Here is a 51951-nt window from a genome sequence, read left to right as displayed (position 1 = left end):
AGATAACAGAACTAGTGTGAACGGGTATGGACACAAACAGCCGGAGCGGGTCAGGCAGCATCTATGCAGAAAAGGAATAGGTGACATTTCGTGTCTAAATCCTTCTTCAGACACAGGTGGAGAAACTCAGCGGGTGAGGCAGCATCTATGGAGTGAAGGAAGGGTCTCGACCCGAAACGTTGCCTATTTCCTTCGCTCCATAGATGCTGCCTCACCCGCTGAGTTTCTCCAGCATTTTTGTCTACCTTCGACTTTCCAGCATCTGCAGTTCCGTCTTAAACACTTCTTCGGACACAATTCAGATTCAGTTCATGGGATGGGTAGAACTGGATTGAACGGGGGGAACGGCGTGGACTTAATGGGATACAGCGAATAGACGCTGTATCTTGCAATCAATTTTTAAAAAGGGAAGTCAACACCTCCCTCCCTCTCCCCCAAAGATCCTAGAGCGGATCTTTGCTCTCTCCTCCCCGCTAAAGCTCTATATAAAGTATTCCGAGCGGCCCCTCCCTTAGTCTGAAACTTGCGAGGAGTTAGTGGATACATTTCCACTGCCGTCTCACGGGGAACTGCTGTTATTTTTGGGGAGACGGTGTAGGCTGGCAAAGGGTGAAGGTGAATCTGTGACAACAGCGAGAATGATGAGGGAGGTCCGGCGCTGCTCCTTTTGGAGAGGAGTACTGGGGGAATTTGTGGGAATGACCATCTTCGTTTTTCTCAGCACGGGCTCGGCCACCAAGTGGACTCCGAACGGGTTCCCCGCCGACGTGGTACAGATCGCCCTGACATTCGGCCTGTCCATCGCCACTTTAGCCCAGTGTCTGGGGCACGTCAGCGGCGCTCATCTCAACCCCGCCGTCACCTTGGCTCTGCTCACCGGCTGCCGCCTCAGTGTGTGGCGGGCACTGGCTTATGTAGGCGCTCAGATGCTGGGAGCCGTCACTGCCAGCGCTATTCTGCTGGGGGTCACCCCTAATTCCAGGAACAGCACCCTGGGACTCAACGCGGTAAGGACCGACCCCCCACCCTCTCCCCTCCCACCTTCTTAAACCAGTGAATCGACTTTTAACGTCTTAGACAAAATCATACACAAAGTGCCCCAGCACCTCGGCGGTTCAAATTCAAGTTGGTATTTCTTCTCACATGCACCAATTAAGGCACAGTGATATTTGCGAGGCAGCATCTCAGGAAAACATGGTAAATTCTAAGGTTCTAGGAGCAGGATTAGGCCATTCGGCCCACACAGTCTACTCCACCATTCAATCGTGGCTGATCTATCTTTCCCTCTCAACCCCCGTCTCCCCATAACCCCCGACACCCCTTACAAGTCAAGAATATGTTAGTCTTTGCCTTGAAAATACCCAAATGACAGCCTCCACAGCCGTCTGTGGCAATGCATCCCACAGATTCACCACCCCCTGACTAAATACATTTCTCCTCATCTCCTTTCTGATGGAACGTCCTTTTATTCTGAGGCTGTGGCCTCTGGTCCTAGACTCTCCCACTAGTGGAAACATCCTCTCCGCATTCACTCTATCCAGGGCTTCATTATTCTGTAAGTTTAAACGAAGCGCCGTTCTCCTCCCCCTATCCTCATCCTTTTAAACTCTAGCGTGTACAGGGATAAAGTTTGGGGTCGGGAACCCTCCTTCAGACTAGTTGCACCAGCAGTGTTTGGCAACACGGGAGATAAAGTGCCCCCCCCCCCCACCCACCCACCGCCTACCGATCCCTCCACAGGAGGGAAACACAAGGTGTTGGAGGAACCCTCTCAGGAACGGCATAACCTGTTGACGCAATGGATAGAAGATGGATAGTTTCAGGTCGGGACCTTTCTTCAGAATGAAGCAGTCCCAAGAAGGCTCGCGAACTGCAGATGCTGGAATCGTGAGTAAAACACAAAGTGCTGGAGTAACTCGGCGGATCAGGCAGCATCTGTGGAGGACGTGGATGGGTGACGATAAGTCGGGACCCTTCTTCAGACCGCGCCTTGTCCTTTTTGCAGCTTTTGAGATGTCTGGTGGGACGATATGAGCAGGACTAGCGTTGTGTTGTGAGCAGGGATTTGACGTGCGCACCTCCTTCCCGAAGCCACACTGTCCCCTCCCCGTCTTGAACCGAGCGCAGCATATGACCAATAAAGTTTGCAGACGCCCCCGTGTTTGCAGGCGCTCACACCCTTGCACTCCCCCCCCCCCCCCCCCCTCCTCCCCTCCTTAGCCCAAATACTCTACAAGTAACTCCTCCCCATCCATTAAAGAGGGTCTCAGTCATGCTTGTGTGCGCGGCAGCACAGAAGGTCGGTCGCCAGTTCTGGCTCAGGAATGGTGTGTTTATGAATATGTACCTCTTGTACATGGTGTGGCCAAGTGTGGAATATATCCATCATACACCAAACCATGTATATATCTGTGTATGATATATATATATATATATATATATATATATATATATATATATATATGTGTGTGTGTGTGTGTGTGTGTGTGTGTGTGTGTGTGTGTGTACATCATACACAAAGATGTATACAAATATGTGTATACTGTATATATATACATCTGTATATATATATATATATATATATATATATATATATATAGAGAGAGAGAGAGAGAGAGAGAGAGAGAGAGAGAGAGAGAAAGAGAGAGAGAGTGTATACAGTATGTGTGTGTGAACGTGGAATATAACTATGTTAGTGTGTGTGTGTGTGTATTGAAGTATTTGTCTGTCTATAACCTTGCGTGTATGCGACTGTGTATCTCTACGTGTGTCTCCGTGTGTGACTATGACAGCGAGTGTGAGTATCAATATGTCTCTGTGTGTCTGTTTTGGTGATAGCATTTGTGTGTGTGTGTGTGCGGGTGTGTATCTGACATAGTTTGTGTCTGCCGGTATAATAGTGTCAGTATACCTGTGTGCATGTTACTGGTTATATGATTTGTGCGTTGATGTGTCTATCTCTGTGTGTACACTGCTGTATTTGTATTTGCACGTGTGTGTGTCTGTGTTTGTGTATTACGTTTTTCTCTGTGTGTGTGTGTGTGTGTGTGTGTGTGTGTGTGTGTGTGTGCGCTTGTCCGGAAGTGGATTGTGAGTGTATGTGCACGTGTATCTTGGAGTGAGTGTGCATGCATGTGTAGTGTGCGTGAGTGTGTGTGTATGCATCTGTGTGCATATGTAGTGAATGTGTGACTGTGTGTGTGTATGCGTATGTACATCTGTAGTGTGCGTGTGTGTGAATGTGTGTGCATATGTACTTGTGTAGTGTGAGTGTGTGTGAGTGTGTATAAATAGTTGCTGTAGCCTGACAGTGCTCGGGTTAATTGCCTTTGGTATAACTTGTCCCTATAGTGTAGGATAGTGCTAGTGTATGGAGCAGCGCTGGTCAGCGCGGACATGGTGGACCGAATGTCCTGTTTTCGAGCTGTATCTCTAAAGTCTAAAGAATGTGTGCAGACTTTGTGCACTGTTCTTGTTTTGTATATATTTGTATTCTGAATAAAGTTCATTTTTGGAAATTAAAATAAAAAAACACTTCAGTGGAAGCAGTCACACTAAATCAGCGTGAAACGTCGCTCTCTTTTCAAAACTCATGTGCGAGGACTGGTGGTGCAGCGGGCAGAGCCGCTACCTGGCAGTTCCAGTCACCCTGGTTCGATCCTGGCCTCGGGTGCTGTCTGCGTGGAGTTTGCACGTTCAGCCCGTGACCGCGTGGGTTTTCCGCACATCCCAAAGACGCGAGGCTTGGCAAGTTAGGTTGTCACTGAAAATTGCTCCCTAGTTCGCGTGAGTTGAATTACTGTTGAAACACAAAGTATTTGTGCTATAACACTAGGATAAGCGCTCGACCAAGCAGACTGCCAAAGTAGTATCTAAACTACATACGGTAGACACAAAATGCTGGAGTAACTCAGCGGGATAGGAAGCATCTTTGGATGAAGGAATGGGTGACGTTTCGGGTCGAGACCCTTCTTCAGACTGATTGTCAGGGGAGAGGGAGAGAGATATGGGAGGGTAAGGTGTGAGAACACAGATCAAAGGGGTCGATGCTCCAAGGTTAATGCAGAATGGTACATTGTTGGCTGAGGGGAAGGTGACAACAAGACATACAATCAGTAATATTGGGACTAATCGGAGAACTGGGATGGGGGAGGGATGGGGAGAAAGGGAAGGCAAGGGTTACTAAGTTAGAGAAATCAATAGTTCCTTCAGTCCCGCTGTGTTACTCCAGCATTCACGTCCGATTATACAATTATCAAGAAAGCTGCAACCTGGTTGTTGCAGTCTTCAGGCTCCTGTACCTTCTACCTGAATGTAGCAGGGAGATGAGTGTGTGGCCAGGATGGTGTGGGTCTTTCATGATACGGCCAGCCTTTTTGAGGCAGCGACTGCGATGGAAGGAAGGTCAGAGCAGATGATGGACTGGGCAGTGTTTACTACTTTTTGTAGTCTTTTCCACTCCAGGGCGCTCAAGTTAATGAGTCACATATACAGCATGCTCTCTACTGTGCACCTGTAGAAGTTAGAGCCATCAGGCTATTAAACCTGTCTCGGACAAAACTCTGATTATTAATAACCCATTATCTATTTATTTGCACTTTATCAGTTTATTTATTCATGTGTATATATATTTATATAATGGTATATGGACACACTGATCTGTTTTGTAGTCAATGCCTACTATGTTCTGTGTGCTGAAGCAAAGTAAGAATTTCATTGTCCTATCAGGGACCACATGACAATAAACTCACTTGACTTGACCTGACTTGACATCTGCAGTTCCTTCCTACACATCTAACCTACACATACACACCTATGCTATAGTTTAGAACAATAACTCTGTATTCAGTAATAATCTATTTACATGCTGATAAACACACAAGCTAAATGTTTGCCCTGTAAACCCGGTCTCAATAGCACACGAGAATCTAAAATGCCTTTACACTGTTAAACTATGGGACAGTATTGTGACAACTATTCTTGACCACAAAATCAGAGTTGTCAATGGATGTGTGAGAGAGAGAAAAGTGTTGGGGAAGTAGGATTACCTGCACGTGATCCACATCACACCATTCCCACATATCTAAGATCTTCTGAAATGTCACTATCTACTGGAGTTTATCTTGCACTTAACGTTATTCCCCTTTACAGTATCTCCCTCTTCTCCCCTCTCCCATTGGGTACCGAAGTGTGAAAACGCACACCTCCAGATTCAGGTAGACAAAAATGCCGGAGAAACTCAGTGGGTGAGGCAGCATCTATGGAGCGAAGGAAATAGGTGACTTTCCGGGTCGGGACCCTTCTTCCTCCAGATTCAAGGACAGTGTTCTTCCCAACTGGTATCAGGCAACTGAACCATCCTATCACCAACTAGAGTGCAGTCCTGACCTCCCATCTACCACAATGGAGACCGTCGGACTATCTTTAAATGGACTTCACTAGACTCCATCTTGCACTAAACGTACTTCCCTTTATCCTGTATCTTTACACTGTGGACGGCTCGATCTTTTTGCTGACTGGACACCATGCAACATAAAAAAATTTCACTATACCTCAGTAAACGTGCCAATAATAAACCAAACTAAACGCATCACCCTCAGTGTCCTGTGCATCTTTAAACTTTAAGTTAGAGTTAAAATTGGCATGTCGTAAAGGTAATGCTACAGTTGTTATGGGAGATTTCAACATGCAGGTAGACTGGGAAAATCAGGTTGGTACTGGACCCCAAGAAAGGGAGTTTGTGGAGTGCCTCTCTGATGGATTCTTAGAGCAGCTTGTACTGGAGCCTACCAGGGAGAAGGCAATTCTGGATTTAGTGTTGTGTAATGAACCGGAGTTGATAAGGGAATTTGAGTTTAAGGAGCCAGAAGGAGATAGTGACTACAATATGATAAGTTTTTATCAAATCTACAATTTGAGAAGGAGAAGGGTAAATCGGAGGTGTCAGCATTACGGATGAACTATGGAGCCATGAGGGAGCTGGCCAAAGTTGACTGGAAAGATACACTAGCAGGAATGACAGTGGAACAACAATGGCAGGTATTTCTGGGAATAATACAGAAGGTGCAGGGTCGGTTCATTCTTAGGAGGAAGACAGATTCCAAGGGGAGAAAGGGGCGACCGAGGCTGACAAGGGACGCCAGGAACAGTATAAAAATAAAAGAGAAGAAGTACAACGTAGCAAAGATGTGCGGGAAGCCAGAGGATTGGGGAATGTTTAAAGAACAACAGAAGATAACTAAAAAGGCAATACGGGGAGAAAAGATGAGGTACGAAGGTAAGCTAGCCAAGAATATAAAGGAGGATAGTCAAAGCTTCTCTAGGTATGTGAAGAGGAACAAATTAGTTAAGACCAAAGTTGGACCTTTGAAGACTGAAAAGGGTGAATTTATTATGGGGAACAAGGAAATGGCAGATGTGTTGAACAGGTACTTTAAATCTGTCTTTACTAAGGAGGACACAAACAATCTTCCTGATGTACTAGTGGCCAGAGGATCTAAGGTGACGGAGGAACTGAAGGAAATCACATTAGGCAGGAAATGGTGTTGGATAGACTGATTGGACTGAAGGCTGATAAATCCCCAGGGCCTGATGGTCTGAACCCAAGGGTACTTAAGGAAGTGGCTCTAGAAACCATGGATGCATTGGTGATCAATGTATTCTAGATTCAGGATCAGTGCCTGTGGATTGGAGGGTAGCTAATTTTATCCCACTTTTAAGAAAGGCGGGAGAGAGAAAATAGGGAATTATAGACCAGTTAGCCTGACATCAGTGGTGGGGAAGATGCTGGCGTCAATTATAAAAGATAAGATAGCCACACATTTGGATAGCAGTAACAGGATCGGTCCCAGTCAGCATGGATTTACGAAGGGGAAATCATGCTTGACTAATCTTCTGGAATTTTTTGAGGATGTAACTGGGAAAATGGATAAGGAAGAGCCAGTGGATGTGGTGTATCTGGACTTTCAGAAAGCATTTGATAAGGTCCCACATCGGAGATTAGTGGGCAAATTTAGGGCACATGGTATTGCGGGTAGAGTGCTGACATGGATAGAAAATTGGTTGGAAGGCAGGAAACAAAGAGCAGGGATTAACGGGTCCCTTTCAGAATGGCAGGCAGGGACTAGTGGGGTACTGCAAGGCTCGGTGCTGGGACCGCAGCTATTTACAATATATATTAATGATTTAGATGAAGGGATAGCAAGTAACATTAGCAAATTTGCAGATGACACAATGCTAGGTAGCACTGTGAACTGTGAGGAGGATGTTATGAGAAATTTGCAAGAGAGAGCTAGATAGCAGTCAGGGGATATGGGGAGAAGGCAGAAATGGGGTACTGATTGTGGATGATCAGCCATGATCACATTGAATGGCGGTGCTGGCTTAAAGGGCCGTTTGGGCTACTCCTGCACCTATTGTTTGTTGCCTATTGTCTATTGTGTATTGGGTCATAGAGAGATACAGTGTGGAAACAGGCCCTTCGGCCCAACTTGCCCACAATGGCCAACATGTCCCAGCTACACTAGTCCCACCTGCCTGCATTTGATCCATATCCCTCCAAACCTGTCCTATCCATGTACTTGTCTAACTGTTTCTTAAACTTTGGGCTAGTCCCTGCCTCAACTACCTCCTCTGGCAGCTTGTTCCATATCCCCACTACCGTTTGTGTGAAAAGGTTACCCCTCAGATTCTTACTAAACCTTTTCCCCTTCACCTTGAACCTATGTCCTCTGGTCCTCGCTTCACCTACTTTGGGCAAGAGACTCGTGCATCTTCTAGATCTATTCCTCTCATGATCTATACACCTCTGTAAGATCACCCTGCATCTTCCTGCATCCAAGGAATAGAGTCCCAGCCTATTCAATCTCCCACTATAGCTCACACCCTCTAGTCCTGGCAACTTTGTCCCTTTCACCATAAATCTCTGCCCTCTAGCATTTGATATTTTCACCCTGGGGAAAAAAAAAGTTCTAACTGTCCACCCTAGTTATGCCTCTCATAATTTTATATATCAGGTCCCCCATCAACCTCTGGTGTTGCAGAAAAAGAAATCCAACAATCCTCAAGTCTTGTAGGAAGGAACTGCAGATGCTGGTTTCAACCGAAGATAGACGCAAAATGCTGGAGTAACTCAGCGGGACAGGCAGCATCTCTGGATAGAAGGAATGGGTGACGTTTCGGGTCGAGACCCTTCTTCAGACTCAAGTCTTGTCAGATTTTGCCTTTCTAAACCTTACATATGTTTTTATTTAACTTTTGACTAAACGTGCAATGTCTCTTGTTATCCAAGGTCAGTAGTAAAAGACAAAAGTAATTCACTCCAGGGTGTGATGTTCAAAGTTCACTAATGGTTAAAGATGATGAGTATATAAATAGGTCATTCTAAGTGTTCACAGCAAGTCATAAACATTTTGCGTTGTCAGCTGTTCCCAAGGGCAGCATTGTTTTTGATCAGCAGATTTAGAGAAACAGCATGAAAACAGACCCTTCAGCCCACGGAGTCCGCGCCGACCGATCTGTGCACACTAGTTCAACCCTACACACCAGGGGCAGTTCAACCTACAAACCTGCACATCTTGTTCAGTGTGGGAGGAAACCGGAGCACCCGGAGGAAACCCACACAGTCACAGGGAGAACCTACAAACTCCGTACAGACAGCACTTGTAATCAGGATGGAACCCAGGTCTCTGGTGCTGTGAGGCAGCAGCTCTACCTGCTGCGCCACCGTGCCGCCCACGAAGATCCCAATTCGCAAATGTGTTTCGGTTTTTGATATTTGTCACATATACCAAGGTACAGTGAAAAGGAGTTACAAGGAACGGCAGATGCTGGTTTACAGAAAAAGACACAAACTGCTGGAGTAACTCAGAGCGGTCAGGCAGCATCTCTGGAGGATATGGATAGGTGATGTTGAATAAGGAACCAGTCTGAAGAAGTGTCCTGACTTCTTCGGACTCAGTGAAAAGTTTTGTTTTGCTGGCTATGCCATCCAATCAGATAATATTACACATAAAACCAATTAAGTCAAACTCAAGTACAATAGGTAAAGGCAAAGGGAAGATACAGTTGTCAGCATTGCCACACACCAGTTCCAGAGACAAAGTCCAATGTTCACAATGGTTTAGAGGTGAATCAGTACCCTAGCTTATGGAAGGACCGTTCAGAAGCCTGATAACAGAGGGGAAGAAGCTGTTCCTGAGTCTGGTGGTGCGCGCTCAGAACACCAGGGCCACTGTGGACATGCACAGTGTCTTTGTTGTGGCTCCCCATGTGGTGACGGCTAGGCAGCGTATCAGTGCGGCACGGGCGCTTGTCTTTGCCTTTGCACCTTCCAGGTGTTTGAATACCGCCGAGTACTGCGCCCCGGTCTGGTGCCATAGCCCTCACGCCAAGAAGCTGGATGCTGCCCTCAACAGCGCCCTGCGGACTATCTCTGGATGCCTACGAGCCACCCCAGTAAACCAAATGCCCGTCCTCACTGGCATCGCCCCAGTCAACATCAGACGAGAAGCAGCCACACTGGCCCTCTCTCGAAAGGCAAAGACCAGTGAATCCCACCTCCTCCATCAGATCGTCACAGAGACACCACGACGAGTGCTCCTCAAGTCACGGCACCTCTTTGCCACACAAGCCCAAGAGCTGCTCCGCACAACACCGGCTGATGCTTCTAAGGCCGCCTGGGTCAAGACGAGATGGAGAGACCAGTGGAAGTCAGCGGAACCATCTAGGCTACACCATTACAGCAATGACCCCATGGACAGGACCTACTCCGAAAGCAGTGGACAACCCTGAACCGCTTGAGGACGGGCATCGGACACAATGGAGTAGCAATGAAGAGGTGGGGCCTCATGGACAGTGAGCGCCTCCTGCGAGTGTGGGGACCCAACACAGACAGTGGAGCACATAGTCACCAGTTGCCCCAAACACCGCCACCGAATGAATGGTGAACGAGGTCTGATTGACCTGGACGATGACATGTTGGCCTGGCTCGCCTCAACGGAGCTGCAGGTCTAAAAGACATACGACAGAAGAAGAAGTGGTGCGTGCTTTCAACCTTCTGTATCTTGTGCCAGACAGGAGCGGGGAGAAGCAGAAATGACTGGGGTGGGACAAGGACATGTCTTTGATCATAGATACAAAATACTGAAGTAACTCAGCGGGGCAGGCAACATCTCTGGATAGAATGAATGATGCTGGCAACTTTTCCGAGGCAACGTGAAGTGTAGATGAATGGGGAATCTGTGTGATGGACTGGCCTACATCTACAACTCTCGGCTATTTCTGGTGCAGCGATCTCAGGCAAACTGACTTTTGCTTCATAATACAGACACAAAATGCTGGAGTAACTCTGCTGGTCAGGCAACATTTCTGGAGGAAAAGGATATGTGATGTTTCGGGTCAGGACACTTCTTCAGACTAGTTCCTAATACCATGGTTGAGGATGGGGATACTCTTTGAAAACTCCTCCCCCTCGACTCCATTCAAGGTCCCAAGCAGTCGTTCCAGGTGCGACAAAGGTTCACCTGTATCTCCTCCAACCTCATCTACTGCATCCGCTGCTCTAGATGTCAGCTGATTTACATCGGTGAGACCAAGCGTAGGTTGGGCGATCGTTTCGCCGAACACCTCCGCTCAGTCCGCAATAACCTACCTGACCTCCCGGTGGCTCAGCACTTCAACTCCCCCTCCCATTCCCAATCCGACCTCTCTGTCCTGGGTCTCCTCCATTGCCAGAGTGAGCAACAGCGGAAATTGGAGGAACAGCACCTCATATTCCGTCTGGGATCCTTGCGTCCTTATGGCATTAACATTGAATTCTCCCAATTTGGCTAGCCCGTGCTGTCTCCTCCCCTTCCTTAACCCTCTAGCTGTCTCCTCCCATCCGCCCGCCCTCGGGCTCCTCCTCCTCCTCCCTTTTTCCTTATTTCTTTCCCCACCCCCCATCAGTCTGAAGAAGGGTTTCGGCCCGAAACGTCGCCTATTTCCTTCGCTCCATAGATGCTGCTGCACCCGCTGAGTTTCCCCAGCAATTTTGTGTTCCTTCCCTGATAGTTGTTTAGTTGCCTACCAGATCTATGGTCTGATGAATTGGTTATAAGATCGCTAAGCTCTGTGATGTCTGCGGCTTTCGTCATTAGCACACAGGCACCATGGAGTAAATATCACCAACAATCCATCCTGGACCCAACACATTGGAGCCACAGATCATTGAATCACATTGGAGCTACAGCCTAAATGTCCGTGGTGCAGCGGTAGAGTTGCTGCCTCACAGCGCCAGAGACCCGGGTTCAATCCTGACTATGGGTGCTGTCTGTACGGAGTTTGCACATTCTCCCCCGTGACCTGTGTGCGTTTATCCGGGTGCTCTGGTTTCCTCTCACAATCCAAAGACGTGCAGGTTTGTAGGTTAATTGGCTTTGGTAAAGATTGTAAATTGCCTCTTGTACAAGGGGATTGCTGGTCAGTGCGGTCTCAGTGGGCCGACGGGCCAACTTCCGCACTGTATCTCTAAAGCTAAAAAAAGACCACAACACTGTGGGGATACCTAAAGCTGAAGGCCTGCAGTGGTTCACAACCATCGTGTGAAGTTATCGATCAGGAAGCATGATCAGGCACATGCCCCTATCAGCATCAATGGTGCTGAAGTGGAAATGGTTGAGAGCTTCAGGTTCCTTGGCATTAATATTACTACTGAACTGCCGTGGAGCAACCACATTGATGCAACGGCCAAGAAGACCCATGAAAGCCTCAATTTTTTCAGGAGACTAATGCCCCTGTCCCACTTAGGAAACCTGAACGGAAACCTCTGGAGACTTTGCGCCTCACCCAAGGTTTCCGTGCGGTTCCCGGAGGTTTTTGTCAGTCTCCCTACCTGCTTCCACTGCCTGCAACCTGCGGCAACCACCTGCAAACTCCGGGAACCGCACGGAAACCTTGGGTGGGGCGCAAAGTCTCCAGAGGTTTCCGTTCAGGTTTCCTAAGTGGGACAGGGGCAGGAAGTTTGGCCTGCCTCCAACAACCCTTACCAACTTCTGCAGATGCACAGTGGAAAGCATCCTATGGGGTTGCATCACAGCTTGGTTTTGGAACAGCTCTGCCCAAGACCACAGGAAAGGTGCAGAGAGTTGTCACACTTCCATAGTTCTGGTCAGCCCATTACAGGAAGGATGTGTCGGCTCTGGAGAGGGTGCAGAGGCGGTTTAGGGGATATTAGCTACAGGGAGAGGTTGGGCAGACTTGGATTATTTTCTCTGCAATGCTGGACGTTGCAGGGAGACCTGATAGAGGTGTGTAAAATAGTAAGATTAAACGAGAACTTACCAGTTTGAAGTTTGATCTGTATTTTATGAGGAGTTATGATGAGGGATTACGTGAAGAGCCCGCTCAGCACGCATGCGCGGCATACTTCAAAGCAGCGGTGTGGAATCACAGATAGACACAGTTATTGAAGTAAACATAGTAAAGACAAGGAGACATCAGTTTATCAGTTTGACCCATTTTATTGAGGGTGGGAGCGGAGGGCACGTAATCCCTCATCGTAACTCCTCATAAAATACAGATCAAACTTCAAACTGGTAAGTTCTCGTTTAATCTTACTATTTTACTTCGGAGTCACGTGAGTGATTCCGTGAAGACTTCAAAGCTCTGTGATTTCAACCCGTGTAACAGTTATTACTTCACGCACTGCCGAAGTCTTTGAGGGAGGAAGTGTGTTATCGTAATCAACCAATGAATCTGTTTGTAGAAAAACACAATGGTATTTTTTAACAATAACAACAAATAAATTAAATTGCTCCCCTGGGCTTAAATTAAATATTTGCAGTCTGTAAAATCTTTCCTGCAAATAAAACAGGTTTTGCCAACGGCTTATTATAAAATTTCTGAACGGTCTTTCCCCCGACCATCCTGCTGTAGCCAGGATGTGGTCTATAGGAACGTCCATTCTTTTAGCCGTCGACATGGATGCTGCCCTGGTGGAATAAAATTTGTACATGTTAGTGTTTATCCCAGCAGTTTTTAGCACCTGCTTGAGCCATCTCGCAATGGTTTGGCTCGTCACCAGGTTTTTTATGACTGACCCACAAGGCTTTTCATCTCCCTCAAATATTTTGGTTGTGTCTATGTAGGATAGTAGGTGGGTCATGGCACATAACCGTGGTTCTGGTGGGTAAGCCCGGAATTCCACGACTGGATTAGGTGTTCCTGGTCTGCTCTGTTTGATCAGTCCCTGGATAACGACAGAGATCTGGTCTGGAGCTGTGAGCATGCTGTCCAGTCGCAATAGGTGTAGTGACTGGACCCTCTGTGCAGATACAAGTGCCATCAACATGAGTGTTTTGAGCATAGATTGTTCCAGGTTGAGGGATCTGGCTGGTGGCCATCCCCTGAGGTATGTCAGGACCACACTGACATCCCATGTATGGGTGTACCTTGGTCTAGGGGGTTAGAGTTGTAAATACCCTTCATTAGTTTGACCACCAGCGGGTGGGACCCCATGGCCTGTTGTCCTGGAGCTGGTTTTAAATAGACAGGCAGGGCACTTCTAGCTGTGTTGATGGCTCTGTAGCTGAGTCCTTCATCGTGGTGAAGGTTCGCCAGGAATTCCAGTACGTTGGTAACTGTAGCGGTTGAGTAGGTGGTCCCTGTATCCAAGCAGTGCTTCTCCCATTTCTTGATGCTGGACAAATGCTGTTTTTTAGTGGATGTTCGGAGGGATGCTGACATGGTGTCGACGGTTTGTTCTGATAATCCCAGTCCCAGAAGTGGTTTGTGCAGAATTTGCAACCCAGGAGTTTGATTTTTTCATGGCACGGGTGGCTTGTGCCCGACACTGGGTGTTAATAACTCTGGGTCACTGGGGAATACCATCGGAGTTTCAACAACCATGTCATGGAGTTTTGGGAACCATGGCTGCGTAGGCCAGTCGGGTACTATCAAAATACCTGACGCAGACTCCATTTGTATTGTGCGTAGTCCCCAACTGATAAGGCAGAAGGGAGGAAATGCATAGAAGAAGAATTTCCCCAATCCAGCGCGAACGCATCTACCGCTGCTGCCTCAGGGTCTAGTTCCCAAGCGACATACATAGGTACCTGGTGATTTAGCCTTGATGCAAATAAATCAATATCTGGCGTGCCATATTGCTTGATAACTTTGCAAATTTTTTGGGGTTTAACATCCATTCGATGTTGTCATTAAATTTACGTGACCTGGTTTCTGCCACTGTATTTAGCTTAAGGTCTGAAGAAGGGTTTCGGCCCAAAACGTCGCCTATTTCCTTCGCTCCATAGATGCTGCTGCACCTGCTGAGTTTCTCCAGCAATTTTGTGTACCTTCGATATTCCAGCATCTGCAGTTCCTTTTTGAACACTGTATTTAGCTTACCTGGCAGGTAAGTTACTGATAGCCAAATATGTCTTTCAACACACCATTGCCAAATTGTGTTGACCAACTTGTCGCATGATACCGATTTTATGCTGGCCATATGGTTAATGTAGGCCACCACCGTAGTATTATCTATTTGTAACCGTACATGCAAGTGATGCATATTTGTGCATATGCTTTTAAACCATAAAAGTCACCCAACATCTGTAGATAATTAATGCCCAGTGTAAGTAGTAATGATGACTCTGGGTTAGTCCATCTACTACTTGTTAGTGATGACAATAGGTTGAAATTATGCCAAACGTTTTTTGCCCACCACTGTAGTTATGATATTGCTTCAGTGGGTAACTTCATGACACGATCATAATGACCTGTATGTCGTTTTGGTGCCTGTACCTTTGCTCTTTGTAAGTTTTGACAGTGCAAAGGTCCGAATTGTGTAGCCGGAAATGCTTCTACCATTTTCCCAATTACTCTGTTACTTGTCGAATAGTTGGGAGTACGTGGACCATTAAATTGTTGCATGATTGTGCCGATTCAACTGTTTTGCCTCTTGGCAATGTTACAGTCACGTAGACTGAATTAATTGTGAAGCCCAAGTAGTCCATGATTGCAATGTTACAGTCACGTAGACTGAATTAATTGTGAAGCCCAAGTAGTCCATGATTGTGGTCCATGATTGTGGATGGCTTCAACTTAGATTTATCTGGATGTAAGACAATCCCAGGGTTTCGAATAACTGTTTAGTAGATGATACAGCTAATATAGTCAATTCCATGGTCTTGCCTTTTTTTTTATTTAAAATTTTTTTTTTTTTTTTTAAGGTATCATCAAGATATGCCATGAGAATATGTTTTGTCTTCTGAATATTGCCAGAGGTGGTTTTAGTGTCTTGGTGAATAATCTTGGGCTGATGTGAACCCATTGGGTAACACTTTAAACTGCCATAGCTGCCCCATCCAGGTAAATTTCAGGTATCTGCGATGATCCTTGTGAATGGTATTAAATAGTAAACATCTTTAAGATCAATGCTTGCCATGAAGTATCCTTTGGAAATTAGTTGTTTGGCAGTAACAACCGTTTCCATTTTGAAATGTATATACATAACAAACATATTTAGTGAAGTCAATGATGATGCGACATCCACCATCTTTTTGGGTTTCTTTATTTATTTATTTATTTATTTATTTATTCCGAACAAGTAAAGACATTAAAGACATTAATAGTAACAAAATCGAAATTATCAAACAATTGGACATTACAATCAATATTTACAAAGCGATGAGAAGAACAAAAGCAAAGTTCCAATGTCCAACTCTGTGTCTGTACAAGCTCGAAAAGAAGTGAGAAGAAGAATAACTTATTAAATCTCACCCCTTTTCCCCAACACTTCTACCATATTTAAAAATCAATTAATTACTAATAATAATACTACCCTAGGCAATTTCCCATAATACCTACAGACATATATATACATACAACTATTATGTACATACAAACTTCATATCTGAAGTACCCAAACATAAGTAAACAATAGTAAAGCAATAGATAAACATCAACCCCCACTTGTCAACCATCCCCTCTATCCCTGTACCCCTTGAGAATTATATTTTTTTATATATCATTTTAAAATGATTCATGTTTGTGCATTGCTTTAATTCCCCGTTCAATTTATTCCACACTCCTACTCCACAAACCGAAATACAAAAGGTTTTTCTAGTCGTACGGACTTTTTGTTTCTTAAAGTTAAACATTCCTCTTAAATTGTAACCCCCCACACGTTCGTTAAATAATTTTTGAATGTTTCCAGGTAAATTTTTATTTTTGGCCCTAAACATTATCTGAGCTGTTTTGAATGTAACCAAATCTTCTAATTTTAATAATTTTGACTCTAAAAATAATGGATTCGTATGACCCAGATACTTAGCATTATGGATAATACGAATTGCTCTTTTTTGCATCATGGTTAATGAGTGTATCGAATTTTTATAGTTATTACCCCAGACTTCTGCACAATAATTTAAGTAGGGTAAAATTAATGAACAATAAAGAATACGGAGTGATTTGTAATCCAGAGCTTGCTTGGCTTTGTATAATACAGAGATACTTTTTGACAATTTTAATTTTACATGTTTAATATGTGATTTCCAGCTTATTTTATCATCAATTATAACCCCAAGAAATTTATTTTCATGCACTCTTTCAACTTCCACCCCATTTATCTTTATACTTACTAGTGTATTTATTCTACAATTACCAAATAACATTATTTTAGTTTTACTCAGATTTAATGAAATTTTATTCCTATCAAACCATATTTTCAATTTACCCATTTCTTTTATTATTTTATCCAATAGCTGTTTAAATTTTCCCCAGAACAAAAAATATTTGTATCATCTGCAAACAAAACCAGCCTCAAGACATTGGACACATTACAAATATCATTTATGTACATGATAAATAATTTTGGGCCCAGCACTGACCCCTGTGGTACACCACACACAATGTCCAAGCATGTAGAATTATGACTACCCAGATTTACAAACTGTTGCCTGTTACTTAAGTAGCTTTTAATCCAGTCCAGTACTATTCCTCTAATTCCATACCTCTACAATTTTTTAATAAAATATCATGATTAATTGTATCAAATGCTTTTTATATGTCAATGAATATCCCAGCTGCTTATAATTTCTTATCAATGGCGTTTGTGATGTCTTCAATTAATTCTAGTATTGCAAGTGATGTTGATCTATTTGTTCTGAATCCATATTGACTTTCTGTGATTAATTTATTCTTTTCTACAAATTTGTCTAATCTATTATTAAACATTTTTTCTAATATTTTGGAAAATTGTGGGAGTAAGGAAACAGGTCTATAGTTTGTAAAATGATGCTTGTTCCCAGTTTTGTATATTGGTATTATTTTTGCTATTTTCATTTGAATTGGAAAAGTACCGGTTTGGAAGGATAAATTACAGATGAATGTTAAAGGTTTGGAGATCCCCTCAATGACCATCTTAACTAGCGACATGTCAATGTCGTTGAAATCGGTAGACTTTTTATTTTTACATGTTTTGACAATATCCAACAGTTCTTTTTCTTCTACTGCCGTAAGAAACATAGATCAGGGATTTCTCTCCACTAAATTCTCAGGAGTTTCTCCAGATGTCCCTGAATCAGGGATTTGTTTAGCCAGGTCTGGTCCAATATTTACAAAAAAATTATTAAAGCTATTAGCTATATCTTCCATATTATAATTTTCCTTATCCTTATCAATAAAATACTTCGGGTAATTTGTTCTCCCCGGACCATTTCTGATAATGCTATTAAGTATGCTCCATATTCTTTTTATATTGTCTTTATTGTCATCTAATTTCTTCTTATAATAATCTTTCTTGCTTTCTCTTATAATGTAAGTTAATTTATTTTTATACTTTTTATATTTATTTTCTGTATCTTTAGTTCTCTCTCTTATAAAATCTCTGTATAGGGCATTTTTTTTTTACAAGCATTTTGTAATCCCTTTGTAATCCATGGACATTTAGTATATTTTGATTTTCTATTATATTCTTTAATTGGACAATTTTTATCATATAATGACTTAAACATAGCAATAAATGTTTCATAAGCACTATCAATGTCTCTTTTTTGGTATATTATATCCCAGTTTTGTGCCAATAGATCCTTTTTTAGTGCAATGATAGCTTCCTCCGATCTCACTCGTCTATATTCTATTAATTTGTTTGGTTTGTTGTTCCTGTGGATATTATCATAAACTATAAAAACTGGCAGATGGTCACTTATATCATTAATTAATAATCCACTTACTATTTTATTTTCCACATCATTATTAAATATATTGCCAATGAGTGTAGCGCAATGGGAAGTAATTCTACTCGGTCTAGTGATTTTAGGAAATAGACTCATGCTGTACATAGTATTAATAAAATCTTCTGTAAGGTTGTGTTGATTAGGATTTAGTAGGTCAATATTGAAATCTCCACATAAAAACACTGATTTACTACTTGTTGTTGAAAACATACTCTCCATCCAGCCCCTGAAGATTTCAATACTTGACCCCAGTGCCCTATATATACAACTAATGATTACATTTTTATTTCCACCATTACTTATTTCTATAGTTATACATTCATGCAGATTGTCAACCACAGTTGTCATATTATCTACTACCTTATAATTCAGAGTTGTATCCACATATAGTGCTACCCCTCCTCCCCCCTTATTTTTTCTATTGATGTAATTGAAATCATATCCGTCCATCTCAAAATCAATTCCCTTTTCCTGATTAATCCATGTTTCAGATATTGCGATGACATTGAATGGCTGTAAAATTTTTTGTAAATACTCTTTAATACTATTGAAATTCGCATAGAGGCTCCTGCTATTAAAGTGGATAATCGATAATTTGCCTTTTACATTAATGTTCTGATTATACTGTTCCTCTGTGTAGTAGCAGCAGATATTTTTGTCGTTAGAATTAAAGTAAAAATTATTGTCCGGGTCTATATCGTATTCCAAATCCTGTAAATTGTGATTGGTATATTCAAATGGTTGTAACTTCAGTTGTTTCTTTTCGCTTATTATTTTAATTACTTGACTGCCATTTCCAGATGTAAATGACTGAATTCCTTCAGTGTATGCCATAGTTGTGTGTGTAAATAAATTTCACCTCACAATCCCGTTTTATGATCATTGGTATTTGTCCAGTTCTGCAATATCTCTAATGACCAGCACTTTGGCTTCCTCTGGTGTTCCATTTAATTTAATAAAGATTTTACAGTTTGCAGTCCAGGTATTTAGTATTTTTTTCTGTTTCTTAAGGTATCGTGCTTGTCGGGCTATGTCGGCATTTCGTTTTGTTAGGTGTTCATTCATAAATACTTTTGTTCCCTTCAACTGTCTTCCTTGTTTTAGGAGACTAACTTTATATTTCCTGTTGACAAACCTTATTATGATGGCTGGTTTGTCATCGCTATTTTTATCATCTTTGGATTTTCTCCTGGGCAGGGGGTGACAAGCCTCGATGTCATCGCAGTCCAAGTGTATTCCCTTTGGCTGCAGGAAGGCCGCCACCTGTTTCTCCGTGGAGCTAGTATCCATTGCCCCGGGCTCCCCCCCGCTGTCGTCAGTCACCGCCCGTGCGTATGACCGGGGCTTTATACTGAGCCCGGTAATGATAACGTTATTCGCTCTGGTGTACTGCTCCAGGTCCCAGGGTTTAGTGACGAATATTTGATACGAATTCCAAGGGTTCATGTTTCCCATGATACCCTTTGTAATTAGTCTCACCAGTACAGCTTGTCCCTCTCGTTTCTTTAACGGAGAGGGAAAATACCCTCTGGGGTAAATGTTGAACTGGTGGCAATTTTTCTAGTATGAATTGTATTTTGTATCCACTAAAGCCATTGAGTATATACTGATCACTCGTGATAGACTCCCGTGCTTCTTAAAACAGGTGTAATAAGTTAGTATTAAGCCCCTATTTTCTATACCTTGGTAGGAACCAGACCCACCTACCTCCATGGTTATGGGTATTCTTCTGTTTCCTGCCGGTCCAACGAGTCTTGCACGTTGTCTGACGTGGCGGTGATGTTGGGGGGTGGCGCATTTTCCATGGGGCCTGCTCTGGGCCCTGGCCTGAAAGGCTTACGGGATTGGCATGCAGGCCCCGAGCTTTCACCAGTACCATGAGGTAGACCCTCCTGGTGGACACGTTAGAGGTACTGCTGACTGGTTTACGTGTGGTGCTCATTCCAGACCCTGCCCTCTTGTGCCGAATATTTTGGACACTTCGTCCAGTTTTTTAGGCTTGGTTTGGTAACTTAGCCAGACAGCAGGATCTGTGGTTGTGAGGTCGGCATTCTCAAAGTCCTGTAAAAAAAATTTGAGTTGAGGGCAGGTTTTATAACTTCCTGAGAAGTTGCGTAGCACTGCGAACAGTAGGGTCAGGTGTTTTGCCGTACTACCCTGACCCTACGCTTCCTTCTGCTGCTTTGCTCCCCCTGGAACAAAAACAAACGCAAAGACCGACTTTACTCTGAAGGTAAGTACTTACCTAGCGTTCTTTTCCTTCAGGCTCACAGCGCCTGACTCCCGCCTGCCGCTGTTGCACTGCTGGCGTTAATGTCGCGCATGCGTGCTGAGCGGGTTCTTCACGGAATCACTCACGTGACTCCAAAGTAAAATTATGAGGCATAGATAGGGTAGACAGTCAGAACCTTTTTCCCAGGATGGAAAAATCAAAGGCTAGAGGTCATAGCTTTAAGGTGAGAGGAGCAAAGTGTAATGGAGATAGCAAGTTTTTTACACCAAGGTTGGTGGGTGCTTGGAACTTGCTGCCAAGCGTGATGCTGGAGGCAGAGATGATCATGGTGTTTAAGAGTCTCTGGATAGGCACGTGGATAGGCAGGGATATGGATCACGTGCAGGCAGACAGGAGTAGGTTGGTTTTGGCATCATGTTCGGAATGAACACCCCGGGCTGAAGGGCCCGTTCCTGTGCTATATTCTAAGCCCTTAAAGCAGGAAAGGAACGGGATGCATTCTTGGTGGGAACTTCAATATCATGGAACACAATGTCCCCTGCCTACATGTGATCTATATCTGAAGAAGGGTTTCGGCCCGAAACGTTGCCTATTTCCTTCGCTCCATAGGTGCTGCCGCACCCGCTGAGTTTCTCCAACAATTTTGTCTACCTTCGATTTTCCAGCATCTGCTGTTCCTTCATGAACCTGTGATCTATATCCCTCCACTTCCTACTTGTCAAAGGTTCAAAGGTTCAAAGGTTGATTTATTGTCACATACACCTAAATGTAGTGAAATTCCTTTTGCCAATGCAGCACATAAAAAAGAATACAAACATAACAATAATAAATAGCTTTAACATAAAAACATCCCCCCACAATGGTTCCCATTATGGGGGAAGGCACAGAGTCCAGTCCCATCCCCAATGTCCACCCATAGTCGGGCCTATTGAGGCCTCCACAGTTGCTTCTACGGAGGCCCGATGTTCCAGGCCGTCCTCGCCGGGTGATGATGTTCCGGCGTCGGGAGAATCCTCTCAGCGGCATGGGAACCCTGGAACGGCCGCCTCCCTACTCGTGACCGTGGCTTCCGGAGCCGACAAGGCCGCGCCGAATGGAGCTCAACTGGCGATCTCGTCGAGAGATCCCAGGCTCCCGATGGAAAGTTCAGCGCCGCCGCCCGCAGCCAAGTTTAGTTTAGTGAAGTTTAGAGATAGAGAGCAAAAACAGACCTGAGTCCACACCGAGTCCACACCGACCAGCCATCCCCACATGTTAACACCATCCTACACACACTAGGGACAATTTCCATTTATACCAAGCCAATTAACCTTGGTAAGGAAGGAAACCAAAGATCTTGGTGAAAACCCACACAGATCACGGGGAGAACGTAAAAACTCTGTACAGACAAGCACCTGTAGATAGGATCGAACCCGGATCTCTGGCGCTGTAAGGCAGCTACTCTACCATTATGCCAGCGTGCCGGCCTTCTGTTCTAGTAAAGATGAATGTGTTGTGATAGCAGTCTGCTGGGGTGCAAAGGGTTAAACTCTGCAGGGTTCTGCAACTAATAAAACATTTGCAAGATTTAAAACCTTGTTTTGTTGCCAAGTTTCCAGATTAAGCAACATAAATTAAATATGTGAATCGATCAATGGGTTCATAAGAACAACTTGAAGGCTTGTGAAATGTCTTTCACTCAGTTCCAAAACTCATTTGGGGCGGCAAGGTAGTGCAACGGGTAGTGCAACTGCAGTAACTCAGTGTGTCACGAGCCTCCCTGAAGAAATATTGTAGGTGACCTTTCAGGAACGGTCTCAACCCGAAACAGTTTAGTTTTGAGATACAGCACAGAAACTGGCCCTTTTGCCCCCCGAATCGGCGCCGAACAGCACATTAATACTTTCCTACACACACACACACACACACTAGGGACAATTAGATATTTTTTTACCAAAGCCAATTAGCCTACAAACTTGTTAAAGAAGGAACTGCAGATGCTGGAAAATTGAAGGTAGACAAAAATGCTGGAGAAACACGGGGGGTGAGGCAGCATCTATGGAGCGGACCTACAAACTTGTACGTCTTTGCAGCATGGGAGGAAACCATACTCGGAGAAAACCCATGCAGGTCATGGGGCAAAGGTACAAACTCCGTACAGACAGCACCTGTAGTCAGCTTTGAACCCGGGTCTTTGGCGCTGTGAGGCGGCAACTCTACTGCTGCGCCACCGTGCCACACATGGACGTCACCTTCCCTATTTTTTCCAGAGATGTTGCCTGATCCGCTCAGTTACTGGCATAACTCAGCATCTGCAGTTCTTTCCTATTATCGTTTGGCATTAGTTGGCCCATGAAACACACAGGATAAAATGAGTGGTGCATTTCACATGACATTGCACAGAGTTACGAAGGACCTTCATGTTATTCACAACTACAGGCACCAAATTATCTCTGTGTTGAAGGAACTTGGAACATGGGACAGAAAAACTGTGATGTGTAGGAAGGAACTGCAGATGTTGGTTTGCACCAAAGATAGACTCAAAATGCTGTAATATCTCAACAGGTCTGGCAAGAAATAGGTGCGTTTCAGATCGAGATTGAAGAAGGGTCTTAACCCGAAACGTCACTGTTTTTTTCTTCAAGCACACTGCAATGCCCGGTGCAACAAATCATCTCTCCCTGCACGTGGTCCATACCCCTCCGTTCCCTGTATATTCATGTGTCTATCTCAAAGCCTCTTAAACGCAACTCTCGTACGTATGGCCCACAGACTGTGCTGAGCATAATACCAAGTTAAACTAATCTCTATGTGTACGTGATCCAACTCCCTCCATTCCCTGCATATCCTTGTGCCTATCCAGAAGACTCTTAAACGCTGTTATCCTATCTGCCTCCACCGCCAACCTCGGCGGTACGTTGGTGGGCTGTTCCTGTGATGATAACAGATGGGGAAAAACTGCCCCTGAAACCGGAGGTGTGCATTTTCACTATTTTGTAGCTCTTGCATGATGGGAGAGACAAGATGAGGGAGTTACTCATCCTTGATTATGCTGGTGGCCTTCCCAAGGCAGCATGAGGTGCAAATGGAGGCAATGGATGGGAGGTTGGATTGCGTAATGGTGTGGGCTGTGTCCACAACTCTCTTGAATTTCTTGCGGTCATGGATGGTGGCAGGTGGAGATGATGGTGGTGATGATGGAACTGGTGGTGGAGATGATGGTGGAGATGATGATGATGATGGTGGAGTTGATGGTGGAGATGGTGGGGATGGTGGTGGAGATGATGGTGGAGATGATGGTGGTGTTGATGGTGATGATGGTGGGGATGATGGTTGAGATGATGGTGGTGATGATGGTTGAGATGATGGTGGTGATGATGGTGGAGATGATGGTGGAGATGGTGGGGATGGTGGTGGAGATGATGGTGGGGATGGTGGTGGAGATGATGGTGGAGATGGTGGTGGTGATGATGGTGGAGATGGTGGGGGTGGTGGTAGAGATGATGGTGGAGATGGCGGTGGTGGAGATGGTGGAGATGGTGGTGGAGATGATGGTGGTGTTGATGGTGATGATGGTGGGGATGATGGTTGAGATGATGGTGGTGATGATGGTGGAGGTGATGGTGGTGTTGATGGTGGAGATGGTGGGGATGGTGGTGGAGATGATGATGGAGATGGTGGTGGTGTTGATGGTGGAGATGATGGTGGTGATGATTGTGGGTGTTGGTGGAGATGCTCATACTCCTACTTTCTTTATTAGCCGAGTATGTTTTGCAACATTTGAGGAATTTCATTTATCATACAGCCACACTAATAAAAAGCAACAGAACACACAAAATACATTTTATCATGAACATCCACCACAGTGACTCCTCCACATTCCTCACTGTGAATGAAGGTGAAAAAAAGTTCAATCTCGTCCCTTCTTTGTCCTCTAGCGGTCGGGGGCCTCTAACCTTCCGTTGACGGGACGATCTTACTCCCGTAGATGGCAGCGAGCCTCCTCATCAGGGCGATCAAGCTCCTGCATCGGGAGGGATCTCAGCTCCCCCGCGCTGGGCGATTTACCCCGGGTCGGGGATAATCGAACGTCGTGCGGCTTTTGGAGCTTCCCGACGTCTGTCTCATCCAGAGACTGCGAGCTCCTTGATGTCAAAGTCCGCAGGCCGCGGTTGGACGTCGATCCCAGGCAAAGGATCGACTCCGATGGTAAGTCCACGTTCCCGCAGTGGGTATCAAATTCAGTCCCAATCCTCCAGCTCCACGATGTTAGGCTGCAGAGTGACCGGAGATACGACCCGGAAAACAATCAGATCTCCGGCAAGGTAAGTGATTGAAACAAAAGTTTCCCTCGACCTCCCCCCCCCGCCCCCCCCGCCCACATAAAACAAACTGGAGAACATTAACACAAACTTTTTAAACATACTAAAAATAACAAAAAAAAGACGAAAAGGACTGTAGGCGATGCTGCCATCGAAAGGGCAGCCGGTGGAATATGGTGGTGATGATGGTGGAGATGATGGTGGTGATGATGGTGGAGATGATGGGGGATGGTGGAGATGGTGGTGGTGGTGATGATGATGGTGATGATGGTGGTGATGATTGTGGTGATGATAGTGGTGATGATAGTGGTGATGATAGTGGAGATGGTGAAGTTGATGGTGGAGATGGTGGAGATGATGGTGGAGATGGTAGAGATGATGGTGGTGGTGATGATGGTGGTGATGATTGTGGTGATGATAGTGGTGATGATGGTGGAGATGGTGAAGTTGATGGTGGAGATGGTGGAGATGATGGTGGTGTTGATGATGATGGTGATGATGGTGGAGATGGTGTGGGATGGTGGTGAAGATGGTGGAGATGGTGTGGGATGGTGGAGATAATGCTGGGGGGCTGGCCACTGCCTGTATGTCGAGGAACGTGTTTGCTGTTACCCATCTCCCTGGCCATTCGTACGTTGATGTTGGACCATGGGTTTGTTTTTCAGCTGGCAGAGGACGTGACACCGGGGCAGGGTCTGGGCATCGAGATCATCATCACCTTCCAGCTGGCGCTCTGCGTCTTTGCCACAACGGACAAGCAGAGGTCCGACCTCACCGGCTCCGGCCCGTTGGCCATCGGGCTCTCGGTTGTCATCGGCCACCTGATGGCGGTGAGTAATGTCGGCCCAGAGGACCTGTCAGGTCGAGCAGAAGGTTGCAGGGGTGGGGCAGGAGGTGCTCCTAATGTGTTGCTCAATGGAATTGAAAGATGCAGCTTTGGAAACAGGCCCTTCAGCCTTCGAGCCCGTGCCCAGCAGCAATCACCCGTTCACACTAGTTTTGTAATGTCAGGGAATGGCCACTTTTCCATCACTAACAATAGAAATAGAGGAGGTGGAGAAAATGTTCAGGAGACAGAAAAGCCGGAAATCTCCAGGACCGGACAATGTTTCCCCCTCTACTCTCAAGCTCTGTGCCGAACAACTGGCACCGGTCTACACAGACATTTTCAACCAGTCCATGCAAACCTGTACTGTCCCTGCCTTCTTCAAAGTCTCCACTATTGTTCCTGTACTCAAAAAGGCAAGGATTGATGACCACAGACCTGTCGCACTGACCTCTGTAGTCATGAAGTCCCTTGAAAGACTTGCTGGTCCACCTGAAAAATATCACAAACCCCCTGCTGGACCCCCTGCAGTTTGCATATCGGGCCAATAGACGCAGTCAACCTAGGCCTGTACTTCATCCTCCAGCACCTAGACCGCCAGGGGACCTATGCGAGGATTTTGTTTGTTGATTTTAGCTCTGCATTCAACACCATTGTGCCAGACCTACTACACTCCAAACTTTCCGAGTTGACTGTGCCTGAACCCCGCTGTCAGTGGATCACCAGCTTCCTGACAGACAGGAAGCAGCATGTGAGGCTGGGAAAGTACATCTCGGACCCGCTGACTCTCAGCATAGGAGCACCGCAAGGCTGTGTACTCTCTCCTCTCCTCTACTCTCTCTACATCAATGACTGCACCTCCACAGACACCTCTGTCAAGCTTCTCAAGTTTGCGGACGACACAACCCTGATTGGACTGATCCAGGATGGGGAGGAATCTGTCTACAGACAGGAAGTGACACTGCTGGCGGCCTGGTGCCATCGCAACAACCTGGAGCTCAATGTTCTTAAGACGGTGGAATTGATAGTAGACTTTAGGAGAGCTCCACCTCCCCTCACCCCAATCACCATCAACAACACCACAGTCACATCTGTGGAGTTATTTAAGTTCCTTGGAAAACACCATATCCAGGGTGGAGTAGTTGGTGGCCGCCCATTAAGGGAGACCACCATCGACTCCACAGTCAAAAAGGCACAACAGTGGATGTACTTCCTGCGGCAGCTGAGGAAGCACAATCTGCCACAGGCAATGATGGTACAATTCTACACGGCCATCGTAGAGTCTGTCCTCACCTTCTCCATCATGGTCTGGTTTGGCTCAGCCACCAAGCACGACATCTGGAGGCTGCAGCGAATCGTCCGATCAGCTGAGAAGGTTATGGGCTGCAACCTTCCCTCTATTGATGAACTGTACACTGCAAGGGCCAGGAAGCGAGCGGGCAAGATCATCTCTGACCCCTCTCACCCTGGCCACAAACTCTTTGAATCACTTCTCTCTGGAAGGCGACTCCGGACTGTCAAAGCTGCCACAGCCAGACATAAAAACAGCTTTTAACCACGAGCAGTTGCTCTATTCAACAACCAAACGTCTGTAGCCTCCTTGTGCTCTGGTATTTTATATCATTCTTCACATGTTTAAATTATAATGTTTTATTCTTAATTGTTTACTGTATATCACGTTGTTACTTGCGAGCAAAGCACCAAGGCAAATTCCTTGTATGTATACATACACGGCTAATGAAATGTAATCAATTCAATTCATGGAAGGAAATGGATTGTACGGGCAGATAAGAGTTGGACTTGGCATCATGTACGGCACAGACATTGTGGGCTGAAGGGCCTGTCCCTATGCCATGATTCTATGTTAAGATATTTGGACAGATATATGGATAGGAAGGTTTTCAAGGCAATGGGGGTAAATGGAACTAGTCCAGAATGCCAACCTGGTCGGCATGGACAAGATGGGCTGGAGGGCCTGTTTCCGAGCTGTATAGCTCTCTGACTGAGAGCCATGCAATACCCATACTATTGGGGCAGCACAATAGCACAACATGCTGACTCGCAGCCCGCGATGCCCGGATTCGATCCTGACCTTGGGTGCTGTCTATGCGGAGTCTGCTCGTTCTCCCTGTGACCACGTGGGTTTCCTCCAGGTGATCCGGTTTCCTTCCACATCCCAAATGCATACAGGTTTGTAGGTAAATTGGACTTTGTGAATTGCCCCTGGTGTGTAAGGGAGTGGATGAGAAAGTGGGATAACATAGAACTAGTGTGAACGGGAGATCGATGGTCAGCATGGACTCGGTGGTCCGAAGAGCTGTTTCATTGCTGTATCTCTAAACTAAAACAAAGGCAATTTATTTTCTCCGCAGATTGGCTTCACTGGATGTGGGATGAATCCAGCACGGTCCTTCGGGCCAGCCGCTGTTACTGGTGACTTCACGAATCATTGGGTGAGTTGGCACGTGGGCTGTGCAGTGCAAACCAATTTTCCATTGGGTCTCCTCCCATTTCCTCCAAATACAAGGCGCAGCTATGGGCACGCGCATGGGCCCCAGTTATGCCTGCCTCTTTGTAGGGTACGTCGAGCAATCTTTGGTCGAGGCGTACCATGGCCATATCCCCGACCTCTACCTCCGCTACATTGACGACTGCATTGGTGCTATCCTCCTGCACCCACACACAACTCACTGACAATCCATTTCACCACTAACTTCCATCCGGCACTCAAATACATCTGGACCATTTTTCCAACATTTCCCTACCATTTCTAGACCTCACAAACTCCATCGCAGGTGACAGACTACTGGCCGACATCTACTATAAACTCACTGACTCCCATGGCTATCTGGACGACACTTCTTCCCACCCTGCTTCCTGTAAGGACTCCATCCCCTACTCAAAATTCCACCGCCTACGCCGCATCTGCACCCAGGATGAGGTGTTCCACACCAGAGCATCGGAAATGTCCTCATTCTTCTCCTCTTCGACTATAGATGAGGCTCTCACCAGGGTCTCTTCTATACCCCATAACTTTGCTCTCACTCCCCATCCCCCCACTCGTAACAAGGGCAGAGTCCCCCTTGTCCTCACCTTCCACCCTACCAGCCGTCACATACAACAAATAATCCTCCGACATTTTCGCCACCTCCAACGGGATCCCACCCCTGGCCACATCTTCCCTTCTCCTCCCCTGTCTGCTTTCCGCGGAGACCGCTCCCTCCGTAACTCTCTGGGCAATTCGTCCCTTCGCACCCAAACCACCCCCTCCCCTGGTACTTTCCCTAGCAACCGCAGGAAATGCTACACTTGTCGCTTTACCTCCCCCCTTGACTCCATTCAAAGACCCAAACAGTCTTTCCAGGTGCGGCAGAGGTTCACTTGCACCTCCTCCAACCTCATCTATTGCATCCGCTGCTCTAAATGTCAGCTACTCTACATCGGTGAGACCAAGCGCAAGCTTGGCGATCGCTTCGCCCAACACCTCCGCTCGGTTCGCAATAACCAACCTGATCTCCCGGTGGCTCAGCACTTCAACTCCTCCTCCCATTCCGAACCCGACCTTTCTGTCCTGGGCCTCCTCCATGGCCAGAGTGAGTCCCACCGCAAATTGGAGGAGCAGCACCTCGTATTTTGCTTGGGTAGTTTACACCCCAGTGGTATGAACATTGACGTCTCCAATTTCAGGTAGTCCGTGCTTTCTCCTCCCATTCCCAGCTCTCCCTCAGCCCACTGTCTCCGCCCCCCCCACCCTCACATCAGTCTGAAGAAGGGTTTCGGCCCGAAACATCGCCTATTTCCTTCGCTCCATAGATGCTGCCTCACCCGCTGAGTTTCTCTACATTTTTGTCCACCTTCCATTGGGTCTCGGTCCTCGTCTTGGGTGGTGGTGGAGGCACCCGTGGCCTTTTAAAGACTTATGGTTAGGTCACATGGAAATGCAGGGGATGGAGGGATCTGGGTTATGTTCAGATAGATAAGTGATTGTCTTACCATCATGCTTGGCATGATTCTTGCGTTCTATTACTCTACGTGATACATTTAAATATGACGTCAGTCACCATGACATCACCCACTACCAAAACGTTACCCCTCAGGTACCTATAAAATCGTTCCCCGCCTCACCTTAAACCTACGGACTCTGGTTCTTGATTCCCCTACTTTGGGCAAGAGAATCTGTGTATTTACCCAATCTATTCCTCTCACAATTTTGTACACCTGTATCGGATCACCCCTCATCCTCCTGCGCTCCAAGGTATAGTCCCAGCCTACTCAACCTCTCCCTATAGCTCACACTCTCAAGGCCTGGCAACATCCTCGTAAAACTTCTCTGCATTTTTTCCAGCTTGCAAAAAACATCCAATACATGAATATAATCAAATCAAACTCGTACAAGAGTTAAAGTTAAGTGAAGAGTGTTTCAGTAATGGATATGTTACAATGTTGAGAGCTATATCCTGCACTCTTCCCCTATGCATACATAGTTTGGAGCCCACCTATACATCTATACATACCTCGAACCAGCCAATTTCCCTCTACTAACACTCTACTCTGCCCAGCAGAGCTGGCCCTTACTCTTAACAACTTCTCTTTCGACTCCTCCCACTTCCTCCAAGTCCAATGCGTAGCTGTGGGCACTCGCATAGGCCCCAGCTATGCCTGCCTCTATGTAGGGTACGTCGAGCAATCACTGTTCCAGGCATACACTGGCTTTATCTAACTCTATCCCCGCTGCATTGACAACTGCATCGGTGCTACCTCCTGCACCAATGCAGAACTCACTGACCTCATTAACTTTACTACTAATTCCCATCCTGCACTCAAATTCACTTGGACCATCTCCGACATCTCTCTACCTTTTCTTGATCTTACTGTCTCCATCACAGGAGACAGACTTATCCCCTACTCCCAATTCATCCGTCTACACGCATTTGTGCCCAAGATGAGGTGTTCCATACCAGGACATAGGAGATGTCCTCATTCTTTAGGGAACAGGGGTTCCCCTCTTCCATCATAGATGAGGCCCTCACTAGGGTCTCCTCGATATCCTCTTGTTCCTCCCCCAACCCCCCAGTCGCAACAGAGACAGAGTCCCCCTAGTCTTCACCTTCCACCCCATCAGTCGTTGCATACAGCACATAATCCTCCGACATGTTCGACATCTCCAACGGGATCCCACCACTAGCCACATCTTCCCATCTTCACCCCTTTCCCTTTTCCTTTCACCTCCACAACCCCCTGGTCAACGTCCCTTCCCACACAAACCACCCCCTCCCCAGGTACCGCACGAGATGCAACACCTGTCCCTATACCTCCCCCCTCGACTCTGTCCAAGGACCCCGACTGTCTTTTCAGGTGAGGCAGAGGTTCACTTGCATCTCCTCCAATCTCATCTACTGTATCCGCTGTTCCAGGTGTGGACTCCTGTATATCGACGAGACCAAGCGCAGGCTCGGCGATCGTTTCGCTGACTATCTCTGCTCAGTCCGCCTAAACCTACCTGCACCTCCCCCTCCCATTCCCACACTGACCTCCATTGTCAGTGTGAGGCCCAGCGCAAATTGGAGGAACAGCACCTCATATTTCGCTTGGGCAGCTCACACCCCCAGCAGTATGAACATTGACTTCTCTAGCTTTAAATAGCCCTTGCTTTCCCTCTCTCTCCATCCCTCCCCCTTCCCAGTTCTCCCACCAGTCTTACTGTCTCCAACCACATTTTATCTCTGTTTGCTTTGTTGTTACCCTCTTCCAGCTAACAACGATCTATTCTACGTTTTCCTTGATCTCCATTCCCTTTGTCCTATTTTCACACCTTACATTTCCTCTCCCTCTCCCCTGACATCAGTCTGAAGAAGGGTCTCGACCCAAAACATCGCCCATTCCTTCTCTCCAGGGATGCTGCCTGTCCTGCTGAGTTACTCCAGCATTTTGTGTCTATCTTCAGTTTAAACCAGCATTTGCAGTTCCTCCCTACACATCTATACATCAGATGAGGTATCGAACATGAAATGGAGTAGAAAGAATCTGTAGATGCTGGCTTATAAAAAAAGATGCCCATTCCTTCTCTCCAGAGATGCTGACTCGCTGAGTTGCTCCAGCACTTCGTGTTTTTATTTTTAATAGAACATGGAATATGGTTTGGAATCACTGATACACAAGACCAGATATAGAATATTGAACATGCAAAGGAACAGGCCCTTCGGCCTACTTTGTCTGTCCCGTCCATTTTGTCAATCAAACCAATCTCACATAGTGATAGAGTCATACTGCCCAATTCATCCATGCTGACCAAGATGCTCCATCTAAGCTAGTCCCATTTGTATACTTTCTGCCCACATTCCTATAAACCTTTCCTTTCCATGTACTTGTCCAAAAATATTTTAAATGCTGTTATAATACTTGCCTCAGCTACCTCTTCTGGCAGCTCGTTCCATATACCCTCTGAGTGAAAAAATTACCCCTCAGTTTTGTATTACATCTTGCCCCTCTCACCTTGAACATATGTCCTCTTGTTTTTGATTCTCCTACCCCTAACTTACTCAACCTCTCCCTATTTATTCCTCTCATGATTGTGTACCATAAGATCACCCTTAGCCTGTTCAACCTCTCCCACAGCTCAGATCCTCCAGTCCTATCTTGTACAAAGTGTGGACTCGCTGACATCTTGTTCAAGGAATGGGGTTATCAACATCTTGTATAAAGTGTGCTCTCAACGATGTTTTGTACAAAGTGTGTTCTCAGCAACGTGCAAGGAGTGGTCTCACCAATGTCTTGTACTAAATGTTATTCCCATTATCCTGTATCTGTACACTGTGGACGGCCTGGTTGGAATCATGTATTGCCTTTCTGCTGACTGGATAGCACGCAAGACGAAAGCTTTTCACTCTACCTCGGTAGACGTGACAATAAACTAAACTAAACAAAACAAGGCGTTGTCTCACCAACGTCTTGTAGAAGGTGTGATCTCACCAACATCTTGTACAATGTGCGGTGTCACCAATGTCTTGTAAAGAGTGTGGCCTCACCAATGTCTTGCACAAGCTGTGGTCTCACCAACGTTTTACATAGAAACATAGGTGCAGGAGGAGGCCATTCTGCCCTTCAAGCCAGCACCGCCATTCATTGTGATCATGGCTGATTGTCCCCAATCAATAACCCGTGCCTGCCTTTTCCCCATATCCCTTGACTCCACTAGCCCCTAGAGCTCGATCTAACTCTCTCTTAAATCCATCCAGTGATTTGGCCTCCACTGCCCTCTGTGGCAGGGAATTCCATAAATTCATAACTCTCTGGGTGAAATTTTTTTTTCTCACCTCAGTCTTAAATGACCTCCCCTTTATTCTAAGACTGTGGCCCCTGGTTCTGGACTCGCCCAACATTGGGAACATTTTTCCGGCATCCAGTCCTTTTATAATTTTATATGTTTCTATAAGACCCCCCCCTCATCCTTCTAAACTCCAGTGAATACAAGCCTAGTCTTTTCAATCTTTCCTCATATGACAGTCCCGCCATCCCAGGGATCAATCTCGTGAACCTACCCTGCACAGTCTCAATCACAAGGATGTCCTTCCTCAAATTAGGGGACCAAAACTGTACACAATACTCCAGATGTGGTCTCACCAGATCCCTATACAACTGCAGAAGAACCACTTTACTCCTATACTGAAATCCTCTTGTTATGAAGGCCAACATTCCATTAGCTTTCTCCACTGCCTGCTGTACCTGCACACCAACTTTCAGTGACCAGTGTACAAAGACACCCAGGTCTTGCTGCACCTCCCCCTTACCTAACCTAACCCCATTGAGATAATAATCTGCCCCCTTGTTTTTGCTGCCAAAGTGGATAACCTCACATTTATCTATATTATACTGCATCTGCCACGCATCTGCCCACTCACTCAACCTGTCCAGGTCACCCTGCAACCTCCTAACATCCTCTTCACAGCTCACACTGCCACCCAGCTTTGTACAAGGAGTGGGCTCAGCAAAGTCTTGTACGAGTGTGTTCTCACCAACGTCGTGTGCCACGAGTGGTCTCACCGCTCTGATCCCTGTCCCTTCACTCGCCGCCTGTTCAAGCCTGCTGTTGCCCGTTGCCTGTAGTGTGTGCTGTCTGACCCCTGCCTTGTTCCCCTCTGACCAGCTGTACTGGGTGGGCCCGGTGATCGGAGGGGTTGCCGCCGCGCTGTTCTACGACTTTGTGCTGACCAGCCGACCCGAGGATGCGTCTGAGCGGCTGAAGGTATTGACCAGCGGCCCGGCCGAGGAGTACGACGTGGAGGGCGAGCGTGACAGCGCCAGGATGGAAATGAAGCCCAAGTGAAGGCGGGGGACTGCAGGGGGGAGGGGGGCAGCAATGTGGGGGGTGGGGAGAGTGGGGGTACAGCATGGATGGGGGGGGAAGCAATGTTGGGGAGAAGTGGGGAGTATTGCTGGGGAGTAATGGAGGAGAGAGGTGGGTAGTAAGAGAGGAGGAGTGGGGAGGGGAGGGGTGGGAGAGATGCAGGAGAGGGGAGGGGTGTGATGGAGGAGAGGGGAAGTAACTTTAGGCATGTTGGAGAGGGGTGAGGACTAATTCAGGTGAGGGGTGGAATGCAGGGCATGGGGGGAGTCACACTTGGGGAGGGGTGAGGAGCGATGGAGAAGGGTTGGGGAGTTACGCAGTGGGGCTGATGTGCAATGCAAGGGAGGGGTGGGGGCAATACTGGAGAAGGGTGGGGTGGGTTCGTGGGTGGGTGAGTATGTTCGTGGGGGGAGGGTGGGGAAGGAGGCTTGGGGACCCAGGGACCATGGGAGAGGCTAGTACAGACACAGCAGGCTGAATGGTTTGGTCTTGCAACAAAGCCAGAACAAGCGGGAAACACTCTTCCGGTCGGGCAGCATCTGTGAAGCGAGAGAGAGCGACAGACAGAATTAATATTGAAGGTGAATGACTTCTAATCAGCATAAAAATGATGACATGTCATCTGATGAAGTCAGGACTTTGACCTGGAATGTTAACTACTTCTCTCTCCACAGATGCTGCCCGACCCACTGGGCATTCTGGTTTTATTTCAGATTACCATTGTCTGCGTTTGTTTAGTTTCTAAACCTAAGGCAACATGATGGGATAAGGGAGGCAGTATTATATAAATAAGCTAATTCTATGGTATATATTCGTCAGCCTTATAAAGTATTACCGTCTCAGTATATTTGTACAGGAGGCTGGGGTGGGAGATAATAGACAATAGACAATAGACAATAGGTGCAGGAGTAGGCCATTGGGCCCTTCGAGCCAGCACCGCCATTCAATGTGATCATGGCTGATCGTCCCCAATCAGTACCCCGTTGATTTGCCGTGATGGGTGAGGGGTGGGTGCTGGGTGTCGGGGGAGAGGAGGGGGGCGAGGATGGGGTGGTGGACAGTTGGATGGGACGAGGGGGCGATGTGAGTAGGGAGAGGGAGTTGCATGCAATGGTGGCGAGGGAGGATGCAATGAGGGGTGGGGATAGGGAAGGTGGGACTCATGTGAGTGGAGTAGTGAGAGGGAGAGGGTTGAGGGAGGTGGATGGGTGGGGAGAGAAGAGGGACGGGTTACAATGGGTGGGATTCGAGTGCAGGGTAATTGGCAATGGGTGATGGATGGGGGGGGAGTGCAATGGGGTGAGTGTGATTTACAGCCGGACCTGTTATAGTGCTTCAAACATTAACCATGGCACAGCCTCCCATTCTGCCTCAACTTCACCCCTCCTTCAGTGGTATCTCTCTGAAACAAATTATTTTAGAGGGCGGCACGGTGGCGCAGCGGTAGAGTTGCTGCCTTGCAACGCCAGAGACCCGGGTTTGATCCTGACTATGGGCGCTGTCTGTACAGAGTTTGTACGTTCTCCCCGTGACCTGCGTGGGTTTACTCCGGATGCTCCGGTTTCCTCCCACACATTCGAAAGACATACAGGTTTGAAGACATTGGCTTGGTGTGATTGTAAATTGTCTCCAGTGTGTGTAAAACGGCGCAAGTGTGCGGGGGTCGCTGGTCGGCACGGACTTGGTGTGCCGAAGGGCCTGACTATAAACTAAACTAAACAAAATACCTGTCCTATGAACTTGGAGAAAAAGACTGTATATTGCATCAACTTTATGTACAGGTTAATCACAGATTTTTCGTCAACTGATGGTCCCTCCCCTCTATAATCCATACAAAATAACGAGAGCTCAGTTGGAATTCCCTGAGCGTCATTGTAAACCGAATGTGAATGGAATGACTTGCCAACCCATCCCTGGCTCCCACTGCCTCCCCTCTCACCTGCTGCAAGAAACAGCAGCTGGTTATTCTATTCATAGCGGATAGAAATAGAATGCTGGAATAACTCAGCGGGCCAGGCAGCATCTATGGAGAAAAGGGCCAGAGGGCACAGCCTCTAAAGGAGTAAAAGGATGCACCTTTAGAAAAGGTATAACAAGGAATTTATTTAGTCAGAGGGTGGCCAATCTGTAGAATTCATTGCCACAGATGGCTCTGGAGGCCTAGTTAATGGATATTTTTAAGGCACTGTTTGACACGTTCTTGATTAGTAAGTGTGTCAGGGGTCATGGGGAGAAAGCAGCAGAATGGGGTTGAGAGGGCAAGATAGGTCAGCCATGGTTGAATGACAGAGTGGACCCAATGGGCTGAATGGCCTAGTTCAGCTCCTAGAAATCCTGAACTAGGCGAGAGGGGCTCGCTGGTGGGCCTTGTGAGTCGGGAGTGGGGTCAGAAGCCGCGGCTCTAAATGAGTGGAGAGACGGTGGGGTCGGCAGGTCCGTCCAATTCACAGAAGGTAGACACAAATTGCTGGGGTAACTCAGCAGATCAAGTAGCATCTTTGGATGAAAGGAATAGGTGACGTTTCGAGTCGAGTCTCTTCTTCATACTGAGCGGCCTACACATTCCATTTACATTCAGGTTACATGTTATATATTTTTTAATATCTGGCACTCCATGGTGCTTCAGAGGCATGGGTGGTGTGGCATTAGCGGGACAGGAATGTATGTTTGTCTCATTATCGTGTGACCCCTATTTGCCTGTAAAGCAGATAATTCAGAAAGGCTCTGGACCCAAGGGTTCCCGATAATCAGTGTACAGCCTCTAAATAAATGTACAGAAAAAGCAACACAAACCTTCTGACCTTTGTGCACTCCTGGTCCGAAGTCTGCACTTAATGTGGAAGGTAGCTGTAACATCATATCCCCCCCCCCCCCAATGCAATGATTTAGCCCTAACAGGTGTGTGAAAATCGCCCATACCGACCAAGATGCCCCATCTACACTAGTCCCACCTGCCCGCATTTCTCCCATATCCCTCTAAACCCATCCTATCTACAGTATGTACCTTTCCAAATTGTCTCTTAAATGTTGCTATGATACTTGCTTCAACCACCTCCTCTGGCAGCTCATTCCAAATACCCACCACCTCGGTGTGACAAAGGTGCCCCTCAGATTCAATAGACAATAGACAATAGATAATAGGTGCAGGAGTAGGCCATTTGGCCCTTTGAGCCAGCACCGCCATTCAATGTGATCATGGCTGATCATCCACAATCAGTACCCCGTTCCTGCCTTCTCCACATATCCCCTGACTCCGTTATTTTTAAGAGCCCTATCTAGCTCTCTCTTTAAAGCATCCAGAGAACCTGCCTCCACCGCCCTCTGAGGCAGGGAATTCCACAGACTCACCACTCTCTGTGAGAAAAAGTATTTCCTCGTCTCCGTTCTAAATGGCTTACTCCTTATTCGTAAACTGTGGCCCCTGGTTCTGGACTCCCCAACATCGGGAACATGTTTCCTGCCTCTAGCGTGTCCAAGCCGAAGATTCCTTTTACAACTTTCCCCTTTCCTATGTCCTCTGGTTCTCGATTCCCCTATTCTGGGTAAAAGAATGGCCTACTCCTGCACCTATTGTCTATTGTCTACTATCTATAGTCTATTCCCCTCATGATTTTGTACATCCCCTCTTCTTCCTGCGCTCCATGGAATAGAGTCCTGGCTTGCTCAACCTCTCCACATAGCCCAGTATGTCGAGTCCTGGCAACATCCTTGTAAATCATCTCTCCACCCTTGTCCTCATTCACTAATCTTAGCTACTAATACCGGAGCTGGCAAATTCGGCTTCCCTTCCCACAGACGCTGCCTGACTCGCCGGGTATGTCTGGCATTTTTCTGTTTTTAATTTTAGATTTCCAGCATCTGCTTTTCCTTATCCAAGTTATTGGTCACCGATAGTTTTGTGATCTCTGTATATTATACTCTCCACATAGAGATGCTATTTATTGGAATAATTCACACATTTCAATTTGTTACTTAAATAAAAAAGATGTATAGCTACTGCCTGAGTGTGTGTGTCTTTGTGTTTCTGAGTGTCCTTACAGCTCCCTATTTAAACCTCACTGCCTGTATAATTATCTCTCCAGAGCTTCTCAAAATCTCTCTCAAAGACCAAGTTTTAGGTTATCTGCCATCTCTTAGTGTAGGTCAAGGTCAGGATGTGTTTCTTGACAGTTCTATGTGAGTGTGTGTGTATCTGTGTGTATGTATGTGTGAATGTGTGTGGCTGTATGTGTATATGTGTGAATCTGTATGTGTGTGTATAAATGTGTGCGTGTGTGACATTGTGTGCGTGTATATGTGTGTGTATTTTTTGCATATCTATATCTGACTGTGTGTGTATGTGAATGTGTATTTGTGTATATATGTGACTGTTTGTGTGTGTGTGAGACCATGTGTGAATCTGTGTGAGTTTGTGTGTGTCGGTGCATGTATATGTGTGAGTGTATGGGACTATGTGTGCATATATGTGTGAATCTGTTTGTGAGTGTGTGTCTGTGTCTGTATGTGTGTGTGTGTCTGTGTGTGTATATGTGTGAGTGTGTATGACTGTAATTGTGTGTATATGTGTGAATAGGCGTATATATTAATGGGCGTGACCGTGTGTGTAAATGTGTGTGTATATCAGAGTGTATGTGAGTGTGCAATTTTGTATATAAGTGAGTGTGTATATGTCTGTGTGTGTAGGTGTGAGTGTGACTGTGTGTGTATATCTGTGAATCCGTGTGTGCGTCCACTGGGTAACGCCATCAGCGATGGCAGCCTTGCCAACGGTCTGTCTGTCTTTTCGTCTTTTTTGTTATTTTTAATGTGTTTTAAAAGTTTGTGTTAATGTTCTCTGGTTTGTTTTATGTGGGGATGTGGGAGGGAGTCGGGGGAAACTTTTTTTCAATCTCTTACCTTGCCGGATATTGGATTGTTTTCCGGATCGTATCTCCAGTCGCTCTGCGGCCTAACATCATGGAGCTCGAGACTGACTTTGTGCCCCACCGCGTGGACTTACCATCGGAGCCTGTCTGGGATCGACGCCCCAACCAAGGCCTGCGGACATCACCATCGAGGAGCTCACAGTCTCGGGTGGAGACTGATGTCGGGAAGCTCCAAAGTCGCAAGAGGTTCGACCAGCCCGGACCCTGGGTCCGATCACATGTGTGTGTTGTGTATATATATGTGTGTGTTGTGTGTATATGTGTGTTGTGTATATGTATGTGTGATGTGTATGTATATGTGTGTGTTGTGTGCATATGTGTGTTGTGTATGTATATGTGTGTGTTGTGTGTATATGTGTGTGTGTGTTGTGTATGTATATGTATGTGTGTTGTGTATGTATATGTATGTGTGTTGTGTATGTATATGTGTTTGTTGTGTATGTATATGTATACACTTAGTTTTTGTAAAGTGGTTGTTTTTGATCTTTTGTTGCGTAGGAGCAGTGTCGGGGACTTCCATTAATAAAGAATGTTTATGACTAAATATCCCAATGGCTTTGGAGAAGTGTCAAGAAACAAAACTTGACCTCACTCCTCACCAGTAGATGGCAGATGATGAAAAACTAGGTCCAAGAGAGAGTTTTTAACAAGCCCTGGAGGGAGAGTTTTCGTTTTGTTTTCCGTTTAAGGATACAACATAGAAACATAGAAACATAGAAAATAGGTGCAGGAGTAGGCCATTCGACCCTTCGAGCCTGCACCGCCATTCAATATGATCATGGCTGATCATCCAACTCAGTATCCTGTACCTGCCTTCTCTCCATACCCCCTGATCCCTTTAGCCACAAGGGCCACATCTAACTCCCTCTTAAATATAGCCAATGAACTGGCCTCAACTACCTTCTGCGGGAGAGAATTCCACAGATTCACCACTCACTGTGTGAAAAAAGTTTTCCTCATCTCGGTCCTAAAAGATTTCCCCTTTATCCTTAAACTGTGACCCCTTGTTCTGGACTTCCCCAACATCGGGAACAATCTTCCTGCATCTAGCCTGTCCAACCCCTTAAGAATTTTGTACGTTTCGATAAGATCCCCCCTCAATCTTCTAAATTCTAACGAGTACAAACCGAGTCTATCCAGTCTTTCTTCATATGAAAGTCCTGACATCCCAGGAATCAGTCTGGTGAACCTTCTCTGTACTCCCTCTATGGCAAGAATGTCTTTCCTCAGATGAGGAGACCAAAACTGTACGCAATACTCCAGGTGTGGTCTCACCAAGGCCCTGTACAACTGCAGTAGAACCTCCCTGCTCCTATACTCAAATCCTTTTGCTATGAATGCTAACATACCATTCGCCTTCTTCACTGCCTGCTGCACCTGCATGCCTACTTTTAATGACTGGTGTACCATGACACCCAGGTCTCGTTGCATCTCCTCCTTTCCTAATCGGCCACCATTCAGATAATAATCTACTTTCCTGTTTTTGCCACCAAAGTGGATAACCTCACATTTATCCACATTATACTGCATCTGCCATGCATTTGCCCACTCACCCAGCCTATCCAAGTCACCTTGCAGCCTCCTAGCATCCTCCTCACAGCTAACACTGCCCCCCAGCTTCGTGTAATCCGCAAACTTGGAGATGTTGCATTCAATTCCCTCGTCCAAATCATTAATATATATCGTAAATAGCTGGGGTCCCAGAACTGAGCCTTGTGGTACCCCACTAGTCACTGCCTGCCATTGTAAAAAGGACCCGTTTACTCCTACTCTTTGCTTCCTGTCTGCCAGCCAGTTCTCTATCCACATCAATACTGAACCCCCAATACCGTATGCTTTAAGTTTGTATACTAATCTCTTATGTGGGACCTTGTCGAAAGCCTTCTGAAAGTCCAGATATAACACATCCACTGGTTCTCCCTTATCCACTCTACTAGTTACATCCTCGGAAAATTCTATAAGATTCGTCAGACATGATTTACCCTTCATAAATCCATGCTGACTTTGTCCAATAGCCTCTTCGGCCCACCAAGTCCACGCCGACCATCAATCACCCGCTCACACCAGTTCTATGTTATCCCATTTTCGAGGAGGAGGAGGAGCCATCTTGGGGAACGGCTGCTAACCAGCAGCCGTCCGTTTTAATTTGCTTTTTTAAAGTTTTTAGTGAGTCCTGTTTTTTGTTCGTTGGAGAAATGGACTTTTTAATGTGGGGGGTAGGGGTTAATTTTACTTCTAGGTCCCTACCTGGTCGGTGAGGCAGCTTTTTCTCCGGGCTGCCCGTTGACCCGTCCTCGTGGCCTACCAGCGGGCTTGGAGCGCCGTTACCTGGCGGGGACCGCCCAGCACCTCGGCTTCGGTGGCGGGACAGCGCTGGAGCGCTATCGCGGAGCGGAGCGGGCGATGCCTTGCCTGGGTCGCCGCGCTGGATCGACGCGCTGGAGCTCTGGTGAGCTGAGCTCACACCCGTGTTCAACACCCCCGGGTTGCGGGTCTGCGGAGCGGAGCGGGTGGCGCCGATTTCAACATCGGGAGCCTGGGAGCTCCAAACCGGCGCGGCCTTGTCGGCTTCGGAAGCCGCGGTCTCCAGCTAGGAAGCGGCCGTTCCAGGTGGCCCAGCCGCTGAGAGGACTCTCCCGACGCCGGGGCAAGACCACCTGGTGAGAACGGCCAGGAACATCGGGCCTCCATAGAGGCAACTGCGGTGGCCTCAATAGGCCTGACTTTGGGAGAACTGGGGATTGGGACTGGACATTGTGCCTTCCCCCACAGTGGTGTCCATTGTGGGGGGATGATTTTTTGTCTGTAATGTAATCCTGTTAGTCTTTGTCCAAGATGGCTGCCGTGAAAGGAGAGTGGACGCTGGCGCGCTTTGGCTGCCGCTGCTCTCTCTTCACATTGTGTTTTTGATTTTTGTTTTTGGACTGAATTCTGTTTTTAATTTGTGTTTCTGTGATGTCTTTATTATTTATTTTATTCTGATTATATGTTTATATTTCCTGTTAATCTCTGTAAGGTGTCCTTGAGATTTCTGAAAGGCGCCCAATAAATAAAATTTATTATTATTCTTATTATTATTCTTTTTACATCCACTCTCTGCACACTAGGGGGCAATTTACAAAGGGCCAATTAACCTACAAACCCGCACGTCTTTGGGATGTGGGAGAGAACCGGAGCACCCTGAGGAATCCCACGCGGTCACAGGGAGAACGTGCAAATTCCACACATCGATAGCACCCGTTGTCAGGATTGAACCCGGGTCTCTGGCACCATGAGGTAGCGGCTCTACCAGCAGCACCACTGTGACCCCCTTTAGGTCAGTAGTTGTATAGATGAAGTCCTTGGCAGCAGAAGGCAAGGCCATCACTTTTGGAAAACAATTGGGATCTGTTACAGGATTGGAGGGTGGGCGGGTGACAAAGAGGAATTTTGTTTAGTTTAGTTAACTTTAGTTTAGTTTAGTCTAGTTTAGTTGAGTTGATTGCCGCGTGTTTATAAGGACAGTGAAAAGCCTTTGTGTGCTCACCATGGTCTCCAGTCAGTGGAAAGATTATACACGATTACTATCGAGCGGTCCACAGTGTGCAGATACAGGATAAAGGGACAAACGTTTCATGCATTATAAAGTCCAGTAAAGTTCGATTAAAGTTAGTCCGGGCGTCTCCAATGAGGTAGGTGGCAGGTCAGCACCGCTCTCTTAGGATGAGATTTCTAAAGCTTATATCTCCAACATCATGTGCCCCCAGATCAAGCTGTACAACTCCTTCCCCTTCTGTCAGGCCGTAGACCGAGACTCCCCTCCCCCCCTCAATCTTTGCACATCCCCAATCCTTTCCACTCATCACTTTAATTTCATGTTTACGATACGATAACACGTTTATTCATCCCTGGGGGAAATTGGTCCGCCAATAATCACATCACACACCAATGACTTGAAATTAAAATTAAATTCAAAGTGAAGAGAAAAAAATAGAAAAGACTGTTGGCTGGCTTCCGTGTGCACAGCGCCTTAACTGGAACGCACGAACAAACCAACGCAGACTTATCTGCTGGGCAGTGGATCCTAAACCTAGAGTGCTCTTCATGTATTCAGTTTCATATGTCTTGTGTTTCTATGACTGTTGGCAGATCAATTTCCCTCCTGGGATAATTAAAGTTCCGCTGTATCTTCCACTTCTTCGCACCCTGCTTCCTGCAAAGACTCTATCCCCTGCTCCCAATTCCTCCGTCTACTACGCATCTGTGCCCAAGATTAGATTTTCCATACCAGGTAAGCTGAGATGCCCTCATTCTTTAGGGAAAGGAGGTTCCATCATCGATGAGCCCCTCAAACGTGTCTCCTCGGCACCCCGCAGCTCTGCTCTTATCCACCTTCCTCCCAGTCTCAACAGAGACAGCCCCCCCTAGTCCTTACCATTTACCGCATCAACTGTCGCATACAACACATAATCCTCCCAAAATGTTCGTCACCTCCGACGGGTTTCCACCACGAGTCACATCTTCCCATTTCCAGACCGTTCCTCCGCAATTCCCTGGTTAACTCATCCCTTCCCACCCAAACCACCCCTCCCCAGGTACCTTTCCCTGCAACCACAGGAGATGCAACACCTGTCCCTATACCTCCTCCCTCGACTCTGTCCAGGGACCCCGACAGTCCTTTCAGGTGAGGCAGAGGTTCACTTGCACCTCCTCCAACCTCATCTACTGTATCCGTTGTTTAAGATGTGGACTCATACATTGGCGAGACCAAACGCAGACTGGCCGATAGTTTCGCTGAACACCTTCGCTCAGTCCACCTGGACCTACCTGATCTCCCGGTTGCTGGACACTTTAATTCATCTGACCATTCCCACACTGACCTTTCTGTCCTAGGCCTCCTCCATTGTCAGAGTGAGGCATTTTCCAGTGTTCTATAGACTCTGGATCAGTTCCTGTGGACTGGAGGGTACCTAATGTAACCCCACTTTTTAAGAAAGGAGGGAGAGAGAAAACGGGGAATTATAGAGCAGCTAGCGTGACATCAGTAATGGGGAAGATGCTTGAGTCATTATTAAAGATTTAATAGCAGCGCATTTGGAAAGCAGTGACAGGATCGGTCAAAGTCAGCATGGATCTATGAAGGGGAAATCATGCCTTGACTAATCTTCTGGAATGTTTTGAGGATGTAACAAGTAGAATGGATAAGGGAGAGCCAGTGGATGTGGTGTATCTGGACTTTCAAAAAGCCTTTGACAAGGTCCCACAAGGTCCCTCCTCTACTCCCTCTTCACCTACGACTGCACACCTGTACATGGTACTAACACCATTATCAAGTATGCAGATGATACAACGGTGATTGGCCTCATCAGCAACAACGATGAGTCGGCCTATAGGGAGGAGGTCCAGCTCCTAGCAGCATGGTGCGCTCGCAACAACCTGGCCCTTAACTCCAAGAAGACCAAGGAGCTCATTGTAGATTTCAGGAAGTCTAGGGGCGGCACGCACACCCCCATCCACATCAACGGGACGGAGGTGGAACGTGTTTCCAGCTTCAGGTTCCTGGGGGTCAACATCTCCGATGACCTCTCTTGGACCCACAATACCTCAACTCTGGTCAAGAAGGCTCACCAGCGTCTCTTCCTCCTGAGGAGACTGAAGAAGGTCCATCTGTCTCCTCAGATCCTGGTGAACTTCTACCGCTGCACCATCGAGAGCATCCTTACCAACTGTATCACAGTATGGTATGGCAACTGCTCTGTCTCCGACCGGAAAGCACTGCAGAGGGTGGTGAAAATTGCCCAACGCATCACCGGTTCCTCGCTCCCCTCCATTGAGTCTGTCCAAAGCAAGCGTTGTCTGCGGAGGGCGCTCAGCATCATCAAGGACTGCTCTCACCCCAACCATGGACTGTTTACCCTCCTACCATCCGGGAGGCGCTACAGGTCTCTCCGTTGCCGGACCAGCAGGTCCAGGAACAGCTTCTTCCCTGCGGCTGTTACATTACTCAACAAGGTACCTCGGTGACTGCCAATCAGCCCCCCCCGGACACTCCTCCCACAGGAAAAACACTATGTCTGTATACATGTAAATAGATTTATTTATTGAAATCATATTCTATGTCGCTCTTCCAGGGAGATGCTAACTGCATTTCATTGTCTCTGTACTGTACACTGACAATGACAATTAAAGTGGAATCTGATCTGACATCAGCGGTTAGTGTGCAAAATCCGAGCACATGTTATTGGGGATAGGGTATTGACATGGATAGAGAACTGGTTGGCAGATGGGAAGCAAAGAGTAGGAATTAACGGGTCCTTTTCAGAATGGCAGGCAGTCACTGGTGGGGTGCCGCAAGGCTCGGTGCAGGGACCCCAGTTATTTACAATATACATTAATGATTTAGACGAGGGAATTAAATGTGACATCTCCAAGCTGGGTGCAGGGTGAGCTGCGACGAGGATGCTATGAGGCTGCAGGGTGATTTGAACAGGCTGGGTGAGTGGGCAGATGCATGGCAGATGCAGTTTAGTGAGGATAAATGTGAGGTTATCCACTTTGGTGGCAAGAACAGGCAGGCAGATTATTATCTATATGGTGTCAGATTAGGAAAAGGAGAGGTGCAACGAGACCTGGATGTCCTTGTACATTAGTTGCTGAAAGTAAGCATGTAGGTACAGCAGGCAGTGAAGAGAGCTAATGGCATGTTGGCCTTCATTGCGAGAGGATTTGAGTTTAGGAGCAAGGAGGTCCTACTGTAGTTGTACAGGGCCCTGGTGAGACCTCACCTGGAGTATTGTGTGAAGTTTTGAATGAATGAATAAATGTTTATTCCACATACAAGGAATTTGCCTTGGTGCTCCGCGCGCAAGTAACAACACAACATACAGTAAACCATTAAGAATAAAACATAAAACATTAAAAAATAAAACATGACATTATTGCTATTAAGTGAGTGCACATAGGATCAACAGGCTAATTCCCGGGATGGTGGGACTGACATCTGATGAAAGAATGGGTCGACTGGGCTTGTATTCACTGAAATTTAGGAGGATGTGAGGGCATCTTATAGAAACATATAAAATTCTTAAAGGATTGGACAGGCTAGATGCAGGAAAAATATCCCCGATGTTTGAGGAGTTCAGAACCAGGGGTCACAGTTTAAGAGTGAGTAAGCCATTTAGGTTTGAGGTGAGGAAAAACATTTTCACCCAGAGAGTTGCGAATCTGTGGAATTCTCTGCCACAGAAGGCAGTGGAGGCCAATTCACTGGATGTTTTCAAGAGAGAATTACTGTAGATTTAGCTCTTATGGCTAACGGAATCAAGGGAAAGGGGAAAAAGCAGGAACGGGGTACTGATTTTGGATGATCAGCCATGATCATATTGAATGGCTTGAAGGGCCAAATGGCCTACTCCTGCACCTATTTTTCTATATTTCTATGTAAATGCAAATTAGAGGAATATCATCTCATATTTCACTTGGACAGCACAACCCAGTGGTATGAATATTGATTTATCCAACTTCAAGGAACCCCTGCATTCACTCCCCCTCCATCCCTTCCCCACCAAGCTTCTCGTTCTCGCCTAGAAAATAGCAAACAATGGCCAGTTTCTTTCATCATCATAATTTTGATGCTGCCTGTCCCGCTGAGTTACTCCAACATTTTGTGTCTATCTTTGCTTTAAATCAGCATCTGCAGTTCGTTCCTTCACATTGCAGTTCCTTGTGCCCATGAAGTACAGAGGAATGTTTTCAAGGTCTCTGAAGAAGGGTCCCCACCCGAAACGTCACTTATCTATGTTCTCCAGAGATGCTGCCTGGCTCGCGTAATTACTCCAGCGCTTTGTGTCTCCAGTCAGTCAGGCTGCCAACAGTAGGATATGCCAGTAGGTGGCAGCATAGGGCAGCCTTTGCGTTACTCCTGACCATCAACCAACTGGCACAGTTATAGAATCACACAGCAGAGACAATCCCTTCGGCCCAACCCGTCCAGGCCAACCAAGATACCCCATCTATTCTAGTCCCATTGGCCCGCATTTGGCCTATATACCTCTAAACCTTTCCTATCTATGAACCCGTCCACATGTCTTTTAAATGTTACTAGACCAAGTGGGACCCGTTGGGTCCCGTCCCCTCAACGCGCGCGCACACACACACTAACGCCACTTGATATTATATATCAAGTGGCGTTGATATCATATATCAAGTGGGGAGAGAGGGGGGGCGAGAGAGGGGGGCGAAAGAGGGGGGGAGAGATGGGTGAGATAGTGGGGGTGAAAGAAGGGGGGAGCATACGGAAAGCATAACATAGTGTCAGAGTAAAAAATGGAGGGACTCAAGCACACCAGCAGAGACAGGGAGAGAGAAGGGGCAGGGACCGAGAGGGAAGGGGCAGAGACAAAGAAAGAGGGGTGGAGAGAGAGGGGCAGAGAGAGAGGGGCGGAGAGAGAGAGGGGAGAAGAGAGAGAGGGCGGAGAGAGAGAGGGGTGGAGAGAGAGGGGGCAGAAGGAAGGGGGAGCGGGAGAGGGGTGGAGGTGGGGAGGGGAAAGGGGGGAGAGTGGTGAAAGGGGGGCAGAGAGGAGGTTGGAGAGAGGGAGGGAGAGAGATGGGGAGAGGGCGGGAGAGAGACGGCGGGAGAGAGAGGGGGGAAAGCGGGGGAGAGAGGGGGTGAGTGAGGGGGGAAGAGAGAGGGGGGAGAGAGGGGTGGGGCATACGGAAAACAAAACGTGGTGTCAGATTAAAAAAATGGAGGGGCTCAACCCATCGGGGGGGAGAAGAAGAAGAAGGAGGAGGAGGAGGAGGAGGAGGAGGAGGAGGAGGAGGAGGAGGAGGAGGAGGAGGAGGAGGAGGAGGAGGAGGAGGAGGAGGAGGAGGAGGAGGAGGAGGAGGAGGAGGAGGAGGAGGAGGAGGAGGAGGAGGAGGAGGAGGAGAAGAAGAAGAAGAAGAAGAAGAAGAAGAAGAAGAAGAAGAAGAAGAAGAAGAAGAAGAAGAAGAAGAAGAAGGAAAAAAAGAAGGAAAAAAAGAGGGAAGCCCACCCACATGCATGACAGACGATTGGGCGGGGGAGACGGAGAGGAGGTCGGCCCCTGTGACGGCCAGAGATCGCCATGTGGGATCGTGATTACCAGCGAGGAAAAGGCCTCACGATTCCTCGAGTCCCTGTGACCGATGGAGGATTCTCAGGTCCCTCTCAGAGGGAGTAATGGCCGCCAGGGCCACCTTCCCACCGCGCTGCCGCCGTCGCCATGTTCTAGAACTTCAAATAGCCCAGCGGAGCACGACCTGAGCAGCAGTTTAAAAAAGGCAAGTAACAAATTTAAAGAAGTGAAAGTTAAGAAGTCAAGAAGTACAGAAGACATAACAGGGGTGACGTCACTCGCAGCGGGAGCAGAGGCAGGCAGATCCATTGTAACGTCATCAGCGAGACCATCTTGTTTATTTTCTAAGTTATTTCAGATTTGTGAACATTTTCATAAATAACTCGAGAAATAATTCATGAAATGTTCAGATAAGGCAATTTTTGACGTCACGGCATAAATCTCTATCAGAATATGTAAACATTTCACCGTTAGTGTGTCGTTTTTTCGAGATGTGAATCGCACAAGAATATCACACAAATAAATAAATACACATCCAAGATCAGACTTTTAATAGTTACTGGACCAAGTGCAGACCCGTTGGGTCTGTTCTCCCAACTTGTGGTTGCGGAGGAGGATGGTGGGGGGGGGGGGGGGGGCTGGGGGGCGGCATGCGGTCACACACACTAACTACCCTCCCCCCGCACACACACTAACTACCCCCCTTGATATATTAATATTATTAATTTGCTCCTTTTACCCCATAACCGCCCTATCCACTGGCGCATAGCCCCCAACTCGCAGGCGCCTCTAGAGAGCGAGGGGGGGGGAGGGGGTAGAGAGTGAGGGCACAGAGGGAATGGGGAGAGACAGAGAGAAAGGGGCAGAGACAGAAGGGCAAGAGACAGAGGGAGAGGGGGTGGAGGGGAGGAAAAGAGGGAGGGTGGGTGAGGGGGGGAGAGTGGGGAGGAGGGGTGAGAGAGATGAGAGGAGAGAGAGAGAGGGGAGGAGAGAGAGGTGGAGGGGGAGGGAGGGTGGGGAGGGGATGAGGTAGAGGGAAGGGGGTATGGGAGGGGTGAAGTGGAGGGGGGTAGGAGGTTTAAGGGAGGGAGGGTGGGGGAGAGGAAGGGGGAGAGAGAGAAGTTACCGAGCTGAACTCACTGTGGAATGAATGCATTAACGGGGCCAATCTGCTGCTGGATCCGAAGTTGTCCCTGCATTCCCTCTGGAAGCCTCTTACCCCTGAGATGGCGAGTTCCCAGAGCTCTGGTTAATCGCGGGACGCGGGGGCCGCTGACAGTAAAGTCTGTGAAAGCGGCCCCATCAAGACTGTGAGGCCTCGCATCCTTGGCGCTTCTGACACGCCGGCTCTGTCACGCTGGCTGTTCCCCCGGCGAAAAGCAGCGGTTGAACATCCGATGTTTGGCTTGAGGCAGTGCCGGGCGTCAGCCGCCGTTATGGTCGCTGGCCAGCAGGAGGCGACAAAATGAGTGAGTGGGGCGGGGGGGGGGGGGGGGTGTACATAAAAATGTCCAAATATTTTGAGGAGTGCATTAGTGAATGTAAAAGTGAATTCGCTAGCGAAATGGAAAACATCTCGGAGTTTTTCCGTGTGGTTTTGGCGAACCAAGGAATCAAAGGCTAAATCTGACACCCACAAATAAACACACACACACACACACAGAGTTTTAATAGTATATAGATAGATAAATAGATATGATATGATATGATATGATATTAGACCAAGTGCAGACCCTATTGCACTTGCGCTGCATGTTGCAATAGCAATTCGCTCTCCCCCTCCTGTGAGGTGTAAACTTGAGAGTGTTCCTGTGTCACAGCATTGGATCGCAGTGTGTTGGAAGCTGGCAGAAATGATTTTAACAGTAAAAATCTTGTGAAAGTTGGCATTTTAAAAGCTTTAATCGCGAATAGCGTGAAATAAAGGATGAAATTGTCAGTGATCACTGCTAGCCGAGCCATTGTGATATCATCAGTTGAAGCTGGTTGTTTTAAATTCAAGTCTTTTGATTTTTTTTAACTTTAATCAGTAATAAGTCGAGAAATTAAGCATAAAATGTTCAGTGAAGGTGTTCTGCCTAAAGGGAAAAATTATGAATTATGTAAGAATCTTGTGAAAGTTGGCATTCGGAACCAAAACCTGTTCAGATACCTCCAACTGAGAGATTATTACAATAAAAAAGTTAAAAGGGAGGCACTAGAAGAAAATAATCCAGTGGCAGAAGTAATAGTTAATGTGTATCATCAAAAAACATCAAGGAATATTTCTAAACTTTACCATAGTTTAATGGATTGTCAAGCTAAAACTACATTTGATGTAAAATTTAAGTGGGAAAAGGAATTGAACATCACAATCTCAGAAGAAGAATGGCATCATATGTGTGTAACATAACAGACATCCACTAATTCACAAAAATGTAGAGAAGTTAATTGGAAAAATTTGATTCAAGTTATTAAAAGAAAATGGCTTGCAGCAGCCACACCCAGACTTAGACAATGGTTAGACATAGTACAGGAAATATTTGTCATGGAGAAAATGATATATTCTCTAAGAGTGAAAGAAGACGAGTTTAACAGAAAATGGGAGAAATGGATTAAGTATAGAAATAAAGACATCAATACTATAATTTTATTGACAATAATGTAAGTTATTGGAAAATGATTTAATAAGAAAATAGTTCTGTATACTGCGTCATTAATTGTAAACTGAACCCCCCCCCCCCCCACCCCGCTGCACTCTTGTACATTTCACTACATTGTTGTATGTTTCGTTGTTATATTTATGTTTTATTTGTGTGTGCATAAAAGTAATAAAAACTAAAGTGGAAAAAGAAAGTTGGCATTTTTAAGGCTTTAATCGAGAATAACATCAAATATAGGATGACATCTTCAGTGAAGCTGATCAATGCTAGCCGAGCCATTGTGACGTCATCAGTTGAAGCTGGTCGTTTAAATTCCAGGTCTTTTGATTTTTTTAAACTTTCAATCAGTAATATCGAGAATAAGTCGAGAAATAAAGCATAAAATGTTTAGTGAAGGTGCTCTCTGCCTAGAGAGGAAAAATGTAAATCAGAATATGTAAAAATGTAATTGTTACTGCGTAGTGTTTTTGCGAAGATGTAAAGACAACCACATATACAAACACATTACACACACATATACACACGTACAAGATCAGACTTTTAATAGTATACTAGACCAAGTGCAAACCCATTGGGTCTGCTCCCCCAATGCACCTGTTCCCTACCCGTAGCCCCCACGGGAGGCGTGGTCCTCCAACTCAAGCTGTTCCCGAACGTAAGTGAAACTGATCACTGCTATCCGAGTCATTGTGATGTCATCAGTTGAAGCTGGTCATTTCAAATACAAAGTTTTTTTTTTTTTACTTTGCTCAGTAATAAGTCGAGAATAAGTAGAGAAATAAAGCATAAAATGCTCAGTGAAGGTGTTCTCTGCCTAGAGGGGAAAAATATGATTCAGAATATGTGAACTTCTTGTGAAAGTTGGCATTTTTAAAGCTTTAATTGCGAATAACGTGTCAAATATAGGATGAAATCTTCAGTGAAGCTGATCACTGCGAGCCGATCCATTGGGACATCATCAGTGAAAGCTGGTCGTTTTAAATTCCAAGTCTTTTGATGTTTTTAAACTTCTTACTTTTAATCAGTAAAAAGTCGCGAAATAAAGCATAAAATGTTCACTGAAGGCGTCTCGGCCTCGAGAGGAAAAATGTCAATCAGAATATGTAAAAATGTTATCGTTACCACATAGTGTTTTTGCGATAATATTTATAGACAACCACATATACACACACATATACACACATATATACACATGATATAAATAAGTATATATGATATGATATGATGATATGATATGATAGATGGTATCTGCGTCAACTCCCTCCTCTGGCAGCTCATTCCATATACCCACCATGATGTGTGAAAAAGTTGCCGCTCAGGTTCCTATTAAACATTTCCCCTCTCATCTTAAATCCATGTCCACTGGTTCTTGATCCCCCTACTTACTT

At 46.4% G+C, this 51951-nt stretch overlaps 1 protein-coding gene across 1 annotated transcript; it reads left to right on the top strand.

The window, feature by feature from the left end:
- The first annotated feature begins 500 nt into the window (after positions 1 to 500).
- On the top strand, positions 501 to 33913 carry aqp1 (aquaporin 1 (Colton blood group)). The gene is made up of 4 exons (XM_033040690.1): positions 501 to 1007; positions 25415 to 25579; positions 27948 to 28028; positions 33719 to 33913. The coding sequence occupies exons 1-4, from the start codon at positions 639 to 641 to the stop codon at positions 33896 to 33898; spliced, it is 795 nt and encodes a 264-aa protein (XP_032896581.1). The 5' UTR covers positions 501 to 638; the 3' UTR covers positions 33899 to 33913.
- Positions 33914 to 51951: the final 18038 nt, after the last annotated feature.

This window comes from Amblyraja radiata, chromosome 2 (genome assembly GCF_010909765.2).
Source record: "Amblyraja radiata isolate CabotCenter1 chromosome 2, sAmbRad1.1.pri, whole genome shotgun sequence".
Lineage (NCBI taxonomy): Eukaryota > Metazoa > Chordata > Chondrichthyes > Rajiformes > Rajidae > Amblyraja > Amblyraja radiata.
The sequence above is the reverse complement of the archived record's forward strand: the minus strand, read 5'-3'. Positions and strand labels throughout refer to the sequence as shown.

Excerpts from the sequence above, each read along its gene's own strand:
- aqp1 (XM_033040690.1), top strand. The coding sequence starts at position 639 with ATGATGAGGGAGGTCCGGCGCTGCTCCTTTTGGAGAGGAGTACTGGGG. Across the intron at positions 25,580-27,947 it reads TCATCGGCCACCTGATGGCG|ATTGGCTTCACTGGATGTGG; the intron begins GTGAGTAATGTC and ends TTTTCTCCGCAG. Across the intron at positions 28,029-33,718 it reads GTGACTTCACGAATCATTGG|CTGTACTGGGTGGGCCCGGT; the intron begins GTGAGTTGGCAC and ends CCCTCTGACCAG.